The 71643-nt window shown below is 48.7% G+C and overlaps 1 protein-coding gene across 1 annotated transcript; it reads left to right on the top strand.

Moving 5' to 3' along the window:
- The first annotated feature begins 37043 nt into the window (after positions 1-37043).
- Spry4 (sprouty RTK signaling antagonist 4) lies at positions 37044-52044 on the top strand. Its single transcript, XM_028891578.2, has 2 exons — positions 37044-37229; positions 47650-52044. The coding sequence occupies exon 2, from the start codon at positions 47697-47699 to the stop codon at positions 48597-48599; it is 903 nt and encodes a 300-aa protein (XP_028747411.1). The 5' UTR covers positions 37044-37229; positions 47650-47696; the 3' UTR covers positions 48600-52044.
- Positions 52045-71643: the final 19599 nt, after the last annotated feature.

Below are 71643 nucleotides of genomic sequence, written 5' to 3'. Positions count from 1 at the left end.
AGGAGACTGGAGGTGACCTTGGCAGGGCGCTCACACATTTGGAGACTGTTTTCCTATTTGTCAAGTGGGCAGCTCCAGCCTCTTACAGGGCATGCTGTGGACTATGTGGATAAACACAAAGTATGTGGAAAGTGATCTTGAAGAACGAACTCAAAACACTGACAGGTCTCTACTCCATCCTATAGCTTACATCCCAAATCAGCATCTAATCCACTCCCATCTGAATTCTGGGTGAGAGTCCTTAGCTCTCCTGCCTTCCTGGTGTATGTTCAGACCAAGAATACTGGGGGGGGGGGGAGCAGGCAGTGGGACTCATAACCCATTTTCCAACTGTCCTCAGTCCTTCCTTTGGTTCCTCTGTCAACCCATTATTAGCACTTACTAGGTAGAACAGCTCAACACTCACCCAGACCTTGGGTAGTCCTGAGGTCCTGATTAGGTGTGTGCTTCATATAAATGTTTTTTTTTTTATTCCTTTTATTCCTTTATGAGGAATTCATAGTAAGATTCAGACTAGTAAATTAACAAAATTAAGATGCCGGGGGCGGCGGCGGCAGTGGTGGCGCATGCCTTCGATCCCAGTACTCAGGAGGCAGAGGCAAGCAGATCTCTGTGAGTTCAAGGTCAGCCTGGTCTACAGAGTGAGTTCTAAGACAACCAGGGCTACAGAGAGAACTGTGAAGACACACACACACACACACACAGAGAGAGAGAGAGAGGAGAGAGAGAGAGAGAGAGAGAGAGAGAGAGAGCGAGCGAGCACTAGGAGGCCACACTAGACTGTCTTTATAACAGGCTCATCAAAGCCACTTTTGCCAAACTACACCGATTCCACACTGGGGTTTACATGTAACTAAAAGCTGGATAGAAGCCCAGCATCTCTGCCTTCCTATTGTATCTGTCTCCTTTCCTGTGGGTCAGTCATCTGCTCATGACTGCAGGTAGGTGTATGACTCACTCAGGAATGTCTATTTAAAAACGCAATGCTTATCTAACCCACTCCGGCCCCTCCAACGCTGAAGGCAGAAAGATAAGTAACTGAGGCATCTGACTGTCGGTGTTTCCAAAGCCGTGCTCTAGAAGGTCAAAAGGCTCGCACAGGTCTGCAGTCATTGTCCATGGTCACCCTGGATTCTAGGAACAGCAAACTTCACAGACCATCACCCTGTGAGGAGATCAGCCCTAGGGAAGGCATGATCATCTTCTGAGGTGCAGATTGCTCCCCTCAAACACTAAGGACCTCAATGTTCTTGCTTTAACAACACCACCTTGCAGAGCTAGAATGCACGCCACACTCTGGCCAAGGATGTGTAATTACACATACTTTTTCTGTACTCTATAGCAAAGACATCCTCCCTTATTCAAGCTGAGAGAAATCCACATGGTGGATGCATGATGTGTAACTACAGCTCCATTCCTCCAATGCCTAGAACACTTAGAGCAGCTGTCCTGTAATAAACACTCAATAATTAGCTTAGCCCCTGAACAAATTAATTTGGCCGAACATTTCTCATCAGCCATTTCCAACGATCCCTTGTTCTAGACTGTAGATTTGGTACCTTATCTTTTCCCCTTTCTGTTGGCTTATTCCTCAAGGCCACAGTTGGGAACAATGTTGTGAACACAGATGATAGCATCTGATCTTGGGAGATGCTCCGGGGTGGTCTGCTTTTGGAAGCGTTCACTCTCACTGCCTTGTCCCATGGTAAACGCGTGGCCAGGTGTCCAGGGCGGCTGGAGGAGGTCTGGCCCCTGCTCACCCTGGCCCTGGGTTCTGCTTTGGGCCTCTGTTCTGTGCCACTCATGTGCAGCCTGCTGGGTTCTGCCTCACATTTCTCCAGTGTCGAACAGGGGAGCACAGATCTGTGGTCTTCACAAACTGCACTGAACAGCAGTCGGAGCAAATACTTGGAAATAAGGAGAGAGGAAGGGTACCTAAACAGGGTGGGCAACCGTGTCAGGAAAACGCAAGCAAGTGGCAATCTGGATATCTGCCTGTGAATAAAAGAGAGCCTGTCTTTTTCTCCTCCGGCTCCTGTTTGCCCTATAAATCTCCGTTCACTAATCCGCGTGTTTTAATTACTGCTGTATAATACAGCATGCTGTGTTGGGTCTATCATAGGGAAATTAAAATGAAGGTGGGGGGCTGAGGGATCCAGGCTACCCCCGTTCTCCATTTCTCTTGTTTACAGTAATCCAAAGGTGCTTCTCCCCCTTCTGCCATAAACACAACATGGGGTTTTCCAGAATCAAACATACTACTTCCCTTCCAATCAGAAGAAGGAACTGAGTCTTAAGCTGGTATCAACCATGCTTCTCCTGGGCTAGCAATCTCCTTGGCCAATGTGACACTTAAGCCCCGTAGAAACCAGAGGAACCAAATCGTGAATTAAACACAAGCAGATTTGTGAAAGAGGAGTCCCCAGTGTGTGGAAGCTTGCTGATTTAGAACAGTGGAGAAAGCCAGGAACATGCCTGGAACCCCAGCACTCAGGAGGTGAAGTTAAGACCGCCATTTAAAAATCACCTCCTCTACCTACCATACTAGCTGGCTGGTCACAGGCAAATCCCACGGCCTCTCTCAGCTTCACTCTTCATCAAAACCCTTGGCACAGTGACGGTGGCAGAGCAGGCACAGCACAACACAGCCCCATCCCGATCCGTTCCCCGCTGCCATCCCGACTGCCTACAGCAGGCTTCTTCCTAAAATCTGTGTGCCGCACTCTCTCCGCTCCATCTGATCAGTGAGGCTTCCTGACCACCAGAGGAGAAACTGACTCTTCCACCCACACACACACACCGCAGCTCCCTTTCACTCTTCATTTCTTTCTCTCTTTTTTCTTTTTGGTTTTTCGAGACAGGGTTTCTCTGTGTAGTTTTGAGGCCTGTCCTGGACATCGCTCTGTAGACCAGGCTGACCTCAAACTCACAGAGATGAGTTCTGACTCCCAAGTGCTGGGATTAAAGGTGTGTGCCGCTGCCGCCGCCACCTGGGCTCACTCTTCATTTCTATCATAACCTAAACTCTGTCCTGCTCTTCCACAAATGCACATATAGAGAGACACATGCACATATGTGCACCCACAGTATACAGATACATACTTGGAGGATTTTGTTAACCCCCAAGCAGGATTGTATTTTATTGATTGCTGTTATCTCTAAGACCCGCCGTGACAGTGGTACCTGGCATGTAATGGGTGTTTAATACATATTAACTCAGGTTTTTCAGAGGACCCAGGTTTGATTCCAGGCAAGTCCCTATGCCTGTAATTCCAGTTCCAGGGGCTCTGAAGTCATCTGACCCACACACACATGTGATGCACATAAATTCATTTAGGTGTGTGTGTGTGTGTGTGTGTGTGTGTGTGTGTGTGCTTGCATGCACTAAACACATATTAAAAATTAATTTTTTAAGCCAGGCATGGTGGCACACACCTTTAATCCCAGCATTGGGAGGCAGAGGCAGGTGGATCTCTGTGAGTTTGAGGCCAGCGTGGTCACAAAGCCAGTTCCAGGACATCCAGGGCTATACAAAGAAACCCTGCCTCGAAAAACAAACAATTAATTTTTAAAAATAAGAAAAAATATTAACTCCGTGAGTACACAGGATCCATTTTTCTTATAATGGCTGAAGGCCATCTAAGATCAAAGTTATTCTTAACCCAGGAAACTGATACCAGGAGGTATCAGTTGACCTGCCTTCGGTTCCCACTTCCCTAGACCTGAGTAGTGGAGGGTGGAGACTCCGACTCCTGGTAGCTTTGCTCTAGTTGGGGCCTACCTGATCAGCGCCCCCAAGATACTGGTGGCACTCACCAGTCGGTACCCTCTCAGGCTGCATCTGGGGAATGCAACAATCCGATGGCTGTCTGTGAGCATTCAGAACTTCCGTGCCTCTGACTAGAATGCTATAAAAGGACAGGTGGAAACGGGACCCCGTCTGGACATCCAACAACAAATGTGCTCCAAGCTGAGAGACGACAGCTGCAGCACACGGGAGCCAAAGCGGGCTGCAAATCTCCCCGCAACTCCACCAGCACCAAGGACCCTCTTGTCTCTCTGCCATGATGACAAGCAACTGCAGTCCAGAGTGCCGGGGTGACTTCCTCCTACACAGACCCAGGGGATCCTGGGAGTCCGAGTCTCACCCCAGCTTCACCTCCCCCAGTACCAACTGCTCATCTCTTAGGATCAAACCAGAAAAAAGGAATTTTAGCATCCTGCACAGAGCAAGGCACAGGGTAAATACCTAACATTAACTGTTGTTTACAACGTGACTGGTACCCAAAGTCACATCCCCACCCACCTCAATGACTCTAGTCACTGCCCCTAGGGCTGGGAATCTGAACTGTCTGCAGGCATGGGGGCTATCTGACCTAAGTCCAGCCCCAGGCAACTGTTGAAGCGACTTCTTTTTTTCCATTTAAGTAGAGTGGAAGGTGGGGGTGTACGGTTGCATTGACTTGGCATACACAGGGCCAGGATGCTATTCCCAGCATTCACACACACACACACACACACACACACACACACACACACACACACACACACACACACCAAGTGTAGAGGCAATTGCTCAGATTCCATACAAGGTCCCAAGCCACTCAAGACCCACCTCCCCCCCTTTATGGCCACTCAGGAGACCAGAAGGCTAGAAAACAGTAGTTCCAGTCTGAGAGCCTCAACCACTCACAACAGCTCTCAGAGAGAGGCACAAGGGCTTGCCCAGGTCCCCCTGGAGGTTGAGGAGACAAAAGACCCAAAGCAGGATTTCCCTATAATCTGTTGGGCACCAATTTTAACAAGCTCAAAGGTACCAAAGAGGGACCCACCAGTCTTCAGAATGCAATGACGAAAAATGAATCTGGGCTGGGATCGCTGGTCCAGTTCAAGATTCTGAACCTCAGAACCTTTCTCGCCAGTCCATACAAATAGCATCACCTACCTCTTGGTTTTAACACAAAGACTAAGGGCAACAATTTGGCTCAGCACAGTGCCTGGGGAATCAGCTGCTGCTTTTAATACTCTAGAAGTTTGGGGAAGACAATTCCAGAATAAACAGTAATTGCTCCACAGGAACACTATGTACAACTAAGGCAGCCCCTTCCTAGACCACAGACCAGGCAGGTCCACGCCATTATGGGCCAGGTTACAGGTTGAGAGAGAGTACTAACTTAATCAGGCAATTACAGAAATCTTAAACTGGCAGCAACAAAGAGGCATGGGACCAGCGGAGGTCAAGTGGCGGCAGGCACGGGCGACACTGAAACCCGAGTGGATCCTGAAGTAGAGAATGTCAGCTGCAAGAGCAGGTGTGTTCCCCATGATTGATGTAACCCTACTTTGGCTCGGCAACAGAGTACCACCACCTCTTGGGACCATTATTTCGAGAATGTTTCTCCAGCAGTGTAGCTCAATGATGAGACACATGAACTCGGGGGTGACCTGAACCAGTTGTGGGAAAGCAGGCGCCGGTAACTTTCAACTACTTCAAGTCATCTCCGCGTGCCTCAGTTTCCCTCGATATTAAAGCCAAGGATCGCGGCCCTTGCTTAGGCTTTGGCGGGGTGGTACTTCCCGGGTAAGACACCCTGCCACTGCAGAAGCAGCAGCAGCAGCAACAATGCAATCCACCAGCGGCGCGCGCGCCCACGTGGGCTGCAGGCCATCCTTAGCTGCAGCTGCTGGAAGAAAAAAAAAAAAAGCGCTCTACAGCAAGCAGCTGGTCCGGGGGCTGGGACGTTCCCCCAAGCGTCGGGGGTGCTCCCTCCTAGGCTCGCAGGAGCCTGAGCAGAGAGCCCCGGCCGAAAGCCGGAGCCGAAGCGGCCACGGGAGCGCAGACGCCCCGCTGTGCTGGGCCCGGCGGGGGCGGCGGAGGCGGAAGCGGGGGCGGCCGGAGCGCGGTGGGGATGTTTAAAGGAAATTTACAATCATTTCCTCTCTGTGGTTTGGTGACAAATCAACAACATCCTGTTCTTTTGTGAGACTCCGGGCGCCTGCGAGGCGGGGGCAGGACTCGGCTCTTAAAGAGACAGCACAGGCCCCTCCTTCCCCCCCAGCCTTTCCCGGTGCACCCCCCCCTCCACGCCCAACTCTGGACTTCCAGCCTCCCCTAGGCGCCGCCTCCGGGCGGGATTGCCCAAGCGGCTGCTCCTGGGGTGCCTGGCCACAGCCTGGATTGTGACCCCTCCCAAGGTCGCAGGGAAACCGTGGCCAACCCCATTGATGATTGTTGCAGCCGGGGTCATCTCCCACAGAGGGGATATGCTGGGAGTTCTGGGTTGCCCTTTCCCAACCGGAGAGCAGTGCCTCAAGAGCCTTGGACCTCTGGGTACTTTTTATCCCCTTCTGCCAATCCCCTTTCCTCAGATTTTCCAGCCCCCAAACTGTGGATTTATGGTTAAAATGTCGATGTGCGCACACAAGGTTTATAAAACGCCAAGGCAGAGAGAGAGAAACTTTCCGAGCTGTGGAAGTAATGAGAATCAGATGCTTAGGATCAGGGGGTAAAAAAAAAAAAAAAAATACAAAACGCAAAACACTCAACTGCCCTCTTGGGATTTTGTTCATTCAGTCACTTAATGATTATTTTTTACTAAGTGCTGGTCATCACTCCGGCCCACTGTACAACAGTAATGTAGCAGACAGGGTCCTTGGCCTCAGGATGCTTAGAACTTTCCAGGTTTTAAGGATGGGTATAGGTAGGTGGAGTATTTCACACCTATAGACTAAAGCGCTCATCAGAACAGGTGTTCTCTGTCAGAACACTGAGGAGGTAGTCAGCTCACCTGAGACTAAGACCCCAGCCCTATGCTGGGTGGTGGCAGCCTACGCCTTTGATCTCAGTACTCGCACTCGGGAGGCAGAGGCAGGCGGATCTCTCTGTGAATTGGAGGCCAGCCTGGTCTACAGAGTGAGTTCTAGGACAGCCAAGGCTACATAGAGAAACCCTGTCTCTAAAAAAGAAAAGACCCTACTCCTAAAGAACTGTGTTGAAGCCGGGCGGTGGTGGCACACTCCTTTAATCCCAGCACTCGGGAGGCCAGGTAGATCCCTGGGACAGGCACAGGACAGGCACCAAAACTATACAGAGAAACCCTGTCTTGAAAAACCAAAAGCAAAACCAACCAACCAACCAAATAAACAAACAAACAAACAAACAAACAAAAACAACAACACAATAAACCGTGCTGAAGGCTCCAAGTGGTATTGTTAGGAGGGCAGTAAAGAGCCAGAAGGAGAGACATTACCTCAGCCAGGCCTCACCACCTGAAGGACATCCCCAAGATCTCCCAGACCTCTTGGTGCAGTCTCTAGGTGCAAATTAGAATCCTGGAAGAAAAATGTCCAAAGCCCTGGTCCCCTTGGGCTGAGGCTGTACCCCAGACTGAACTTGCTTGGCATAGTTTGCTCTCTAGTACTGTTAACTGAACTTGATCCTGTGAGCAAGGGGTTTACTGAGCTCTTTGCCTATTTTCCCAATGTGGCCATTGAGAATAAAATCTTTTTTTTTTAACTGTTAATGTGACAGTTTTAATTGGCTTCTCAAGGACAACTTGCCTTCTTGAGGGTACAGACGTGGGACCCAAGTTAGTTTAACAGTACCTCAAAAAACAAAGACATTAACTCACCTGAGATCTAGGGAGTGAGACTTCCTGGTAAGGAGGCCTAAGGCACTAAAATTTCAGGAAGGCTCAGGGACATGCTTAATGACTAACCAAGATCCCCAGTAGTGATGTTGAACTCCTTTAATCCAGCACCCAGGAGGCAGAGGCAGGTGGATTCCCTGTTAGTTCAAGGCAAGTCTGCTCTACATAGCAAATTCCAGCCTAGCCAGGGCTACCTAGTAAGACACTGTCTCAAGAATGAATGAATGAATGGACTCAGGACCGGGGACATAGAAAATCTAAAGTTTGAGTTTTAAGGCAGCAAGGCCTTGAGTACTTATCATACAATACTCCATGAACATCAAATGTTCTGATCATCTAATTTATCGGAGGACAAGAAAACCGGCCCAATAAAATAGATATAATGATTATTCCTGCTTTGCAGATAAGGAGACAGGTACAGAGATAATGTGGAACTTGGTCAAGAGCAAGAGGGCCTCTAAGAAGAGGTGGGTTTCAGGTGACCAGGTTGTTAAGGACAGTGCAGGTGTAGAAGGACACGAGCCAGGCGGTGTTGACGCACGCCTTTGATCCCAGCACTTGGGAGGCAGAGCCAGGCGGATCTCTGTGAGTTCGAGGCTAGCCTGGTCTTGTAGAGAGTTCCAGGACAGCAAAGACTGTTACACAGGGAAACCCTGTCTTGAAAAACTGAAGAAGAAGAAAAAAAAAAAAGAACACGGTGTCACTCGTCTCGGCCATTCCTACGTGACAGAGGCCAGAGCCTGGATGCCAGGGTGTTGGTCCCAAGTGACAGAGTGCAGCCCTAAGAAAGCAGTCTTTTTTTTTTTTTTTTTTTTTCTGCTGCTGATTCTCTGGGTCCATCAGAGATGATCTCTCAAACCCCGAGGTCCTGCTGCACTCAGAGAAACCATTTGGCAGAACAAGGAGGAAACAGCTGTCTGGGTGCCCCGGGAAGAGAACACTCCCCTGCCCTTCACATTCCCCCGTGTGAGGCCACCCTTACCCCTTTTACCCAGTCACACCACCTTCCCATTTGTTCAGTCCCTGAGGCAGGACCCGGGAGGGTGTGGTGTGAGTGTGCACCAGGGGAGGGTGTTCCCTGGGGAAGGAAACGTTCCCGGAAAGCGGAGACTGGAAAAAAGGGAAGAACTGGCAGTAGAACTGGGTGGTCCTGCTAAAAGCCAAAGAGGGGCTGGGTGTGGCGGTGCGCACCTTTAATTCCACCACTTTGGACTTTGGATCCAGCCTGGTCACTAAGTGAGTTCCGGACCAGCCAGATTTAAATGGGGGAGATCCTGTCTTAAAAACAAAAATACAGAGGAGGAGTTCTGCTGACCAGAAGGAACCCAGGAAGGCTGAAACAGGAGGATCACGAGTTTGTAGCTAGCCTGAGCTATCTAGGGGAAGGCAGGAAGGAGGCCCAAGATATCCACATACAGAACAGGATCTTCTCCCAGTGTTTAGGACACATTACATTGCATGAAGGCAGGAGTACATAAACCACAGACATTGAAATCTCCTGGAAGGACAGCCTCTCATGGGGTTGGCCTCAAACTCACAGGGATCCAGGAATGGATCCCTGTGTACTTTTACTCTCTGCTTTAATCTCCGTATTATTTAAAGTGTTGGTTATTTAAGGACAATGCCGGTCCAAAACGACGGCTTCTGTTAGAAGCACCTGCTTTGCCAACCGGATGACCTGCGTTCCATCCCAGGAACCCACAACGAGCTGGATGTGGTGGCATTCATCTGTAACCCCAGCGCTCCTGCAGAGAGCTGAGAAGCAGGGACCGGAGAAGCTGGAAGGCCAGCAAGCCTAGATAGAGTAGGCAAAGCCAAGCACGGACTCCGGAAACTTGTCCTTTGACCTCTACACTCTTGCATGCCAGGCATGCGTGCAAGCCTCACAAACACAGCACACACATAAATAATTCTTTTGTTTTGTTTTCCAAGAGGGCGTCTTTGTATAGCCTTGGCGGCAGTTCTAGAACTCGCTCTGTAGACCAGGCTGGCCTCAGATTCACAGAGATCTACCTGCCTCTGTTTCCTGAGTGCTGGGATCCAAGGCGGGCACCACCACTGCCCAGCTAGGCAGCATTTGAACACCGATGTAACTGGTCTCCCTCCCTCTACCCACACAGTGCTAGTGCTACAAGTATGCACCCCCACACCTAGTTATACATGAAAGCAATGCCACTGCCCATCCCCCACCTGAAAGACATCCTGGGGCCTCTCAGAGCCCCTCAACGCCCCAGCTAGAAAATGTGAACAAAATCTAGTCATTCTCAAATCTGGGTGCAAATTACATTCATAAGGAATAGTGTCCAAAAACCACTGGGATTCAGTCCAAGGCTTTGTGCATGCTAAGCAAGCACTCTACTATGATGAAATAATTTTTTTTAAACTTTTATTTTATGTATGTGTTTTGCCTGCATGTATGTCTGTGCACTACTTGTGTGCCCAGGTTTTAGAGACCAGAAGAGGGCATCAGATCCTGTGATGGGAAGTTACTGAGAGTTACCGGCTGTCATGTGGGCAGGAAATTGAACCTGGGTCCTCTGGAAGAGTAGTCCGTGCTCTTAACTACAGAGCCATCTCTCCAAGCCCCATCTACTATGATGAAATAGACCTTACAAGGGGAAGCATCCAAACTGAGGCTGCACCCTGGGACCATCATGCAGAGTTGACACCCCATAGGACATTCTCAAGGTCTCCAGCTGAGAATCATAGCTCCATTATGTCCCTCAGAGTTGCTTCTCAGACATCCTTCCATAGGTGATCTTCTACAGACTGTCTCACCTTCGTGTCCCAAGAAGGTTCTGGATTCCAGAAGGCAGATTTGAGAGCTGCAGGCTCCAACAGAGGAGAGATGACAGCTTTGTGGGAAAGGGGAAAATAGCCCTGACGGTCAGAACCTAAGACCGGAAATATAAAAAAAAGCTAGAGTAGGGGGCCTGCTTATAGCATCACATGAAGGAGACGCTCCTCCAATAAGGAGCGACTGATTCAGCAAGCACATGACCTGGGCCAACAGCAAAAGCCGCAGTGTTGGGTTCTAAGAGGACTGTCTGGTAACTGGGTGGTTTCTCTTATTTATGTTTTCTCCTATCTTTGATTCAGAAACAGTGAAGCATCCTGCTCCGGAGCAGAGGCTAAGGAGACTGAGAACTCAGTGAGATGGCCAGTTCTCACCCTCACTAAACCTTCCTTTCCTCCTCTTGACAACGGAATTGACAGTGAGAGTTAAATGCACTAATAAAGCCAAGTGCTCAGCCATGCACCTGGCACACACAGTGTGTGGTAACTGCCAGCTTTAGAGTTGGAAGTACAAGACCCCAGGCCGTTATGGACCTCACCTACCATCTGAGGGAGGAAAGTGACTAAGCTAAGCAGCTCATCAGTGTTCACTCACACACAGATGTGGTCTCTGAGAATAAAAGTCATCCAGGGGCCTATGCTCGTCTCAAATCCAATAGTGACTGGGCTATGATTTATTCAAAAATTATCACCTTTGAGCTGGGAGTATAGTTCATTGGTAAAGCACTTGCCCAGCATGCACAAGGTCCTGAGCTTGATAACTAATACCGTCCTCCCACATCCCCACTCCCTACCCCCCCCCCACACACACACACATGCAGGGTATGGTGTGGCACACACCTTTAGTCGTCCCAGAACCCAGAGACAGAGGTAGATGGATCTCGTGAGTTCGAGGCCAGCCTGGTCTACATAGTGAGTTCCAAGACAGCCAGGGCTACAAAGTGTATCCCTACTATTTGTAGTTTATATACTGGATGCTAGCTGATACAGACTGACATATACAGATAAAATGCCTTCCTTGTGTTTTCTTTCTTAAAAACAAAACGAAACAAAAAACCTGCTACCCCCTTTCCAATATATTTTGGAGAGAGTTTCTGAGAATGGGAGGTTTAAACTGATGGACCATTAACAGCATAACAAAGCAAAAGCAATTTTCCAGGTCACTGGCTAACTCCAGAGCATCGCTATTTAAAACTCTGCTTTTGGGGGAGGGACTCCAGGATGGTGGAGGAGAGAAAGGTTTGTTGCTGGATGGTGGGGAATTGGATAGATTGCCCATTTTTATGGCCAGTAAACCCAGTGAACATCATCACACCGCACGCAGCCTGGCTTGTGCACACACATTTTTAAGGGTTTGGTGTGTGAAATGCAGATTTTGGAGAAGAAAGTGCCTGTCTGCTGAGATCATAGCCAAAAGGTTCTCTTTGGCTTCAGATTGAGGGAATGGATCCCTGCTCTGGCTTCAGTGGGAGATCTGCTGAAGTGTAAGATGCTCTTAAATATTACCTAAAGCCACTGAGAGAGAGAGAGAGAGAGAGAGAGAGAGAGAGAGAGAGAGAGAGAGAGAGAGAGAGAGAACCTTTTTCCAGCCATGGTGCAGAGCGTTACTGATTCCCATCATTCCAGGTGATCAGAAGGCAGAGAGAGTGAGTGCCTGGGCAAAGGCAAATTGAAGGAGGCCTTTCTAGTATAAATGCTCTCTGTTATCACCTTTGCTGTGAGGGAGACTGGGACAATGAAGTGTTGCTGAATTTTTGTAGGGAGAGAGGCTTTCTCACCTCTGCTCCTTCTCTGCTCCTTGTTATTATTATTGTTGTTGTTGTAGACAGGGTCTCTACGTAGCCATGGCTATCCTGGATGATGATGATGATTGACAGAGTCTCTACACAGCCTGATGTCCTGGATTATTATTATTATGATTATTATTGATTGACAGAGTCTCTCTACACAGCCTGGATGTCCTGGATTATTATTATTATTATTATTATTATTATTGACAGAGTCTCTCTACAGAGCCCTGGCTGTCCTAGAATTCACTCTCAGACCGGACTGGCCTCAGAGACCCGCCTGCCTCTACCTCCTGAGTGCTGGCATTTAATGGCATGCACCATCATGCTCAGCCCCGCTTCACTTTCCAGTGTACTGCTCCAGGGTTCCCACGTCCCACAGCCAATGGGCACAGCCTCAAAATCCCTATAAAGTCTCTACTTTTATTTGAGCTTTCTGCATTTCCTTCCTTCCTTTCTTTTTTGGTTTGTTCAGGGTTTCTCTGTGTAGCCCTGGCTGTCCTGGATCTCGCTCTGTAGACCAGGCTGGCCTTGAACTCACAGAGATCCGCCTGTCTCTGCCTCCCAAGTGCTGGGACTAAAGGCATGTGCCATCACCACCCAGCTGTTTTGGTTTTTAAACAGGTCTTACTACAAAGCTCTGATACTCATTCTTGAGGTAACTCAGAGTGGCTGCTAACTTACAGCAATCCTCCTACCTGCTTCTTGAGTGTTCCATTTAGGCACATGGCAGCAAGGTGTGTTTTGCTTGCTTGCAAGCCAAACATTTCTGGTTTGCTTATTTGATTGGTTTATGTTCTACAATGCCCAGGCTGGCCTTGAGATCATAGTAATTCTCCTGCCTCTGCTTCTCAAATACTGAGATTTCAGGTGTGAGCTACCAAGTCCAGTAAAATTCCTTTAGCTACTGTCTCGGCATCTCCCAGGGCCCTGCCAAACAAATTACACAAAGCTGCGAAAGGAACACAGATGGTCCAATGGTTTGCTACAAACTGCAAAACAGTCCAAAGCAATATCATAGCTCTACCAAACAAGTAGAAAACGCATTTCCTCCTTTCTAATTTGAATCTTCCCTGAGCTGTCAATATGCAGATAGATCTTCTCAGGAAGCTAGCAGCATGCCAGGAGATAGGGAGTGCTACTGTGGTGGCCAGTAAGTTAGGTGTGTTAAGTGTGCTTTCAATGTCCAGTGGGTTTGCAGGGATGGAACCACCACCATAAACTGGGAGTCTATATATTTTTCAGTTTTTCTAAGTAACAGTGGTTTCCAGACCCCCCCCCAAAAAAGCAGTAGAATGCTTTTCAAAGTAATAAGACATATAAAAAAATATTAAAACTATTGTTTTTCTTTGTTAATGTCAATCACAACATTGCTGAAAAGGAGCCCAAGAGCCAGGTGTGGTGCCCATGCCTTTAATCCCAATACTCCAGAGGGCAGAGGCAGGGAGATCTATGTCAGTTCTAGGACCCCTGGTCTACATAGTGAGTTCCAGGACAGCTAGGGCAACATAATAGAGAGACTCGGTCTTAACAAAAACAAACAAACAAACAAACAAACAAACAAAAAGGACTGAAGAATTAAAAATTGAGGTGGAAAAAAAGGTCTCCATTTTAGATCATCATTCTATTATTATTGTTGTTGCTATTATTACTATTATTATTATAATTATTACTACTACTACTATTATTTTGTTGATCTAGTTTGTTTGTGTTTTGTGACAGGATTTCTCTGTGTAATCCTGGCTGTCCTGAAACTCACTCTGTAGACCAGGTTGGCCTCGAACTCACAGAGTTCCACTTGCTTCTGCCTCCCAAGTGCTGGGATCAAGGGTGTGCACCAGTGCCCTGCCCATATCCTTATAAAAAGTAATTCTAACTTGCTAGGTGGGAATGTAGCTCAATAGAACTTGCCTTGTATGTCAAGGCCCTGGTCTGATTCCCTTCACCAGCAGAAGGGACTTTGAAAGGGGGAAAAAGACACTCCAGTGAAGTCCATACCAGACTCCTTACCAGCCAATGCTTCAGACAGCTCCTGCCTGCCTAGCTCCCGCTGTCGGCCTCCTGGCATTCAATCACTTTTCCTGATTTCCTGTTTCCTTGGAGTAAATCCTCCACTATGTTCCTAGAAAGAAAAATTCAGGTGATAAATTTCTCAGACCTTACATATCTGAAAACTATTTTTATTCCTTAATCTTTATTTTCATTTATTCTTTTTCTTTCTTTCTTTCTTTTTTTTTTAAAGGCAGACTCAAGCAATCTGCCCACCTTAGCCTCCAGTAGCTGGGACACTGGGCTCACACTACTGCATCTGGAATTCTTCCTATTTGGATGGATAGTTTCACAAGGTATAAAATTCTAAACCTTTTTTCCTGGCTTGACCAGCTTTGTTCCCAAGTAGTATGAGGGTCTCCAGTGTCCAGGTTGTTGAGTAACAAGTTTCAGGGCTGGGCAGATAGCTCAGTTAGTAGAAGGAATGACCAGTCTCTTTTGTGAGCTACCATGTGAGGGCTGGGAATCGAACCAGGGTTCTCTGGAAAATCAACAAGTTTAAGTACACTTAACCGCTGAGCTATCTCTTCAGCCCCTCCTTTTGTACAAAACAAAATGCCCCCATTCTTACTGTGCCTTGAATACCTGTAAAAACAACTGGGCCATTATCTTCATCAGGGAGATTTCGCTGCCAGCCACCACTGCCCCACCCTACCCCCAACCCCCCCCCCCAAACACACACCAAGGATGAGTGGCTTTGTCTCTTAGGAGCCCCCACAATACCTAGTGTATATCCCCATGTTATCACTATTTGTTTACATTGTGGGCTCTTTTGACAGATTAGGAGCATGAGGAACTGGGAATTCAGAGCCATAGTGAGTGTCACTCCATAAACAAGAATGAATGAATGAATGAATGAATGGTCATTGAGGATTTTTTTTAACTGTCTTTTATTTCTTTCTTTGTTTTGTTTGTTTGTTTTTTGTTTTGTTTTGTTTTGGAGACAGGGTTTCAGTGTAGCTTTGGTGCTTGTCCTGGATCTCGCTCTGTAGATCAGGCTGGCTGGGATTAAAGGTGTGCGCCACCACTGCCCGGCGTTGTTTTGTTTTTTAATGTATCTATGTCTTAGTTCGGGTGACTATTGCTGTGCTGAAACACCGTGACCAGAAGCAATGTGGGGAGAAAAGGGTTTATTTCACTCATACTTCCATCTAACAGTTCGTCATTGAAAGCCTGAAGACAGGAACTCAACCAGGACAGGAACCTGGAGGAAGCAGGAGCTGATGCTGAGGCCGCCACGGGAGGCCTGCAGTTTACTGGCTTGCTCCTCATGACTTGCTCAGCTTACTTTCTTATAGAACTCAGGGCCACCACCACGGGGTGGTGCCATCCACAATGGGCTAGACCATCCCCCATCAATCACTAATTAAGAAATTCTCTACAAGCTTGCCTACAGCCCAGTCTTAGGGAGACATTTTACTCAACTGAGGTTCCCTCTTCTCAGATTACTACAGCTTGTGTCAAATTGACATAAAATTAGCCAGCACAGTATGTTGTGTGCATACATGTGTCTATGATTGTTGACTTGTGCAGGCATGTGTATGTGTAAGCCTGAGATTAACATCTGGAGTCTTCCGCAATAGCAGCCTATCTTATTTATTGAGGAAGGTGCCTCAGTTGAACCCAGAGCTCTCTGATACAGCTTGTCTGGCTAGCCAGTTTGCTCTGGAGATGCTGTCTTTGCCTTTTAGGAGCTGGAATTACAGGCAGGCCATCACAGCCACATTGCATTGAGGACACCGCTTCTCACACCTGTCACCTCAAATGCTTTAACCACTGAGCTACTTCCCTAGCATGTGTATATGTGTGTGTGTATACATATATATATACGTATATACACACATATATATGAATTTTATATGTGTAAATGTTTTGCTTGCATGTATGTCTGCACACCACACATATGCCTGGTGCCCTCAGAGCCAGAAGGTGTTGAATCCCCTGGAACTGGAGTTACAGACCATTGTGTGCTGCCGTGTGGCAGCTGGAACCAAACCCATGTCCTCAATTAGAACAGCCAGTGCTGTTAACTTCTGAATCATCGCTCCACCCCACCCCACTCTGGTTATTTTTTTATTGGCATATATTCATTATATACTGATGGTTTCATAAAGACATTTTCATACAAGTATACCAGGTACTGTGAAGTTACTCTTTTAATTAAATGATACAATCAAGCGCCAGGTATGGTAGCACATGCTGGAAAATTGATGCTAAAACATTGTGAGTTTAAAGCCAGCCTGAGTTTAAAGCCACTTCTCAAAGCAAAAACTTAAAGACATAATCAGTGATAAAGTGTTTGATAAATGCCCTTGCCAGTTGGCACATGGTCCTTCCAGATTCAGTGGTAGGGAAAAGGACAGCTCTGGAGACAGAAATGCCACGGAGAGATCCAGGGCACAGAAAGATACTATTTCTTGTTCAGTATTTACCTTCCGTGAGGACTGGGACCAAGTCTACTCACTGCTGTTCCCACCAGAAAGTAAAGATAGCTTAATAAAAACCTGATGAATGGGTGTGTGTGTGGGGGGGGGGAAGCACATGCAAGGCAGAGGAAGGCCTGCCTGGTCTACAGTGAGACCCAGGCTCAGAAGAGGGAGGGAGGAAGGGAGGGAGGGAGGGAGGGAGGGAGGAGCTAATGAAGGAGTATATCTCAGTGATAGAACACTTAGTAACCTAGCCTGCATTCCAGGTACTAGGCTGGGTTCACAGAACCACCCTCCTTCCTCCAACCAAAAAAGTTGAATGAATACCTAATCCAAACAAATCGTATGTATTATACCACCAAGGAAACTGACAGCAGGGCTGAGGAAATGGCTAAATAGGAGAGCATAAGGCTCTAAGTCATCTTCTCCAGCCACTAAGTAGTCAGGTATGGCGATGCACCTGTAATCCCAGACTAGTGAGGCACACAGGCCAATCCCCGGAGCCAGCCGGTCTAGCCGAGTCAACAGACTCAGGTTCAGAGAGACCCTGTCTCAAAAGATACAGTGAAGAGTGACGAAGGAAGACCTCTCATGCCAGACTCTAGCCTCCACATATGAGCACAGATGCGGGTACATGCACTGGCATGTGTATGAGCACATATACAACAATAGACCACGCCCCCCCACACACACACACACAGACACACACAGACAACACAGACACACACACACACACACACACACACACACACACAAGCACAGAAGCACAGAAAATCTAACAGACAAAAAAGTTCCCATGATGTTTTATCACCCTGGGAAGAAGAGGAGATCAATATGAAAACCTAGCTTACCATCTCTTCCCTCGCCACCCCTAAGTCCATCAACCAACCAAAACCTTCTTTCAAACTCCCCCACACAACCCCCAGGCACGCCACCCCATTCCAGGCACAGGCAGTCTCCTATGGATACTTGCATGTCAATCCCTGAGGTTATCTAGCTGATCTCCTTCAGGGTCTCTTGAGATGTGCTGGTGCAGGGTCTCCTGCATGTTGGGTAGTGCTTGGCCACTCCACTGAACTACAGCGCCAGCCTAAGCCTCTGCTCCAGTCTGTCTCCTCTCCCTCTATGGCAGATGTCATACTAGCCCACCTTCTTCCTCCTCTGGTCCTCTACTGGACCTTCCTCACCATACTTTTGCTTTATAGAACACCCTCTCCTCTGCTCCAATGACCTTGATCTGTTTCCTCTTTGAAGTATCACTTTTGTACCTTCTGTTCAATACCCAAAATACCTTCTAAGGCTCCTAATTTTTATTCACCTTAAATTACAGCTCCTCTGCCAGCTTTTAATTCAAGAATTATTATTAATCATCTTGCAGGGCTGGGGATTGAACCCATAGCCTTTTGCTTGCTAGGCTATGTCCCAGGATTGGTTTTTTGAGATAGGCTATTGCTACATAGCCTAGGCTGACCTAAAAGCTGCTATGTAGTTCAGGTTGCTGCTGCCTCTCAAATGCTGGGATTCTAGCCACGGCCCACCACACCCAGTGAAAAATTACTGCTAGTGCTGTCTACGTTCCCTCGTGGACACACCAGCTCCTCATTCTGCTGAGGCAAGCTGCCTCCAGGTCTCAACAGAACAGAGATAACTGGATGGACAGCAAATGCACCTTCTCTAGCATGTTTTCCACACCACTTGCTTAACCAGTCCACCACTCCAGTACTAGCTGATTTACATTTATTTATTTATGTACTTATTTTTGGTTTGTTTTTTGAGATGGGGTTTTCCTGTCTGTGACTCCCTAGTGCTAGGATTATAGGAGTATACCACCATGCCAGACCCAGATCTAGTTTAACTCTTTCTTCCTCTGAGTTACGTTGATTAACAGAACCAGGACTTGCTTCTCTTCCCAGCTTTAAGATCTAAGTAGTGCTGTGGAATAATCCTTCTGTACACTGTGAATATATATTACTCTCATTGGTTAAATAAAGAACTGACTGGCCAGTAGCCAGGCAGGAAGTATAGGTGGGACAGCCAAACTGAGAACGCTGGGAGGAAGAAGGGTGGAGTCAGAGGAGTCTCCAGGAGACACACAGGGAGCAAGACATGCTTTGCTGGAAGACACATAAAGCCATGAACCACATGGCAATACATAGATTAATGGAAATGGGTTCGTTTAAGTTGTAAGAGCTAGTTAGTAATAAGCCTGAGCTATTGGCCAATCATTTTTAATCAATATAAGCCTCTGTCTGGTTACCTGGAACTGGTGGCTGTGGGAAAGAAAAGTCTGCCTGCAAAGTAGCACTTATTGCAGCTAATTAAATCATGATGGGTGCCTTATGCAAGTCAAGTTGACTTAGGTTGGCATGGTCTCCCTCCAACTAACCTTGGTATTTCTTGATGGCAAAGAGCGTACAACGTCCTGTTATTTTATTCATTCATTTATTTGTTTGTTTGTGGGATAGGGTCTTGATAGGTAGACCCTGATGGCCTTGAACTCATTATTTGGCCCTATCGATCCTTGAACTCATGATCCTCCTTTTTCGACCTTCAAGTTAAATTCTTGGACTACAGGTGTGTGTTACCACCAGGCTTAACATTTATTGAGTGATTGATGGAGGCTTGCTGCATAGACTAGGTTGGCCTTGAACTAATGGTAATTCTCCTGCCTCAGCTTTTCAAGTTAGAGGCATGAATGGCTAAAATGTCCTACTCTGGCACATTAAAATTCAAACATGATAGCATTCAGCAAGCGACGAGAAACAAATACATCTAGGAGAAATCTTGCTCTAAGTTATTGACTATGTATTTTGGGGCAAGACATTTCAAGCTCCCCACCCCCCACCCCCCCACCAAAAAAAAACGGTGGGCTGCTGCCAAGTTGGGTTGTTATGATGATCAGATGAGCTCCCGCTGGGAAGGGGATTTGTGCATCACTTTGATGCACACAGTTTAGCATTCACAAACTGTTTGAGGTACTCACTGGTTAGCTGGCAGAGACACTCCAATCCCTAATCTTAGATCTGAACTTTTGGCCTTGACTTTTTTTTTTTAAAATTTTTTCCATTATGGAGTCAATTTTATGAATAGAGACTTCCCACGATGCCCTGCCTCTGTATCCACCCTTGGCTACTCAAAAGCATACCTCTACAGGCAACAGCTGGAGACCAGCTCCGCCATTCAGGTACATCTCAGGTCCTGCTCGCTCGACTGACCTCCTTCCTCAGCACTTCTGGTTGCAGTGACCTGTGGTCACTGTGCATGTTCTGTGAGCCTGCCTGGCCTTTGTTTATTGTTGCCACGGCAGTACAGAGGCAGCACATGCTCACTGTTCTTAGGAGGTACTCAGGAGGTACTAAAGTACAATAGTGTAGAATAAAGAACAAACAAGTCTTTACTCACTACCCAAGTCACCATTCCTACGCTTGAGAAGCAGCCGGTTAGTAGTTTCTCCTGTGAATTTCCAGAAAATATCTATGATTTTAGAAACAAACAGAACACACACACACACACACACACACACACACACACACACACACACAGAGTTCAATGGGTTTTTTTGTTGTTGTTCTTTTTTAAATTTTATTTATTTTTTATCTTATGAACATTAGTGTTTCGTCTGCAAGTATGTCTGTGTGGGGTGGGTGTTGGGTTCCCTGGAACTGGAGTTATAGACAATTGTGAGCTGCCATGTAGGTGCTAGGAATTGAACCTGGGTCCTTTGAAAGTGGAGTCAGTGCTCTTAACCTTGGAGCCATCTCTGCAGCCCCTCAATGCCTTTTTTTAAACTCCCTAAACAATCAGTCTCTATTCCTCCTCCTCTCTCTCTCTCTCTCTCTCTCTCTCTCTCTCTCTCTCTCTGTGTGTGTGTGTGTGTGTGTGTGCGTGTGTGCGTGTGTGTGTGTGTCTTGTGGTCCGGGATGAACTCCCTTTGCTCCTAGATGACAAATGTGTACCACCACACCCCTGCCCTACAACACAATTACCCCTGAGCACTTTTCTATAGCCACATCTCACTGGTCCTCCACCCATTGTTTAATGGCCACAGATTTCATCAGCTCCCCCTCCAGATGGACATCTATTAATAGGCTGCTAATACTAGAACATCCTAAGGAACATCCTCATACACAGAGCAATAAGTCTCCAAGGCCTCTGATCGCTGCATAGACTAGCCAGGAGGAGGAACCTTGTAACTTGGTTCTACTCTCAGGTTCTGCCCCCTGGATCCAGAGTTCAATAACGCATCCACTTTCTCACTCACTGGTCAGCAGTGGGGGGGGGCCCCCCTCCCTCCTCACCTCAAAATAGAAGAAAAAGGTCACGGGGCCGCTTCTTCCTGAACCTGCTCTGCAGGCTGTCCCAGAGGCAGGTTTCTGCCTTTCTCTAGAAGCATGGGGGAAATCCTGGACATGTGAGAAGAGCACTTGAGAAACCAGCTGTGTTCTCTCAGGTGACCCCGAGGAAGGCCCCAAGAAGGAAGGAAACACGCTTTTGCTTCATGAGACACAATCCCAGCTGTTTTGTTTTCAATGGGGCCGGGAGGACATAAATGTGACAACGAGAAGGGAGCTGTGACGAGCTTCAGACAGTGGCTGATAGGAACATACAGTCAGTGGTGACGTGGCATTACTGTCCCAGCCCACATCCGTCCACTACAACGTGTCCTTTCTCAGGCTAAGGACAGGATGGGCCACAGGAAGTAAGACTATGATACTCAGCTCAGCCCGACTCACCATGCCCACCCCAATCCCCGCCCACCCGCCAGCTTTGACCACACCCCAGAGAAGTTACAGGGCTGGGGCGAAGCTGGAGCAGGAGCAAGCAAGGGCTGGGTCTTAGGAGCACACTGACCACCCTGGGACCTTCAGCGAGTCATCAAACTATCCTGTCAATAAAAAGCCACACCAGCAGTCCTTGAGTGCAGGATGTACACTAAGTGCCCAACACAGGACATGGAATTGCATAAGCAGTCAATAAATATTTGATATTTGCTTCAGTGCTATTTCCTTCTGACCTCACACTGTACTAAGTCGGAGGAGGTGATCAGCAAGGCACTCATCATTAATTTACTCATTCACTGTTGGCCCTAGAACCTAGGGCGTTGTTGCATGCTAGCCATGAGCTCTACCATGGAGCTATATTCCCAGGCATTTTCTTCCTTTTATTTTGAGGCAGGGTCTTGCTAAGTTGCCTCAGAAGGCCTTAGACTCTTGCACTCAGGGTATCCTCTTGTATCAGCATCCTTCATGGGGATCCTCTTGCATCAGCATCCTTCATTGCTGTAACTTCAAGGTCCTGCTACCATATTTGGCTGTTTTTGTGTTGTTTATTTTGAGACAAGGTCTCGATGTGTATCCCTGGCTGGACTGGAAAACTATGTAGACTAAGTGTGGTCTTGAACTCACACAGATCCTCCTCCCTCTGCCTCCCAAGTGCTATGACACCTAGAAGTGTAGGTTTTTGGTTTTGGCTGTGTGCGCATGCGTGTGTGTGTGCGTGTGTGTGTGTGTGTGTGTGTGTGTGTGTGTGTGTGTGTGACAGTCACACATAGCCTAGATGGCCCTTGAACTTGGTATATATTTGAAAATGGCCTTGAGGGGTTGGGGATTTAGCTCAGTGGTAGAGTGATTGTCTAGCAAGTGCAAGGCCCTGGGTTTGGTCCTCAGCTGGGGGTGGGTAGAGAGGGAGACAAAAAGACCCTGGGGGATGGGGTGAGGTGGGACACAAACAAACAAAAAAATAACAAGGTGACTGAAGATGGCCTTGAGTCTCTGCTCTTCCTACCTCCACTTACCAAGTGCTAAGCTTACAGGCGTGTGCCACCATATATACCTAGTTTATATAGTGCTGGGGATCAAACCCAGAGCTTCACACATCATAGGCAAGTACTCTACATATATCATATATCCTCATACATCATGGGCAAGTACTGTACATATATTATATATTCATATATCACAGGCAAGTACTACATATATATCTTCATACATCATAGGCAAGTACTCTACATATATCATATATCTTCATATATCATAGGCAAGTACTCCACAGCTGCTCAGTTGAGTTCTTCTGCCCCTGTCCCTCCTCCATCTCCTTCTTCCTCTCTCCCCTTTCCCCAAGAAGTAAGAATGTCTAGACACTCTTCTTGCCTCCTTTATTACTAGCTTTGAGTCACAAAAGGGAAGTTTGGAATCAGGGTCCCAGAACACAGACCTTCCCTCAGAGCTTCTAAAAGGAAGACCACGGCTTTGGAATATCAGAAGAATAAGGAAAAGATGTTAATATGTTCTCTCAATACCTTCATCGAGAGAATTCCCTGCATCAGAAAGGGAAGGCAGAGGCCTGGCCTCACTGCTCCCTCAGCTCCTCACCTCACTGGCTCATGCTCAACCGCCCAAAGCATGCCTGCCAGCTCTGCTGAAGCGGCCTCCACATCCAGTGTTCGGGACACCACTGAAAAGCCACTGTCCGCGTACATGTACATTCCTGCCCTCAACATTCAACACTTGAGTTCACTCTCTCTGTACACGTCTCCTTTGGCCTTTCTGGATTCTGGAACTCTCCTGTTAACCTCCTCTCTCCCATCTGTCCCATGGCCTTCATTTTATCTTCAAACATACATGTTGGGTGGCTGGAGAGATGGCTCAGTGGTTAATAGCATGGGTTGCTCTTCAGAGGACCTGAGTTCAATTCCCAGCACCCTCATAGCAGCTCACAATCATCTGTAGCTCCAGTTACGGGGATCTGACACCCTCTTCCGGCCTCTGTGCACCAGGCACATACATGGTGCACAGATATACTGTAGGAAAAAGACTCACACACGTAAGTTTGTTTGTTTGTTTTTTTTAAAAAAAAAAAAATCCATACGCTGAATTCATATGTAGAAGTCCTAGTCATTTGTAATCTAGAATGTGGCCATATTTATAGGGGCTTTGGAGATGTAACTGTGAACTATGTTAAAATGAGGACACCAGGGTGGGCCCTCAACCAATATCTGATTAGTGCTTACAACTAGAATGACTCAGGACACAGAGAGGGGAGGCACGGGAAGATACAAGAGAAGACAGCCATCTGAACCTCAATGAAGAGTCTCAGAGGAAAGCAATATAGTCGATACCCTTAGACTTTCATCTCCAGAAGTGTGAGTTAGTCAACTTCTGGGGTTTGATTTTTTTTTTTTTTTTTTTTGTCTTTTGAGATAGGGTTTCTTTGTGTAGCCTTGGCTGTGTTAGAACTTGCCCATAGAGCAAGCTGGCCTCAAACTCACAGAGATCCGCCGACATCTGCATGTGCTGCCACTGCCTGGCAATTTTTGAGCCTCTCAGTCTGTAAGGTTTTGTAATAGAAATCCCAGCAAAGTCACTCATTTCTAGAACACAGCCAGTGCTCCGAAGGTGGGCCCAACCTCCAAAGCTTTAGCTACAATTCTCTCTACAACTCCCATCTCAGGTTAATGTGTCCACACAGAAACCTAGGCACACCACCCACAATCCAGTTCCAGATAAACTGGCAGTCAGACAATGCTGCCCCCCCCCCCCATTGCTTTGCTAATCCTTAAATGAGAAGAGGTCTAGAACCACAGAGTCATGGAAAGCCAGGCCAGATCCCTGCTTTGCTTCAGGATTAAATTTTTTTTTTTTTTTTTTTTTGAGCTGAGGATCGAACCCAGGGCCTTGTGCTTGCTAGGCAAGTGCTCTCTCTACCGCTGAGCTAAATCCCCAACAGATCCCTGTTTTGCACATGTGGAACCTTTACTAAAAAGCAAGCCCCTTACCAGCGCCACCCGTGTGGCTAACCTCTGTGGTTGCTTTGAGACAGGGTCTCCCTATGCAGTGGAGGCTGGCCGCAAACTTGAAAGCCTTCTGCCTCTGTTTCCCAAGTTCTGCAGATTATACACTACCACACCCAATATGAGCCCATCTTTTCTTCAGTGCTCTCCTCCCTCAGAGGCAACAAAAGGTAAAAAAATCCCCAAGCAGAATTTTTTTTTTTTTTGAGAGAGAGAGATTTACTATGTATTCTAGATTGGCCTTAGGCTCAAGATCTACCTGTCTTGGCCTTCGAAATGCTGGGTTTACAGGTGTAGATAACACCATGCCAGAAACAGAAATTTTAATGATGTTTCTTAGGGGAAAAACTTCAGTAACTTATAAAAGTTAATATACACTTCTGAAGGGCTACAATTCCAACCTAAGCATCGGAGAATACCCGTGAAGTTCCCAGAAATGAGCTTCAAGTTAAAAATCATTGACCTTGGCCTGATAGCACAGGTTTATACCCTCAGCTATATAGGAAAAGGCAGAGGCAGGAGGATGGAAAGTCCAAATGCTTAGACTACAAAACAAGTTCAAAGCCAGCCCGGGCAATTTACTGAGACTGTCTCAAAGTCTGAAAAGTAAATAGGACTGGGTGGGGACTGCAGAGATAGCTCAGGGGTTAAGAGCACTTGTTTTGAAACCCACCCATCCTCGGAGACCTCAGCTGCTCCCTGAGATACAGACTCTGCCAGCTCCGAGAGCTGGACCAAGAACCTTCAACCAGTAGCCGATGGAAGCAGATGCAGAAATCCACAACCAAGCACCAGGCTGAGCTCCAGGAGTCCAGTCAAGGAGAGGGAAGAGGGATTGTATGAGCAAGGTGGGGTCAAGATCATGATGGGGAAACGTACAGAGACAACTGAACCAAGCTCAAAGGAACTCATGAACTTTAGACCAATAGCTGTGGAACCTGCATGGGACCGGACTAGACCCTCTGCATATGGGAGACAGTTGTGTAGTTGGGTCTGTTTGAGGGGCCCCTGGCAGTGTGATCAGGATCTATCCCTGGTGCATGAGCCGGCTTTCTGGATCCCAATACCTATGGTTGGATACCTTGCTCACTCTTGAAAAAGCGGGGAGGCGCTTGGCCCTGCCTCAAATGAATGTACCAGGTTTAGCTGTGCCCCCCATGGGAGAACTTACCTTGTTGGAGGATAGGATAAGGGGTGAGGGGAAAGGGGGGAGCAGGAGGAGGGATGAGAGGGGGATCTGTGGTTGGTATGTAAAATAACATTAAAACAGAGAGAGCACTTGTTGCTTTTCCAGAGGACCAGAATTCAGTTTCCAACACTCATATCAAGTAGCTCACTACCTTCCAGGACTCAAGCTCCAGGGGATCCAATGCCCCCCAGCCTCAGCGGGCACCTGCACTCACAGTATTTATAACACTACAAGCAAACTGAAGAGGACTGCTGTGATCCAGCAATACAGAGAAGCTGACTTTCCTCCCGCTGGGTCCAGCCTGTGGTCTCTCCACGGTCAAAGCCAATTCTGGTTGTTCGAGGGCAGTTTATGGACTGGTTTGCAGATAGGTGGGTAAAGGCACAAAAGAGACACTGGCTGGGTTGGTGCGGTACTTGCCTAGCAAGCAGTTGGAAGCAGAAATGCTTGCCTGTTATCCCAGAGGAGAAAGGATAGTCAAGGTCATCTTTGGCCACATCATGGGTTTGAGGCTAGGCTGGGCTACATGAGACCCTTTCTGGAAACAGAAGGAAGGAGGGAGGGAGGGAAGGAGCAGATGAGAGGATAAGAGGTGAGGGAAAAGGAGGAAAGAGAGGTAAATACAACAACCTAAACTGGGAAATTCCATTATCACCCCTGGAATCCAAGGGCCAACGAGGGGTTACCAAGTTACCAGAACCTCTTTTGGCCCCTTCCAATCTCTTCCTTACACTGGCCCAGGTAGATTTTTGTTTTCAAGATGGGGTTTCACCATGCAGCCTTAGTTGTCCTAGAACTCACTGTGTAGACCAAAATGGCTTTGAACTTACAGGGATCAAAGGTGTGTGCCAACACCAGGGCTTTACCTGGGGATGGTATGGCTCTTAGCCTTCTCCTCTACAAGACTGAAAACCTTCAGGCTCTTCAAGGATATCAGTAGTAACAATAATCATGGTGTTTAAGATGGTTCTCTGCTTTAAGCTCCCCCAAAGACTTTCTTTCCACTGATCTTAAAAGATGCAAACTATTAACCACAGCCTGCAAGGACCTACATGACCAGGCCTCTTCCTATCCTGGGCCTTCTCTCAGAAAGTCGGCTTCCAAAGTCAGGGCATCGCTTTCCAGTTCTTACACAGGCCATGCTCACCCTCCCTCTGCCCCAAGTGCTCCTCCTTCAGGTCTAGCCATTGCTGCCTGCCATTCTGGGTTGTAGCTGAGTGATCTCAACTCCTCACCCCCATCCCCCTGTTCCGTCTCTGGACCTTGCTTTACAGTCTGTGTGTCACTCGGAACAAATCTTTGCAGCCAACAAATGCATCCCCTAACTGGAGCGTGCACAGCACCCAAACCAAGCCAGGGCTGTCCCACTCTTGACCCTCCTGCCTCCACCTCCCAACTGCCAGGATGACAGGCATGTGCTGCCACACCGGGTCTTCTCATGTCTGTTCTGTGTATGGGACCTCACTCAGAATTCTCAGTCCCGGAATGGACTCCACAGGCATCCCATACCACTGCTCAAATGTCTGCATGGCTGACAGAGCCTACGAGGCAAGAATTATTACACTTGCCAATGTGGAGAAGTTTGGAAGAGCAATCAACTCCAAACCGTGTCCTAGCTGGCTCCTGGAAGTCTGCTTTCTCCTTTCTTATTTTCTATGCTGGGTATTGAACCCGGCCTCACACCTGCTAAGCTAGCCTTGTGTTCTGGAGCTCCATCCCAGCTCTCAGGGTTTCAGTTTGTTTTGTTTATGTTTTTTTTGGGACAGGGTCTCTCTGCGTAACAGCCTTAGCTATCCTGGAACTCGCTTTCTAGACCAGAATGGCCTCGAACTTAGAACAGACCCGCCTGCCTCTGCCTCCTGAGTGTTGATCAGGCATGCTCCACCACACCCGGTTTAGGACTAGTTTTTTGAGGCAGGGTCTCACTATAGATTACCCAGGCTGTCCTGGACCTCCCTGTGTTGCCTTTTAGCCAAGACGTACGCTCCTAATCCTAATACACACTGAGACTTGATCCATGACGGTCATAGCCTCCCGTATACTCCCTCCATATTCCTTGGTTATTTCCTGTTTTGTTGTTGTTTTTAACTAGGGCTGTACCCAGCAAGTTGCTCTCCCCTCCCTACCCCAGGAAAAAATACTCTAGAGTCAGATGCCCAGCTTTTTATATTGGTGTCAGGGGCTCAAACTCAGGTCTTCATGATTTCTCAACAAGTACTCCTAGTCTGAGCTCTCTCTCCAAATCCTTGGCTCTTCTTGTTATTTGAGATGCAATCTCATGCAGTCCAGGCTGGCTCAAACTTGGGATATAGACAAGGCTAGCTTTGAACTCTTGAGCCTCCCACTTCCACCTCCCAATTGCTAGGATGGCGGGGGGAGTCTTCTCATCTTCGTTCTTTGCAGGGCCCTCATTAAAGCACCAGGCAGTTCAATAACACTGGAAATGTAGCACAGTCACTTTGGAACGCTGAGTCTGCACTCAACATACAACCACAGATACATGTGCAAGGTATATCTTGGGGGTGATGGGGATCAAACTCAGGGCTTTATACAAGTGCTTTATCACTGAGCCATTTCCTAGTCCAGAAGCAGTATTTTTTTTTTTAAAGACTTATTTATGTGTATGAACGATTTGCCTGCATGTATGAATGGCTAGTACTTACAGAGGTCAGAAGAATGCATTGGATCCCCTGAACTGGAGTTATAGATGATTGTGAGTTATCACGTGGGTACTGAGAACTGAACTCAGGTCTTCTGGAAGAACAAATGTTCTTAACTGCTGAGTCATCTCTCCAGCCCTTCTTTTCTCTTTCTGTCTTTCCGTCCGTCTGTCCGTCCATCCTTCCATCCTTCCTTCCTTCCCAGTGGCTGGGATGCCTTGAGGGTTGACGGAGTTTTGTTCATTTTTGGTTTGAGACAGGGATTCATGCTGCCCAGGCTGGCCTCAAACTGGTTGTGTAGCTACATATGACACGGTATCTGGTTCTCTGTGATTCTGGATCAAACCCAGGGTTTCCTGCATGCTGGGCCAGCCGTCTTCGCACTGAGCCACATCGCCAGCCTGGGGAAAGCTGTTTCTTAATTGGAACTGGCTACACAGCTATGTTCATTTTGTGAGAATTCCCAGGGCTGTACCCTTCTGAGTGTGCCCTACGCTGAATGCACTTATGTTGAATCACACGAAATTGGCATTTTTATACATGAAAAGTGGGTGGATACTGGCAGTCACATATGGTCCAACTTACACATTATACTTCAATAAAAAGATTACTTATGAAAGGAAAAAAAAAAATTCCTGCCTAGCTGAACTGCTTTCTATGTGGTTCTATAAAAACGGATTTTGAGTAAATCAGGTTTGGTCTCCCTGGGGCTCGTGGGGCTCCTTGGCCGGTGGCCAACAGGCTAAGGGTCAGTGTAAAATCTTCCCTGGGGCCCAGGGCTTCTGACTCTGCTAAAGCCCCCACCCCCTCCACAACAAGGCCCAAGTCCACTGAAGGAAGACAGAACATCCTAAATGTATAACTCGGGCCCCAGGCCTAAGGTGTTCAGGGGCCCAGAACATACAGAGTGACTACTTGGGGGGTCATGAGACTTAACAAACTCCTTTGTTTGGCATTGAGAGGCTCCTGGTCATGTCCTTCCACCAAAACTGTGATCGCCTTTTTCCTCCAGGACTTCGACCCCTCCTGGCAGTCAGCACCAGGCACCAACTCTCGTCTTCTCGCTAGACTAGAAATCGAGGCATTCCTCTACAGCAATGACTGCAGCATCCTCAGGCCCTGGCAAGATGCCTGGTTAGCTGATGGGGCATGAATGGAAGCCAGGCAGATGGAGGGTCTAAAGCACCATTGACCAGTCCAAAAGAAGTCAGCCAGCCCTCATTTCAATTTCTCTATGGAAAGTGAAAGTCAAGCCTAGGCCTGCAGAGGTGCTGACTCCTGGGTTCAGACAGGCAGTCTAGTTCTTCCTTAAGCCTGGGCTTCTGAGGGTCCCGTTCTGCTGTGGGAAGAGCCGGTTAGGAAGAAGACTCTTACTGAACTAGCCTGTGGGGTGGGGATCATCAAGCCTTCACACACATTACAATGGGGTTGTTGTGGCCAGGTGGCGGTGGTACACGCCTTTAATCCCAGTACCAGGGAGGCAGAGGCAGGTGATTTCTGAGTTCGAGGTCTACAAAGCGAGTTCCAGGACAGCCAGAGCTACACAGAGAAACCCTGCCTCAAAACACAAACAAACAAAAAAGGACAATGAGATTGCTGTGACTAGCTCACTTAAGACCACTCAGAAGCATGCATACCTCAGGCTAGTTCACTCAGCCATCATATCACCTCAGAGTCTGACGTTACTCTAAAGCTTCTGTGATTTGTAAGCAAGGGCTAAGGCACTATTCTTGACTGGGTTTTGATTCTTAATTTTATTTATTATTATTGTGCATGTGTCCATAAGTGTGTGTGTGTGTGTGTGTGTGTGTGTGTGTGTGTGTGTGTGTGTGTGGTGGGGGAAGTACATGAGCTACAGCACACATGTAGGGAAAAACATGAGACGCTGTTTCTCTTCTTCCACCATGAGGCTTCCTGAGTAAAATCCTAGCACCCAGGAGGCTGAAGTAGGAGGATTGGAGGCCAGATAGTTTAGACTGGTCTTGTACTTACTCTGCAGCCCAGGCAAGTCTTGGATCGGGGCATCCTCCTGCCTCAGCCTCCCCAGTAGTTATGATTCCAGGCCTGTATCACCAGGACCAGCTAAAAAGAGGGCTTCTTTACACACAGCATGCCACTGCCCAGTTTGGCAGAGTGAAAATTAAAGTTCTTAGCAGATGCTAGGGGGGAAAAAAATGGAAACTGTACTTTAAAAACGTTCTTAGGTTCAGCAGTTAAGAGTAGAGAGAGTCGATACCGGACTGGGTTTCCAGCACCCACCTCAAGTGGCTCACCACCATCGACAACTCCAATTCAGGGTACTCAATGCCATCGGGCCCCCTCCGGGACCAGGCATGCACACGGTACACACACACTCATGCCTGCACACACACAAACACAGGAACAACGACAAATAAATCGGCAGTTGTTTAAAGTTCTGAGAGAAAGGGAAACTAATGAACTACACCGTCATAACCAAGATCACCACCTTCAAATTTTGCTCCCTCCACAGAACAACTAGAAGACCATAGAGAACCTATGTAGCTGGCTGCAAGCCAAGTCACCTAAAAAGCAGCATGCCATTTAGCACTCGCACGGCATTGGACAAGATATAGTCCTGTCCACAGTGGGAGCCTAAGAGACTAATAAGTAGCCCGCATGTTGACACACACCAGTATACCCATCCTGGGGAGACTGAGGCAGGAAAATTCCCAGTTTGAGATCAGCCAAGACTATATAACAAGACCTTTCTTAAATAACCTCCCCCACCCCACTCCACCCTCCCAAAAAGAAAATTCAAGGCCAGGACTGGGGAGAATTTGCCTACTGTGTGCAGCATTGGGTTCCATTAGGGATGGGGTGTTTAAAGTCAACCTCACTGGTCTTGGACTCCAACTCGATCTATCACTGTTGAACCCGGCTATTCACTAACTCTCCACCTACCTGCCTCAGCATCCCAAGATTTGGGATTACAGATAGTGTGGCACCATGCCTAATAGTATCCCAGCCTGGCCTGCATTCTGGAGTTCCGGACAACAGGGACACTGTCCCAGAGCCCCAGGCTGTGGCGCCTCATCTGCACTCTGCACGCACGGCTGATACTAACTGCAAGCCCGCCACTCTCCGATGGACCAATGAATGGCTTGTTTAACGTCTCTCCCTATTTAACGATGCTAGCAGCAGGTGCAGGCACACGAGCGTGTGCACAGGGGGCTCTGCCTCTGTTGCTTAGGACCTGAGAGAAGCTGGAGAGATGTCTGCTTAATACGAAACGGTCGGAAATGACTATGTATGGCTCCCTCCTGCTCCTCTCTGAGTAGCAGCTCCATGAGGACAGAACCATGTCTGTCTTCTACTGTAACCTTAGCGTCTGGTAGTGTGCTTGACCTAAAGGCGATACGCAATCATTTTTAATGGAATTAACACATACATGAGATGATACCTCGGACTTCTTAGCTCTTTCTCCTTCTTTTTGAGACAGGCTCTCATTGTATATAGCCCAGGCTGCCTTCTATTTCACTACATAGCCATGTCGCTCAGGCTAGCCTCAAACTCACAGTCATTCTCCTGCCTCAGCCTACCCAGGGCTAAGAGTGCCGGGACTAAAGGGATGTGTCACAATGGCAGGCCGTTTCCCACCAGCCCCTCCCCACCTTTCTTGTCAGCACTAGGGGCTGAACCTAGGCCGAATGCTCTACCACTAAACTGTATTTCAGCTCTGTTTCAGTTTTTATCTGGAGACAGCATTCTCTAAGTTGCCCAAGCTGGCTTTGAACTCACCCCATAGCTTGAGCAGGATTTGAATTAGCAATCTTTTCCACTTTTAGCCTCCTCCCTAGTGGGCATCACAAGCCCATACCACTAACCTTGGCCAGGATATCGTTTTTTCCAAAGAAACATTACCTGGCCTGGGGATTTTGATGAGTCTTGATTATGTGCAAGTGCAGTATTTGATCCTCGGCATCCCCCCCCACACACACACACAGGTTTTAAAGAATATTGATGAAAACCAGGCAGTGGCAGCACATGCTTTTCATTCCAGCACTTGAGAGGCAGAGGCAGGTAGAGCTCTGAGTTTGAGTCTAACCTGATCTACAAAAGTGAGTTCCCGATCAACTGGACTACACAGAGAGGCCCTGTCTCAAAAAAAAAAAAAAAAAAGCAAGCCAGGTGTGGTGGTGGTGGTGGTGGTGGTGGTGGTGGTGGTGGTGGTGGTGGTGGTGGTGGTGCACACCTTTAATCCAGCATTAGGGAAGGCAGAGGCAGGTGGATCTCTGTGATTTGGAGGCCAGCCTGTTCCAGAACAGCCAGGGCCATTACACACAGAAACCCTGTCTTGAGAAATAAACAAACAAATAAATAAATATAGCTAAGCATGGAGGTACATGGAGATGAGTTGAGGCAGGAGGATCCAAAGTTGGAGATTAACCTGGGCTACATAATAAAAAGACTAACCTGGGCTACATAATAAAAGACTCCCAAAGCAAAAACAAAAGCCAAAGTAACAAAAAACAAAGTCCAAGGGTGAAAACACTGACCACAGGAGCAGCAAACAGCAAGTGCTCCATAAATGTCTGACATTGACTGGAACTGCCGCCTCTCTTCCCTCTTCAAATGTATCTCCTGGATCCTTGATAAAAGGGCAAAGCCCAGAACTGAAGCCACTCCAGGGCCCTGTCCACCATCTGGAGGCAATGAACTGTATTTGTACCAGCGCTAAGTGGAAAGACTGTGCTCATCAGCATTGGCAGGCGAATGGATGCTAGCAAGAAACAAAACAAAATAAAAAACATAACAAAAATTCACACACACACACACACACACACACACACACACACACAACGACAACAAAAAACCAAACCAACCAAACAAACAAACAAAAATGTTATTCCAGGGGAAACCACTAGGCATTTTGGAATGAGCAGTCAATTGATTGGGGACAAAACTTGGGCATGTGCACAGCCTGCCAGCTGCCCAACCTAAGAGTAAATGTGAGTGAGGTCTTTCACCTTCTAGGAAACAAATGTTTTGATTCCCCCACCATCTTTCGTTCTGTCTTCTTGTTCCCTGTACATAAGCCCCAGGGCTGCTGTTAAGTGAAATCAGGGTGTTTACACCTGCTTAACACCCCTCATCCTTGCTCATCACATTGTGGCCAGAGACTTTCTGTTCAGTTGTCCACATGCCAGGTTTCTGCCTATGTGTGGTGGAGCCTCCACCCATGACGCCTCTGCTTAACACATGCTCTAACCTTCCTTGGACTCATTCTTCAGCCCTCAGTTGCAATTCAAAACCACAGGCTCCTTTCTGAGACACTTCCTGATACCCAAATTGAAATCTGCCACCCATGGGGCTAGGAAGATGGCTCATTCAGTAAAATACTTGCTTTGTATGCTGGCTTGTTTTATGTCAACTTGACACAGGCTAGAATCATTTGAAAGGCAGGAACTTCAGTTGAGAAAAGGCCTCATAAGATCAGGCCTGCAGGGTCTTAATTAATTTTTCCTTAACCAATTAAAAAAATTGATTGATAGGGGAGGGCCTAGCCCACTATGGATGGTGCCACCCCTGGGCTGGTGGTCCTGGGTTCTATAAGAAAGCAGGCTGAACAAGCCATGAAGAGCAAGCCAGTAAGCAGCACCCTTCCATGGCCTCTGCATCAGCTCCTGACTCTAGGTTCCTGCCCTGGCTTCCCTCAATGGACTGTGACTCAGGACAGGAAAGTCAAATTAACCCTTCCTCCCCGAGTTGCTTTTGTCATGGTGTTTCATCACAGCAATAGGAACCCTAACTGAGACACTCTGTAAGCATGAAGAGCGAAGTCTGGATCCCCAAAATCCATATAAAGAAGCCGCTCACATTTGTAATCCTATTGCTGTGGAGGCAGAAACAGGAGGATGCCCGGAGCTGGCGATCCACCCAAGTCTAGCTAAGCAGTGAGCTCCAAGGTGATTTGAGAGAGAGAGAGAGAGAGAGAGATCCTGTTTCAAAAACCAAATTGAGAGGCTGGAGAGCTGGCTCTGTCAGTGGTTAAGAGCACCTGTTACTCTTGCAAGGGACACAGGTTCAATTCGTATCATCCACACAGCAACTTACAACCATCTGTAACTCCACACCCAGGAATCCAGCACCCCATATTCTGACCTCCAAAGGCACCAGGCATGCACATGGTTTACATACATACATACATGCAGGCGAAACATTCACACACATAAAAGAGAAAATAAATCTACTTCTTTTAAGGAGTTGGAAGAAGACACTCAACCAGACTTCTGTTTTACACACACACACACACACACACACACACACACACACACACGCATGTGCACACTCCTCCTTATATATATATACATACATAATACATACATACATACAAGCATACTCCCCCTCTATATGCCTCATTTCCATGAACTCAGAGATGGCTGACTTCTCTCTCTGAGCACTTGTCAGAGATCAAATTGCACTCACTTTGTCTCCTAAAAGACCGAGTGAGCTTCACCAGGGCAAGGAGGGACATCTGCCTCCCATGAGCCCCAATCACTGCAGACAGCAGCACACAACAAGCAAACGAATTCCTCTAAACTGCTGCTAATGCCTCTCAGGCATTCTGATCCGACAGACACTGGGGGGGGGCGGGGAAGCACTGGAACTCCTCCCGATCCCCACCTAGGGCTGGGCATTCTCCCTCCTTAAAACAGGATCACAAAGTGGAACCCTGTCTTTTGGCTAATTCTGTTAATGAAGGAAACAGGACAGCGTCCCTTCCCCTACATCAGTTTAAAAAGAGTCATTTATTCTCGTCCTTGTAACTAGGCAAGGACCATGGGTGAACACCAGCTGGAAAATGTGTCATTGTTTAACTGCTTAAATGACTCTAAGAAACCCTACGGTGGAGAGGGAGTTAGACTCAAGGCAGAGAGAACTGGGTTGCAAACCTTGAAATTCAGCACAATTTGCCAGTGTTTCTGTTCACCAGATGCAGGACTATTGGCCTCAATTTGCAGATCTGACAAATGGGAATAGTGATAAGTACACAGGGAAGTCCTGAAGATCTCCCTCCTTGGCTTTGGGTGGAGGTTTTGTCCCAGGAAGGAAGCTTCGTGGGAGAGTCTGTTCCGGCCCCAGGAACTGAGTAAGTGATCATTGAGACGTGTGAGTCCGAGTGGTAAGAAGGCATTTTACGATAGGACACAGTGACCTTGAGTTCTAGTCTGAACAGCTTGTGATGGAGCCCCAGTCCCAGGCCAGACCTCACCCGTAGGCTGAGTCTTTCAATTGGTTCCTCCGACTACAGCCAAGCGCAGCACTAGGATGGCGTAGGAGGAAAAAACTGCCTCACAACCCATGATGGCCAAACACCAGCAAGATATACCTTGCCGGGGATCCAAACTCAGAGCACCCTCCCGCTCCCCCTTACTGCATCAATTTCATCCCTACTCCAGGCTCCAAGGAGATTACAGGCTTCCCGGTTACTGGGCGGAGCTGGGCCTAATGCTGGAGCGCCCGACTTCAGGAGTCAGGCCTAATGGGGGGCTTCTCTTTTCACCGGCTTCGGACGCCCCCGCCCCCCTCGCCCCCTCCAGCAAAGAAAGACTCTCTGGCTATTTCCATTCCCTCTGAGCTCAAGAGTCCTGTTATTTAATACCGTGGCCACCCCGGCAGCATCCTGCCGAGGCCTGCTCCACCCATCTACCTGGCCAATTCACCGCTGCTCCCTTTTCTTTCAAGGGGAGCAATCGGGAAAACTGCCTTCTGCAACAAAAGGCACAGGGCCGCAAGATTACAAAGAACAGCGACTTCTGAGGACTGGGAGACAAGGGCCCGAGTAGAGAAGGGGGCACCTAGCCAGGGCAGCAGAGGGCGGGCGGAAGCCCGGGGCATTGCGGACATTACTCTGGGGCGGGAGAGAGGCGGGGTTGAGAGGTGAGGGCCAGGCCTCTGGCTGAGTGGACAGAATCACCCCGGGGGGTACTGGAGCCGGAAGAGGCCTGGCCCAGATACTGTCCACACCCAAGAAATGGGAGGAGGAGTGGTCTGCACTTACGGAGCCAGATTCACTCAACAACCCCCACCCTACCCTTCTTTGAAATAGACAAAAGACATTTTCTTAATTTTTGGCAAATGAGGCTGGAAGGTCCCTGCCCCCGACGTCCCCAGGCGCCACTGATCTTGAAAAGGAGAAGGTTCCCAGTAGGAGTCCTCTCGCTCCCCCTCCCCATCGCCTGAGGCGACAAGAGATACGCTGATCGAGGTGTGTCCTCCCCCACCCTGCTCTAGGCCCAGAATCCCGAGGCCGCAGCGCCCCCCACCCTCTAGTCACACTGACGGTTCCTGCCCAAGCCCGCAGTGGCGTGAAGGTGGCCTTTACCTCCTCTCGCAGGCTGGGAGGAGGGTACAACCCACGCAGCTGAGCCAGCGGCAGCAGTCGCCGCCGCCCTCCATTCATTAAAAAGAAAAAAAAAAAAAAAGGAACAACAACCTCCACCCCTCTTTGTAAAAGAACGACGGCCCCTGGAGGAGCAACAGCCGGCCCCAACAATCACGGGTTAAGCTCTTTTCCGGCCCCCCATTCATAAAAAAAAGAAAAAGGGAAAAAAAAAAGCGCAGCGCATGCGCGCACGGGGTCGCTTGTGCCCACCCATTCATAGAATCGCGGGCGGCGCGCGTGCGCAGTGGAGCTCTCTGCCCTCCCATTCATAAAAAAGCCATTTTCCCAGGCAAGGGTTGCAACATCGCCGCTGAGGCAGCGAGCAGAGCTGACAGCGGCGGAGCTGTCGCTGCAGGACTCAGGGAGCCTTGCCGGCTCCTCTGACTGGCGTCTGCGAGTACAACAGCGACTGACCCACTCCGGTTCGGGCATTTACATAGACGTGGAGCGATGCTTGTGACTCTGCAGCTCCTCAAAGTAAGTCCATAGCCGATTGGAGATCTGAAAGTACCCCCTCGGTGCCGTGACGCGGCTCCCCACGAGCTGGGGCCAATGGTACGCTATTTCGAGCCGCTTCGGTGTTCCTTCCCTTGGTCTGCGCCTCCTCGAGTCCCTGCGGTACGCCGCAGCTACCAGGCGCGCCCGGTCGGCACGGCGCTGGGGGTGTTCGCTGCCTGGCACTGCCGTTGCCGACCCTGGGCATTGCCAAGTTGGGCTTCCGCGCCCTCTGCGACTCGGGAAACCTTGGTAGTGTCCGGAGTTTGCCTCTGGCCTGGCCTCTTTCCTTCTCCTGCCACTACTCTCCTTGAGCGCGGAACCCGCAAGCCCCGGGCTCGCTCTGGAGCGACCGCTTGGGACTTGGGGGCGCCCTACGTTTGGGCGGCTCGCCCACCCCCGGGCTCCGTGCCCACGGTGCCAGTTGTGCCGTGGGTCTTCCCAGCCCTTCCTCAGGGGCCTATGCTCGACGTAGCTTTTTCTTTCCCGGTTCTGAGCCGTGGAGGACTAGGTTTCCTCGGCTGCTTCCCCACTGGATGGTCAGCGTGGGGCCGGCCAAGGACTGAGCTTTTCTGCTCCCTCTCCTTGGCGAGGCGGTTCCAGACCGTCTGACCTTTGCTCGGCTGCCTCATTTTATGCTGTGCAACTACCTTGCTTCTTCTTTCCCTAGCCTCTTCTGGGCCCGAGGCTCCTTGGCCATCCGGTACCCCCCTATCCTCAGACATCGATCTTTGCCAGGTCCGGGAGCCCCTGGGCCTCTAGTAAGGCTGTGGTGGGGGCTGAAGGTGCGTTTACATAACGCCGGGCGTGTGGGAGCTGGAGGAAGAGGTTGCATGCGTAGGAGAGATAAGGTGCCCACTTTGCCTCCTTGTTGGTATCAGACTTGACAACACGGAGAATAGAGGATAGAGACGGTATGTTCTGAAGAATTGGAGTCGCCAGAGCCACGGGGGCATTGAGGGGGGTAAGGGAGAAGACGGGCTTGGCCAACCCGGGCAGCTGGAGCTTGGCTTCATCACTGGGGCCAGGGCTGTGCCCAGTTCCCCCTCCAAGCAGACGATCAAAAAAGCATTTACAGTAGCTGCTCTTGGGCAAGAAGACGGTTTCTCAATTCTTTTGATTGGGGGCTGGGGGTTGTGGGCAGAGGAAGAGGCGAGAGACAGAAAGATGGTTGCATGGCTTTGAAGGGCTAAGGGATGGCGTTCTAGGCGACATGGGCTGGAAGGGATTGCATGCAGAGGGGAAAGCTGCTGGCTGGGCATCCATATTGTCAGGCCTGGCTCAGGGCAGAAGGCCGCCTACTGCGCAGGGAATAGGCTCCCAGGAACCCTGCGACGCTGCAAGGAAAAGATAGATTCCTTGGGGTCTTCAGATGCAATGGCAGTCTCCTCTTGAATGTCACCAACCAGTGGTTTGATTCTCCCCATTGTGAGGAGAGGCAAGGGGACCTGGGGAGGGCAGGAGCTCGGGCACATCCCCTCGGTGGGTGACCAGTGCAGCAGCCTTCTAACAGGCCTCTACGCAGCACCAAGCTGGAAGGTGAGACCTAGAGCAGTTGGGAAATAGAGGTTTATCAATCTCTTAATAAGTTCCGTCTGGCCTAAGGCCCTACCCAATATTGCACCGCTGGATTTCACAATGTTTGGAGTTCTCGATCTTCACACAAATGGGGCACAAACATTCTGAGATTTTCTGCTTCTGACCCCACGTTAGTGCGGTTGTGGAGATTGTGGATGTGTCCGTGAGAGGAAGGACGGCAGCTGCCCAGGCTCTTTCTCTGAGGGAAGTTGTAGGGTCGACACCCCTGAGGTGGCATTTCCTCTGTTTCCAGGTCTTTGGGAGGGTCCCTTGGCTCCAGGAAAATCCTCTCCAGGCTGGAGCAGGTGAACTGTGCTGGTGAGCACTTAGATTGCTGAACCCTGAGTGGACGACTAGGTGGAGGGAGGCTTTAAGGACATCCCTTGCTTGTATCCCATCTGAAATTTTAGACCTGAGTTCAAGAGTCTCTTTCCTTCTGGGATATCCATGCCTTCTTGCTGGATCCCACAACCTTTTCCACATTGCCCTCTGAAATGGTAGCCTCACCACAGCTTTGGTTCAGCCTGGTGGGAGGAGACAGCACAGACTAGATCCATTCAGGGCAGATGGGAGGCTGGGCATCCACCGTCCTTCTGCCTGTATCACGTTCCAGAATTGGCAATTTGGAAATCACCCTTTGCCCAGTTCATACTTCTTTTTCACTGTCTTGTGAACTTAGCACTATATGTGCCCAGAGGTTTGGCTGGCTTTCTAAAACAACAGAAAACAAATGAAGGCAAATAAGCCATCCAAAATGAAGGGAGAGACAAAACCCATGAACACGCTCCTAAGTGGCTTTTGAAATGTGTCACTCTTTGGATCAGGCATAAGGACTTTAAATTCCAGTCCCTTGCTGTGGTATCCTGCCCTGTTGTGGACTTCTATAATATTTTAAATTTAGTTTTAAGGCAGGTTCTCCTTATGTAGCCCCGGCTTTCCTGGAACTCGCTCTGTAGATGAGGCTGGCCTCAAACTCAAAGAGATCCACCTGCCTCTGCCTCCCAAGTGGGGATTAAAGACTTGTTAGCCTGTTTTTTTGTAAATCCATGCCTGGTAGATAAAGCCTGCATGTTGATTACAAGATGGCCTAGGAAGAAGGGCCCTCTTGGGAGTTTTAATTTGGTTCTGATTCTAGGGTATCTGTACTCTGGTAGAACCAAGAGGGAGTTGCATGTGCCCAGCTGAGGGAGGATTCCTGCCACCTACTCAGTCTACTAGGATGTTTGGAGCTTGGGGAGTAGACTGAACAGGGTTCGTTGTTTGCTAACTGGCTTGCTTGTTTTGAAACAGGGTCTTGATTTGTAGGCACAGGCTAATCCTGAACTCCCCCCCACACACACACACACACCTCCCCGGAGCTGAGGACCGAACCGAGGGCCTTGCACTTGCTAGGCAAGCAATCTACCACTGAGCTAAATCCCCAACCCCAATCCTGAACTCTTAAAATTTTACTTTATTATATGCATAAATCGTGTGCACATGCATACTTCCATGTGAATGCAATTGCCCACAGAAGTCAGGCATTGGATGCCCCGGAGCTGGAATTACAGACTAAAGTTATCAGACTAAAGTTTTAACAGCTGCCTAAAGTTGGCGCTGGAAACTAACCTTAGGTCCTCTGGAAGACCAGTATGTGCTCTTAATAGCTAAGCCATCTCTCTGGCCCCATAACCTTACTCTTTTTTTCTTTTTTAGAGACAGGGTTTCTCTGTGAACAATCCTGGGCTGTCCCAGACCTCGATTTTGTAGACTAGGCCGGCCTCGAACTCGCAGAGAGATCCACCTGCCTCTGCCTCCCGAGTGCTGGGACTAAAAGTGTGTGCCACCGCCAACTCTCAGAGGTTCTTAATCTCCCTGCCCCCTGTAATCTTGAGTGCTGGCTTTACAGATGTGCCACCTTGCTGAGTTATGGCAGGGTTTTTGTTTATTTTGTTTTTGGAGACAAGGTCTTGACTGGCCTGAAACGCTCCGGGGAGACAAGCTGCATCCAGCTTAGGAGCAGAGTCCTCCTGCCTCTGCCTCTGGAGTGTGGGCATTACAAGCAGACAGGCTGCACCGTGCCCAGTTTATAACGGGGTTTTTAAATAAGGGGTGGCGTGAGAGTGGAGAAGAACACAGTGACTCGTGGCGATAGGTTTTTGTAAGGAGACAGCGACTAACGCTGGGAAAACTGTTACGGGTCCTTTCGACTAGGCAAGGGCTGGTAAGCCTGGGCCTTAGGAGTGAGCAAAGTCCCAGAGCCCGTGGGACCAGGGGCTGCCAGTAGGGCTTGTTTGTGGCTAGGACCGAGGCAAGTTCACTGTTAATCTGTACTCTTAGGGGAGAGTCTAGTCTTAAGGACCTTTTGAATAAGAGGCACAGGAAGTAGAGGGTGCTGTGTGATTTAAAAGGTGGGGGTATTGATTCTCAGGGAGCTGGGGCTACCCTGCAGATCTGGACAGCTGACTAGGTTGGGGAATGTGTCCTCGACATGTGGCCAAGCTTAAGAGGCCCTGCTGTTCAGCTGTGATGGGGGTGGTTCTTTCCAAAGAAGGGCCTCCAGTCAGTGAAGGAAGCGAGGAAGCAAGGCGTTGTAGAGAGAGGCCCAGATGTTCTAGGTCTAGTGGAGGAAGGGAAGGGGCCCTGGGGCAGGTGGCCCCGTTGCACCAGAGCAGTTTTCCTTACCTGTCTGTTTCTGGCTGGGAAAGGGGAAGTCATTTCCTGTTCAATCCCAAGGGTAAGCTAAAAATCTATTGTCAGTTCTGTCTCTTGGTGGAGGTTGGGGAGACAATAAGACCATCTTGGTGATGTCTAAAAGGCCTTTCAAGGGGCTGGGGGGGTGTCTGCAGGCGTCTGCTCACTTTCTACACTTTGGCCCGACCAATTCCTGAGTGGTGCTGCTGGTTAGCAGGCCCCATCTAGGGCCCTTCCTTTGTGGCATGGCTTCCGATCTCTCTTAATGGGGTACTGGGGTACTGGGCAGACACAAGTATATGGGTGTACAGATAGCAAAGCAGAAGCTTGGAGCTGGTTAAAATTGCTCAAAAGACAAGGAAAGGGAAAGGGGCTGAAAACTGGTGATGGGACAAAGGATGACGGACCACTGTTTTCTCTTGTGATTCTCTAACATGGCCAGCTGTGAACTCGCTAATGCTGGTAAGGTAGGAAGTGGGTAAAGGTGTGTCCTCAAACAAATTCAGCTGCTCAGAGGCATTCTGTTTCCTTCCACTGGGCCTCCACAAATTGGCTTCCCCCATAAGGCCTGGCTTTCCCTACCCCCTTCTCTTAAGGGTCTTTTTAAAAGCAATAAGTCACCATCTGGCTATAGCTTAATTAACTAAACTGGGTTAGTGTCACAAAGGACCAGGCAGTGGTGTTGCAGAGGGGCGGCCGGCTCTCGGGCAGCCTAAGGACCTTTATTGTTGTGACTTTAAAGGGTTAAACAACCTTCTGTGGAAGAGCCCGCTAAGACTGAATGGGCAGCACAGAAACTGCCCATTCATTCGGAGCTTCTTGCCAGCTTCTCATTCGCTGACTTGTAGATTTTAAAGTACAACGGGCAGATTTTCCCAATATTTCCCAGCTGTCCTTCCCAGGGTAAATCCAGGGAAGGGTGGCCAGATTGTGTGGACATTTAACGTTGCCTCTTGATTCTTTTCATGCAGCCTGTGTCCAGGTCCCTCCCTGCAGGCAGTGAGGGTCAAGACAGGCAGCTTCGAGCTGCCAGACCAAGCAGCCGCAGATTGAGGGACTGTGCGGTGGGAAAGGGGGTGGGGTGGGTAGCTTGCTGATTCATCAGCCTCACCAACTCCTTGAGCCTGGCTCTTCCCTCCTCTCCCCTCCACACCTGCACTGGAAACTCTATCATCAGAGATGCCCCAGGAACCCCCCAGAGTTGAACTTGATAGGTGAAAAGGGAGGGGATTCCGTTTCACACCAGGATTTCCTTTTCCTTTAAGGATGGTTACAGTGAAATCCTGTAAGGGAGATCCACTGGGGTAAAGGTGAAAACATTTAGTGACAGAAAAGATTGCCAAAAAAACCCTATCTGGAGTCATTTATCTGCTGGTTGGGTTACTGAACCTCTCAGCACCCCCACTTACCACAAGGTTGGTGGCTAAGGGGGGGGCACTGAAGGACCCATGGCTAGGAAAGTGATTGGCACTTGTACATTTTCTATGGGTCCCTAGGGGTAGGGAAGGCTTCCACAAGTCATTGTTAGCTAGGGCTCCGTGTCTGTTTCAGCCACAGGGTCACATGACTAGAGACTAGTCCTGCCCTGATCAACTTGCTCTACCCCTGTGATCCTGTGTGTGTGTGTGTGTGTGTGTGTGTGAGAGAGAGAGAGAGAGAGAGAGAGAGAGAGAGAGAGAGAGAGAATGAGAATGAGAATGAGAATGAGAATGAGAATGCATGTGTCTATGTATGCCACACATACCTGGTGTTCTTAGAATGGTTGCCATCAGATTTCCCCAGAATCAGAAATACACATGATTTGTGAGCTACCGTGTGGGTGCTGGAGACTAAACCCAGACTTTCTGCAAGAACAGCAAGCACTCTTAATTAGGAAGCTGTTTCTGTAGTCCATTTGCCTTGTCATTGGAGGTGGGCATGGGGTCTTTCCTTGAACGTAGTGATGCCCTAGTGGCAGGACTGGCCAATGAGCTGAGGGGATCCTCCTGTCCCCACTTTACCTTACAGATGTGACAAAACTGTGCTTTGGGGACCAGAACTTCGGGCCTCCTGCTTGTGTGGCAAGCAAGCACTGTGCTGACCGGTCATCTCCGTGGCCCTATGCTTGCATTTCTAACTCCAGAACGGGAGCTATTCCCTATGGTGATGGTGAGGATCACCTCTGATTAACTGAGAAAATAAAGCACTCGGCGCAGCAGAGAGCCTGGCACCCAGAAGTGTTCTATAAATATTAGTCATTTCTAGTAATTAGCTGTTGTTGTTGTTATTATTATTATTATTTATTATTTATTGGAGGGAAGGTGAAAGTGTTCCTTCTTATGCTAATCCTCTGGCTATGAGATCCTTTCTAGGCTTAAGTGCAGGGTTGGCGTCATTTCCATCCAGAATCTTCCAAATTGACCATCAAGTTCTTCCCCAACAGCTTACGGAGGCAAAGCCTCCTGTCCCATTTATATAATATAAATCTCTTCCTTCCTTGGAGGAGAAGCGGAGGTGCCTATTAAAGTGCACTTAACACCTGCGGGGATGCACAAACTGAGGGGTGGAAATGTCCTGGGGTGGAGACTGATCTTGGAAGTAGAACTCAGACTGGGGGTGGGGGGCGGTGTTGCTGGGTGGGGAGTAGCCCGGGAGCTGTGCTTGAGGGGTTATCAAACAGGCAGTTTAGGAAGTTGTTTTTCTTTTTCAGCCACATCAATTCAGTAGAGGCTGGGGCAGGCCTAAGCAAGTGTGAGCCGCGGCTCTCTGAGCCAGCCCTTCGGTTTTGCTGAGATGGTGGCTGGAAAGAGTTCAGGGTTCTGGTAGGGAGATGCCTTTTGAAATGTGTCTTCTGGAACCAAATGTCAGATGTGCGTGTCCTGAGAGAGCTGAGTCACTGGGGGCCAAGATCCCACACTCTCTAGGCTGGCCTCATTTGCCAGCCCAGATGTTGACAGCTGCCTCTGGAGGGTGATGGGGGGGGGGGCAGTAGCCTCCCTGCCTGCCGCGGCTGCTCCAAACTGGCTTGCTGATGGGGCTTTTGCATGCCTTGGAGAGTCTGCTTGCTGATCCCAGGGCCTGTTAAACATCCTTGAAAGTTGCCTAAGGCTTTTTGCTTCATCAGCAAGAAATGCAGCTGTTTTTAAAGAGAATTAGTTAACCTGCTTGGCAAAGCAGAGTGGTGAATCGGTTTGCCTCTGTCTGTGCCTAGCAGTACCTTTTCTTTCTCCTGCAGCGTGGTCAGTCCTGGACTTGGTCCTGAGATAAAACTCTAGCTACAAGGGCCAATATGAAGCTACTTGAAGATTCCACATCTTTTTGTTGGCAGGTATTCCCAACCTGGGCTTTCTGGAATCATTGTCCAAGGAAGAAGGTTCTGACTTGAGACAATCCTTGGCTAGCACCTGACGAGTCTGATCTGTGACAGACACTTTATGCCAAATTAACAAGTTTTTCCTTTAACCAAAGACCCCACAACTAGAACCTGGGGCTTCTAACTTAACATTTTTTTGTAGAGGCAAGGCCTTGGGAACCTCTTGGAACAAGTGTATTAGCTGAAAGGTAGCATTCCTTAGAGGGATGCTCTCCATGATGCTTCTACCCAGCCCTGATCACAGCAGTTCACTTTAAGCTGCCTTGACAAGGGCCTAGTTAGTCTTTGGTAGAAAGTCTGCCAGGTGGCTGAGGAGGCTTTCGCCTCAAAGGTGATGCTCTGAACTGTGTATAGTGGCTCATTCCTTTAATTGTAGCAATTGGGAAGCTGAGGAATGAGGACTTCTGTAGCCCAGCCTGGACAATTACATAATAAGTTTCGGACCAACCTAAGATGTTATATGAATGTCTTGTCTTAAAAAATAATTAAAAGGTTAAAAAAAAAAAAAGTTCTGATTTCACTGAAAAGAACTTTGTGGCCCCTGCCGTTATGTAGACTCTTACCCAAGACAGACAGGGAAATAGTATACAAAGAAATACCTGTCGGGACAATAGTTAGTTCCCCGTGTGAATGGGAACTGTCTGGTGACTGAACCGTTGACCCTTGCAGAAAAGATGTGATGTTTTTTGCATTTAGCGGCATAGATGATGTACAGATGAATGCTGTGGATAACCTTCTTTCTATCCCTTTCACGAACTTTCTATTTAGAGCTAGCTGTGTTTACTTCATGCCGACTAGAAGCATCCAAGAAAACGCTTCAACTATTTGTAACCAAACCCTAGTCTCCAAGCAGAGGCAAGCACAGTTGTGCCTTCCCATCAGCCTCTTCTCTCCGCCACCACGAACACTTTACTCTAGTTTTCCTTCCAGGGAGCCAAGTGTCACTCTCCTGTGATACTGAGATGGACTAACAGTCCCAGCAAGGGGGGTAAACGGAACTAGAAACCTGTTTCACATTCCCTTGGCAACGCCTTTGATGCGAGATAAACTTAGTTGAGAGACATGAGCTGTCGTTAGCATCTTGAAAAGGCATTTACAGAAACCCCGCCCTTAACACTGAGGCCCTCAGTGTGTGTTGTCTTGATGGAGACTCCTCTTCCCTTTCTCCATCCTTCCCGCCCCCAGTCCCTTGAAGTTCTTTGTGGAATCTTCCCAGAGTGTAGTCTTTCCTTTGGATTCCAAATTGTGTCTCCTCTGAGCAGAGGTCCTGGCCTTCCGCTGCTATTTCTTTAAATTGATCTCCATCCGAATTCCAAATGTAAAGGTCAGCAGGCAAGGAAATGGCACTTCTAATAGAAAACAATGTGCACTTTCTAAATTTGAACCAAGCCGTTTCCGCTCTTTGATTTAAGTGACTTCCTGGGTTTCCGTGTCAGGCGCTGCAGTTGAATCTCTGGCCGGATGCCAACTTAAAATTGCACTCTCTCAGTGAAATTAGAAACTGATCCAGGGTTGCCTTAGCTATTCTAGTAAATAGCATTTAGTCTGAATGTTCAGCTCAGCACTTGGAAATGGGTGATGTGAGTGCCCCTTGAGAGGATTTCCCATGTAGGTTGTCGGGAGCTCACCTACCCAAGGGGCTTATTGGCTGCTGGAGGTTACCACTCTTGGAAGCAGGAGTCATAGGTTAATAATGTCCCGGATGAGTGAGCATCAGATGCAGCCCTTCTCTTCTTAGTTCCCAAAATGAAGGCTTTTGCTTATCCAGCTGATGAGCTCGAGGGAGCACACAGGAGCTGTTGTATTGACCACATACACGGTCCTCACTGCCCAGTACAGTTCCTACGGGACTTAGGAAGTGTTTATGTAGGAAGTCAAAAATGGTTATATTTTGAGATAGTGATGAGTTGTTTAGTGCTTTCTATGTGTGCAGGTATCAGGTGTGTGTTCTTCCCTTTAGTCCTTGCAAGAAACCTCATTACAGCCACAAAACTAAGGCATAAGCCATAGATGCAGCTTGGGCCCTAGCACTCACCACTTCAGAGGCAGGTGGATCTCTGTGAGTTCAAAGGGCAACCTGTTAAATATCATGAGTTGAAAGCCAGCCCAGGACTACACAGTGAGACCCTCCACCTGTGCCCCCCCCCACATACTCGGGGGAGTGAGATGGCTCATTTGGTTGATACAGTGCTTGTTCACAAGCCTGAGGACCTCCGTTCCTTCATTGTCACACACAAAGGTGGAAGAAGAGAGAAGGGATTGTTCCCTGAGAGAAGTAACTCTGACCTACACATGCATCCAAAATAATTTAGAAGGAAGTCGTAGTGTGTGTTCACAGCAGCACTTGTGAGGCCTAAAGTGTTCCGATTTTTTTGTTTTGTTTTTGAGACGGGCTCTTGCTCTGTAGGCAGGCTGGTCTCAAATTCACAGCTGCCTCTCTGCTTCCGCCTCCCCAATTCTGGAATTCTAGGCCTATGCCACCGTGCCTGACCGACCTGTTCTTTACCTCACCCAGTGGCGCTGATGACCATAGCAAGAACCTGTAACGCATACTCGGAGAGCGATCCACCTACCACCAAGTTGCCCCCCAGCCCAATAGATGTTACTTCTACTGCTGTGATTCTCTGTAGTAGTGACCATTTAAGCCTTGGCAATTGCTAGGACGTTCGCTGAAGAAATTTGGTTCCATTTCATTTAGGCTCCCAAGGCCTGATATAAGGTTGAGGGGAGAGGAGGGTATTAACAGGCCATATTGATGCACAGGAATCCATTTTCTCTTTTTCCTTCCCTCCTTCCCAGGACCCCTAGAAGCCTGTCTATCGGTGCAGTCCAGGACCGCCAGCCTCATGGAGCCCCCGATCCCGCAGGGCGCCGCCCCTTTGACTCCCAGCTCCGTCATGGTGCAGCCCCTCCTTGACGGCCGAGTGGCCCACAGCCGGCTCCAGCACCCACTCACCATCTTACCCATTGACCAGATGAAGACCAGCCACGTGGAGAACGACTACATAGACAATCCTAGCCTGGCCCCTTCCATGGGTCCCAAGCGGACCCGGGCTGGGCCCCCAGAGCTGGCCCCCACACCTGCCCGCTGCGACCAGGATGTCACTCACCACTGGATCTCCTTCAGCGGGCGGCCCAGCTCTGTGAGCAGCAGCAGCAGCACCTCCTCAGACCAGAGGCTGCTCGACCACATGGCTCCACCGCCCGTGGCTGAGCAGGCTTCGCCCAGGGCTGTGCGCCTCCAGCCCAAGGCAGTCCACTGTAAGCCACTGGACCTCAAGGGCCCAGCAGCTCCGCCAGAGCTGGATAAGCACTTCTTGCTGTGCGAGGCCTGTGGGAAGTGTAAGTGCAAGGAATGTTCGTCCCCTCGGACGTTGCCCTCCTGCTGGGTCTGCAACCAGGAGTGCCTGTGCTCTGCCCAGACCCTGGTCAACTATGGCACGTGCATGTGCCTCGTACAAGGCATCTTCTACCATTGCACCAACGAGGATGATGAGGGCTCCTGCGCTGACCATCCCTGCTCCTGCTCCCGCTCCAACTGCTGTGCCCGCTGGTCCTTCATGGGTGCCCTCTCTCTGGTGCTGCCCTGTTTGCTGTGCTACCTGCCAGCCACAGGCTGTGTCAAGCTGGCCCAACATGGCTATGACCGCCTGAGACGTCCTGGTTGCCGCTGCAAGCACACGAACAGTGTCATCTGCAAGGCAGCCAGCGGTGACCCCAAGGCCAGCAGGTCGGACAAGCCTTTCTGACACTGCCCTTGGAAACATGGTTCCTCCTGCCAGTCTCCTAAGGCTGACCTTGCTCATTTGTCCTCTCCTAAACCCTAGATTGAGAAGAAGCCAGGCAGAGACCACTGCCACCCAGCCGAGAGTCCCCAAAGGATGAAGATGCACTTTGGGGTTTTCATGTTCTTGAAACTTTTGTCAAGCAGCAGTGATAGCATCGGGGTGTGCTGGTTTGGGATGTGGTTTTCCTATTTCAGAAGACGGAACACAGACGTGGACACAATCCGGAAGTTTGGCTGCTCAGTGGCCTTCCCAGCTCCTCCTCAATCTCTCCCTCCCACTTTGCTTTTGTCTGTGGCTCCTGCTGGAGCCTCCTGCCTGGGAGGAACAGTTAATGGAAGGTGGGATACCTCGAGGAAGACCCTCAGAGCCTTGACTTCTGCCTTTTCTTCCTCTGTCCATGCCTGTTGGCCTTGGCCTCTTGGGAAGGTGCGCTGTAGCAATTCCTGCTGTATGGACTTTGATAGCTGAGAGCAAAAATCACCCGGAGCCACAGGATGGATAAGGAGCCTCGGGGCCGTGTGTTCCTCCTAGCTTCAATCACTAACTTGGGGGTGTCCACTCATCACACTATCCTCTGCTTCTTAACGGAGTCACGGACTGGCCTGCCTGCTGTGTATCCCGAGCACTCTCTACTCAGATTCTCTGCAGAAACTTGCTGGGTTAAGAGGGCCAGGGCGACACAAGCGAGACCAAATATCATTTTGCCAATGAGTCTGAGGCTGTGGTCTCTGGATCCAGTCACGATGTTTTTACATGTTTAATTAAACTAGATGCTAATGGTGTTTAAACAACAATAATAATACAACAACTTGCTTCCTTTTGGGCCACCCCCAGGAAGGGCTGATTTCAAAATCTGGGGGGCAAGCAACCTCAAGGAGCATAATTCCCCCTGCCCGTCGAGAATGGCGAAGAAGAGGCCACACCTCCCATTGGCAGAATGACAGTTGAGCCGAGCTGGGGTTGGGTTCTCTTTGGATTCTGCTGCTTGCTGTCGTAGCCTTTTGTGTATAGTGATGTGTCTGTCTTTATGTAAATAGAGAGAGGATGAACAGAGTCTATTTTAGTGTTAGGAGGCCCCGGTGTGGAAGTCAGAGGAGCTCAGAGAGGGTGGGGAACAGTTCTCCAGGGGCTGCTGGACTTGAGCCCCACTTTTGTGCGCCGCACAACCCCCCGCCCCTCCCGACAGCCCCCAAAGACGTAGCAACTCTTTCTCTCACGGTGCTAAAGGACTCAGAAAGTGCAGCACGTCCAGTGGGTAGGTACTTGTTGCATGCAAAAAGCTATCGTGTCTCTGGTCCTTGCCCCTCCGCTGTTGTGTGGGGTTTTTGCTTTGTGTGGTATTTGTCCCCCATCCCTGCCTCTTAATGATGCGAGAAATGGCCTGGGTCAGAAGAGGTGCCCCAGGGGCCATTGGAAAAGCATTAGGCAAAGATCATGTGTAGCGTTTCTGGCTCTTCGTGCGGGACCAGAGCCTGCCCCCCAGGAAGGAGGCCAGCAGGCAGGTAGCTATGAGTAGCTTGTACCTAATGCTCTTTCTCAAGGATTCACCCCCCCCCAACCCCACCTTGGAAACTAGTTGTAACACCTTATGATTTAGAATAAGTTAATTGTAACCATAGGTATTTATTGATTGGAGGAAGGGAGGGTTTTGTTTTCAGCTTTATTTATGTAACATTTACTGGCTTGTAAAAGGCAAGTATAAAATATGGCATCTTCATTCCCTGGCTAACCCATCTAGCTGCCCTTGCCACAGTCAGCTTGCCATGTTCTTGCACAGATCAGAAGGAAAGAAAATGGAAGACCGAAACACATTCAGCCAACCACTTACACTAATTGAATGTATTAGAAGCTTGCAGAAGGGGCTGCAGATGCTTGCCTCAGATGAGGCATGTGGAGGGAAGCCCCCCAAAACGATAGCACACACGAGCACCCTTTCTAAAAAGCCTGGGAGCTTTGCCCGGGGTCCCTCCCTCAATTTGTCTCCACAGGACATTTGACCCAGTGGCAAGTTGCACTTTGGTGATCTTGGTCTATACACCTCTGTGGACAGTTGAGTTAAATAAGCCGTGTATTGCGTACATGCACACGTGACACTTACACACTGACCCTCCACCACACAGACCCTGTTTCCTGGCAACCCCTCCCGGACCCTGACTTTGTGTACATAGCTGTAAACACGGATTTTTATGGGTTTTGGTTTGCTCCCCTCCCCCGCCTTGTTTTGGCTTGCGAATGATGTCTACAGAGCTCTCCCTCCCCCCAGGAGTTTACCTTGGGGCCCACTTGCTTGGTGGTAAAGGGGAGGGGCGAAGGAAGCATCCTTGATTTCCTCAGCTCTATTGCTTCTCTCTGGCTTCCCGGCAAACACCTAAACTTGGCAAAGAATGCATAATAAAAAGTGGTAGTGTGCCCACGGGGCCCCACCCTCTTCCCGGGCTAGTCAGCCGGCACTGAGTCCAGGCCCTCGCTGTGGCTGCTTCAGACCGGTGGCTTGCTGTCTTTAGCAGCTTGCTTGGCTGGGTTATAGCTCTTCAAAAGGTCCAGCTGGTTCTCACTCACTTCTAGACCTGGGGTCAGTGACAGTTGTACCTGGAGCTGAGGATGTCATCCAAGACAGTTCCTAAAAATCTACCCTGGCTGCTTGGGTTTCCACAGCAGTCCTGTGAGCACATTGGGCTAGCACAGCCTTCCAAGGTAAAGTCAAGGCTCCTGAGGCCAGCTAGAACAAAGGGAACAAAGAACGGTCCTCACTGTTACCTTGGGCACTTGCCCGCTGATGGAGTTCTTTGAGCTTGGTCAGTCTGCTTTGGTGGGGCCCCCAGCTGGATCACAACCCCGAAGGGACAACAGATACAAAGCTGGACTTGGGCCGGAACCCAGGTCGTCACTTTGAAGCAAGCGTGGTCTCCAGTGCTATTCCAAGAAATGTCTGAGGTGCGTGGGCAGCACAGATTTGCACTGTACAACTTACTAGAACGTCCGAGGCTTCACCAGCCTCCTGGTTTGTGCATATGACGAGAAGTTCCACGCCCTTCCTGCTCTGTAACAGTGGATGTCAAGCCTGTGTTTCCATTTTTGCTGTGGGTGCCTGCCGCTGCTTTCTTGGCTTTCTCTTGCTGTCCCATGGTTGATCACGTTAGCAGCAAGCAGTAGGGCTGTGCCCAGCACCCATTCCACTGCATCCGTTTCTTTCCTCCCCCACTGTAGCCCCTTCTCACCCCACCACAAAAGTTACCACAGAAGGTTTCCTTTGTAAAAAAATATTTATTTTGAAGCTCTATTTTAATAGTATTTATTTTAGAAAGTCTACTATTGTAAGAGTTCTTCTGTTTGTGAAGAAAAAAACAAGTTAAAAACTGAATGTACTGATCTAGAAGATATCTATAAATATATATTGTTCAATATACATATGACTGCCATTCTCTCATGTTGTATTCCGTTGCCTGGCGTCCGCGCTCAGCAGAAGTTCCCCGCATGTCAGAACTCTAAGCCATATGAACATGAGCACGTGCACACAATGGGCTGGGTGTCCGGACTGGGGAGACCCTCATCTACCTCTAGGATAATCTGAAGGCCACTGAAGAATGTTGTACTTCTAGTGAAACGTTGTGGGTGACCTGTCCCCACGGGATGTATGGGGTTTGGGTTTTCTGGTCACTTCTTGAGAGAACCTTGCTATATCAAGATAATGTTAGTTAAAAGTGTGCTGTCATGCCCGGCCATTGGATATCTTAGTAATACAGTGGGCAAAAAAAGCCAGAACTAGGAAGAGCTCGAGGTGAGGTGAGGAGAAGACCAAAGATTGGTCCTGATGCCCCTCCCTAAATCTACAGGCTTCAAGAAGCCGGGCAGTAGAGCTCTTAGCTTCCTTGTTTTTGATCTACTGAGACCTCAAACAAGTTCCTTTGACCTCTAAGGCCTCCCGTCTACAGAACGGCTTCTCTTTGTCCTTTGGAACCTGGTCAAAACTTGGGTCCACCTGTCTGCCTCCTGAGTGCTGGGATCAAAGACGTGTATCACCATGCCTGGCCTTGGGACTTTTTCTTGGTCACAGTGATGGCATCTTAGGCTTCTTAGTAAAAATCCAATCCTGTTCCTCTTTGAGGCTTTGGAACATATGTCAAGGACCCCCCTGGTCATTGCCCAAAGGACACAAGACATTCTTCAGTGTGGCCCTCTGTACAATAAGAATTGAATAAAGATAGTCTCAAGCCCTCCTGTTTTCTGACCTGTCCCACCTCTACAGAAGTAACACTTTGGTCCCAAGTAGTGACTGATCAGGCTCACTTACTGGTCGAGTTTGTTTTGAGTCTTAGGTTTTAGAGATTAGTAACGTTGCATTCTTAAAGGCCTCTGTGGGAAATGAAAAGCCAAGAGTATCCAGGAGAGAATTCCATCCACGTCTACTATACCTGTCTGTCTCCATCCTTGTCCCTCCTTTGTTCCCAGTTACAAATGGCTCAGGGATGACCCCAGAGGTCAGTCAGCATTTGCTCCGTTACATTTTGCCTGATGCGGTTTGCTTTGAAATGTAGAAATGAATGTTCGGGGGGAATTACTGCTCATACAGAATGTAAAAATGTAAATTGAGGGTTCTGTAGCTGTACTTGAGGAAGTACTGCAAGGAGGAGCTGGAAAGTGTCCCAGTGACCAAAAATATCAAAGTTGAATCAACCCTCTTCCTGTCCATAACCACATAGTACTCTTCGAAGAAGGAATGGGCTGGGCTTCGGCTGAAGCTCAGAGCTAGAGTGCTTGCCTGGATTGTGTTGGGTCCTGAGATCAGTCTCCAGTATTGCCCCCTCCCAGAGGGCTTGGCTTGGTGGGGGCATCTCTGACCCATAAGTAGAATATATCCCTGTTCCCTGTAGCCTCATCCCCTGGTCCAGAGCCCCCCAGTACACTCCGCTCTCCAGCCATCTACCCAGTCTAGGTAACTAATCGCTTGAAATGAATCTAGCTTTCCAAAGCATGAACCCCCAGAAAGACCCAGGCAGCCTGCCCCACACTGGAGGTGCTGCCAGATAAAAGCCGGGAGGACATTTTTAAGAGACTTGAAGTTTATTCATCGGAACTTTAATAAAACAATATGTCCGAGGCCTGAGGCAGGTATAATTTTCATAATTTATGGGTCTCTGAGACAGGAAGAGAGCTCGGGGTTTTATTGTGTTTCGCACGATAAATGGCATTCCAATTGTCTGCCCGGTGTTCTTTAAGGCCGCTTGTCTGGCGGCAGTGCGGCCTTCTGGAGCCCACCTGGGCCCGGAGGCCAGAGGCAAGGGCTAATTATGGATGCATCTGGATGCATTAAGCAGGAGATGACTGAAAAACTCCCTGGGCTCTACTTCCTATGCCCACACGTGTGCTAACAGTAACTGCTGCAAGCTTCAGAGCCTGGCTCCTCTCCCCTCCCAGCCTAGCCCTCCCTATCCTCTCTGCTGGCCCTGGAGACTCTCAGGCACACAGCAAAGGGCTCTAGGTGAGAGCTACTAGCAGAAAAGCCGGTAGACCAGATGCTGCTACGGAGCATCAGGAAACAGCGGGCCAAGTGGTCCTATGAAATACTGCAGAGGGCATCACTGGGGAGCATAGAGGGAATGTTGTTGTTTACAATCTTGAAACTAAATGAAGTTACAATCGGCCTCACTTGACAGAAAATCAAGGTTCAGTAAATCATGGGTGGATTTACTTACAGACCCTCAGCCCACCACTGAGAAGTGGTAGAAGGGAAATTTTTTAACCCAGAAGGTCTTCCAAAACCAGGGCACCAAATGCTAAAGTCTTGTCACACTTTTAGACCAATGAGCACTGCCTTTGGGGTGCTTTTCCTTGTCCTCAGAGGCTCCTCATCACTGGTCCTTCTGTGACTGTGTGGGGTAGGCTGTTTTAACCAAGATTCCTTCCCAACTGTCACTGAGACAGGATTTGAACTCAAGTCTCAACCAGTGAGCCCAGCAGCCCCTGTTAAAGTACTAACTGAGCTGGAGAGTCGGCTCAGCAGTAAGAGTGCTTGTTGCTTTTGCAGAGGACCTTAGTTTGGTTCCCAGCCCCACAACTGTCACTTCCAGGAGAACCGACGCCCTCGTCTGGTCTCTGCTGGAACCGTGTATGAACGTGGTACACAGAGATTAGAGGCAGGCAAAACACCTGTACACCAAAAATAAAAATAAAAAACAACGCTAAGCGCCCTTCAATAAGCCAGTTCTGAGAAAGAACCTCTGACCACACAGCACTGCTCTTTCCTCTTTGGACATTGGCAGCCCTCCCCCAGCCCCCACTCTAGGCTGTGCAGTGGCCATTTTCCAAACACCCCTCCTCAGGGAGACTAGAGCCCTCTGCTTCCATCTAATGGTACAAAGAACTGCTCTCCCACTAGGCAAGGCCCACGGAACAGGGCCTTGGGACTCTGAGAAATGGCTGCCTTACACGGTAAGGACTAGGGACTTCCTGGTCTACCTGGTGGGGACTAGGTAGTTCAACCATGACTGGCTGTGTACACTGGAGAGGCTGAGGGCCAGCCTACAAAGCCGGATGCGTTAGTCGTCCCCTCCCGAGGTGGAAGACTTGGAAGTTCCAGCGTCTGGGAAGCTGGATTCTGATGGTAGAAGAGTGCCCACAGCTGGCAGCGGTAACAGCGTTAGATGTGTTCATGGAGAAGCGAAAGCAGGCAGCCGATGTCATCTTTTCCGTGGGCCTTTTTAAAAATCTGGGCCACCTGTTTGGAAGGTGGGTCTTCGTTTTTTTCAGTAATTGTTTCTGGAGCAAGTTTCAGGACAGCTAGAGCAATACAGAGAAACACCCTCACAGACATGCCCAGGGGTGTGTCCTCCCAGTGATTACAGATCTCACCAAGTTGACAGTCAAGCGTACCTACCTATCCAAGCTGGAGACATGGCTCGGCTGTTAAGAGCACAGGCTGCTCTTTAGAGGAGTCAAGATCAATTCCCAGCACCCACATGATGGGCAGCTCACAGCTGTCTGTAACTGCAGTCCAGGGGAATCCAAGCCCTCTTCAGGCCTCCCTAAGTACCATATGCACATGCTACACAGACATACAGGCAGACAATGTACCCCACTGCACATAATGTACATAAAATAGATTTTAAAAAAGAGTATCCCTCATATGCGCATGGACAGAGTATCTGATATTTGGGTATTCAGTTCACTTCCTCATTATGCTGTGGCAGCCAGGTCATACTTAACTTCAGCTGGAGTCAATCTCCCCTAAAGATGGCTTCATTAGCCAGGGTGGTGGTGGTGGCACACATCTTTGATCCTAGCACTTGGGAGGCAGAGGCAGGCAGATCTCTGTGAATTGAGGCCAGCCTCAGAGCAACGTTTCAGGACAGATAGAGCAACACAGAGAAACCCTGTCTGGGGGGGGTTGGAGGAGATGGCTTCAGATCCCAACTTCTCTGTCACCTTCTGTCATCTGTCCCCAAAACTTTCATTCGGGGTTTAAATGCCTGTATGAATGACAACATCAAGTACCAGATTTCATATCTTTTCTCAAGGAAAATTTTCCTATTCACATAGTTGTTTCCCATTGCCTGGGCATTCCAGACTAAGTAAACTAATTAAAATAAAAATAGCCATCCTTCATACCAGTCACAGACAAGTAAAGCATCTTCCAGTAGACACCTGCCACCTGACTGGTGTCCACTGGATCTTGCATCACAGAAGCTGAGCTGTGGGAAAAGGGCTCTTGGTGAACCTGGTGGCCTTACTGAGTAAGTTTTCGAGTTTGCACAAGCACTTTGTGATAGGAGCATGGGACACTCTTCACCAAACCTGTATTCGAGGTCGTGGATTCCACTTTTGTTCCCTTCCCTCATACTGAATGCATGCCTATTTCATCTGAGCTGTAAACACCACACCATCTGCAGCTTCCGTTCCTCTAGTTACACTGTAACTGTTAGAGCAACCAAAACACACTTGCCCTGGGCAGGTTTACCAGATGGACTGAATGTAGCTGGTGAAAGCCTTCAACCAGGCTTGGTGCATAGTTTTTTGTTTGTTTGAAGGATTTGTTGTTGTTGTTGTTGTTGTTATTGTTTGGTTGGTTTTTGTTTTTGTTTTATTTTGGTTTTTCAAGACAAGGTTTCTTTGTGTAGTCCTGGCTGTCCTAGGACTCACTTGGTAGACCAGGCTGGCCTACCAACTCAGAGATCTGCCTGCCTCTGCCTCCTGAGTTCTGGGATTAAAGGCATGCTCCACCACTGCCATCTTTTTTTTTTTTTTTTTTTTCGACAGTTTCTTGTTACTTTGCGCTTTCTAATCATTTAGTTGAATCACAAGATCCGCTCTCTGCCTCCGAGTGCTGGATTAAGCTGCGCCACCACCCCGCTCTGCCGCCCCCGCCCCCGGCTTTTTTTTTTTTTTTTTTTTTTTTACTTCTGTCTTTGTTTGTTTTTTGTTTTGTTGAGACAGGGTTTCTCTGTGTAACAGCTCTGGCTGTCCTAGAACTGGCTTTGTAGACCAGGCTGGCCTCGAACTCACTGAGCTCCACCTGCTTCTGCCTCTCGAGTATGGATTGAAGGCATGTGCTACCACTGCCTGGCCCTGTTTTTGTTTTTTAATTTTATTAAGAATCAAATGATCACAGGGCAGTGGTAGTGCACACCTTTAATCTCAGCACTCGAAGGCAGAGGCAAGCAGAGCTCTTGAGTTCGAGGCCAGCCTGGTCTACAAAGTGAGTTCCAGGATAGCCAGGGCTACACAGAGAAACCCTGTCTTGAAAAACAAAACAAACAAACAAAAAGAAGTGGATGATCCTGGTTTGGTTTGGTTTGGTTTGGGTTTTGAGAACGGGCCTCGGGTAGCTCAGGCTGGACTCAAGTCCTGATCATCCTGACTCTCCCTCCCAAGTGCTAAAATGATGGGTATGTACCACTATACCCAGCTCCAGATTATCTCTTTTTAAAAAGAATGCAATTGTTGCACCACTATACCCAACTCCAGATTATCTCTTTTTAAAAAGAATGCAATTGTTGCAAAAAGGAAAACAACGGACCAAATGAAGCTGTGAGAGCATGAGAAGGCTCAGCAGGTAAAGGTGCTGGCTGTGTACAAGCCTGACAACCTGAATTCAGTTCCCAGAACCCACGTGAAGATGGAGGAGAGGAGATCCACAAAATTGTCCTCTGACCTCTACATATGAGCCATGGCTTACACCTCTCCCAAGGCACACATTAATAATAAATAAAAAGTTCAGCCAGGCATGGTGGCACACAGCTTTAATCTCAGCACTTGGGAGGCAAAGGCAGGTGGATCTCAGTGAGTTCAAGGCAGGCCTGATCTGTGAGTTCCGGACAGCCAAGGCTATGTAAAGAGACTCCGTTTCAAAGGAAATGAGGGAGGGAGGGAGGGAGGGAGGAAGGAAGGAAGGTTTGTCAAGGGGGTCAAGCATGCTGGCACAGGCCTCTAATCTCAGCACTCAGGAGGCAGAGGGAGGCAGATCTCAGTGAGTTTGAGGTCAGTCTGGTCTACATAGTAAATCCCAGGATAGCCAGGGCTACATAGAAAGACGCTTTCTCAAAGTAGATGGATGGATGGATGGATGGATGGATGGATGGATGGATAAATAGATTAATTTAAAACAAACCACTGAATAGATGGCTCAGTGGTTAAGAGCACTGGCTGCTCTTCCGGAGGACCTGGGTTCAATTCCCAGCAGCTGCATAGTGACTCACAACCATCTGTAGTTCCAGTTTCAATGAAACTAATACCCTCTTCTGGCTCCCACAGGTACCAAGCATTCATGTGGTACACAGACATACATGCAAGCAAAACATCTACATGCATAAAATAAAAAATAAAATAACTTTTTTTTTTTTCTGAGACAGGGTTTCTCTGTGTAGCTTTAGAGCCTGTCCTGGAACTCACTCTATAGACCAGGCTGGCCTCGAACTCACAGAGATCCGCCTGCCTCTGCCTCCTGAGTGCTGGGATTAAAAGTGTGTGCTACCACCACCCAGCAAATTAAAAATATTTTTTAAAAAGATTAAGTGGCAGGCTGTGGGGGGAGGGATGGTGCTTGGTTGACTAATATGTGAGGCCCTGGAATCGAACCCCAGAACTGCAAAGAAAAAGAAAGTGTCCACTGTGTGCCAGGCATTGCCCTTCTATCTGTAAAACCACACACAGGAACTGGTAATAGCCCAGCAGGGAATGTTTGCCATGTACATAGGAGAACCTAAGTTTGATTCCCAGAGCACGACAGAAAGCCAAATGTGGTGCATGCTTGTAACCCCAGCTCTGGGGAAGCAGAGATGCGTGGATTCCTGGGGCTCCCTGGTCAGCCAGCCTGGCCTAAATGCCAAGCCCTAGGTCGCCATGAGACCTTGTCTCAGAAACAAGATGGCCAGCTTCCTGAGGAACCACAGCTGATATTGACTTCTGCCTTCCACACACACGTTATCTGCACATACACAATGTATACACAAATAAAAAAATGAATACATGGATATGTATTTAAGAGAAGATGAAGCTGTACCTGGGCTCACATACCAAGCTAGCCTGCAAACTGCTTTTTTCATTTAGCACGTTAGCACTTGATCTCCTATGCCTCTCTAGCTCCACCTTCTCCTTTGAATGTGTGTGTAACATCATGTAGTTCATGTGTGTGGATGCACATGTGTGCCCTTAGATAGACATGTACATATGTGCACATACATGTGGAGGCTGGAGGGCAACATTGGGTATCATTTCTCAGACATCACCCACCTTTGCAATGTCTTTTCTCTATATTTATTTGTTTAGTTATTTATTTAGTGACAGGGTCTCTCACTAGTCTGGAACTCTCCAAGCAGACTGGGCTCGTTGGCCAATGAGATCCAGGGAACCTGCCTGTCTTGTCCTCCCTAGGACTGTGATGACAAGCAGGCACCACTGTATCCATGGGTTCTGGGTCTGAAACTCAGGTCCTCAGCACTTCACTATCTCCCCAACCTTCCATCTTCTAATAGCCAGCATCCTCTCCTAGCTCATCCCAGACCTTCACCATCCCCTCTGCCTACCTCCCTGTGTTGTGCTCTGCTCTGCAGGCCACAAACCTCACCTGGACCACACCCTATTCCCTATGCTTGCCCTGCTGCAGGAGCCTTTGACAAAAACCAGGAGCATTTGGACGTGTGTGTGTGTGTGTGTGTGTGTGTGTGTGTGTGTGTGTTTGTGTTGGAGACCCGCTGAAAGGCTGCCTTTGAGGGGTACAGGAAGCCCTGGCAGATGGTGTGTGAATTAGAACAAGATCCTTGATGGATGGTATGGGATTCACCTGAAAGACAGCTAAGAAAGCCAACAGGAGGAAACAGAAAGGGCCGTTGTTCTTACGGACGGCAGATTTGACTGGGCGGTCACCACCAGGTCTGTATAACTTAGGGCACTCACTCAGTGGTGACCATCACCTTTTCATCCAGTCCTTTCTTATCTCCCTCTTTAAATCTTACAGTTTTCCCTCCTCTTGAGTGTAGAATAGTCTTTTTGTACACTGTGAAGATGTGTCACTCGGATTGGTTTAATAAAAAGCTGAATGGCCAATAGCTAGGCAGGATTTGGGAGGCAGAGAGGATACTGGGAAGAAGAAGTGTGGAGACTCGGAGAATCACCCGCCAGAGACTGAGGAAGCAGGAAAGCAGGATGGACAGTACACAGAATAGGTAAATGAGCCTCGGGATAGCACATAAATTAAGAGAAATGGATTAATTTAAGTTATAAAAGCTAACTAAAAAAAACAAGCCTGGCCGGGCGGTGGTGGTGCACGCCTTTAATCCCAGCACTTGGGAGGCAGAGGCAGGTGGATCTCTGTGAGTTCGAGGCCAGCCTGGACTACCAAGTGAGTTCCAGGAAAAGGCGCAAAGCTACACACACAGAGAAACCCTGTCTCGAAAAACAAAAAAAAAAAAAGCCTAAACTATCAGTTGAGCTTTCATAATTGACAATAAGTCTACGTGTCATTTTTGTGAGCTGGCAGTCCAAAGAAAACTCGGTTTACACACTCCTACAGAATAATGAAGTAGGGGGGGGGACCAGCCAATTCATTGTGGAGACCCTTCACAAATGCAGCCTTAGCCAAGTGACAGGTTGAGTATCACTGGTCATAAGTCATGTGATCCTGCAAACTCAGAACCTGGTGCAAGAAGGACACGTCACCTCTGCTGTTCTTCCCCCAAGCTCATAACCCTGGTCCAATAATTAGAAAACAGCAAATAAGCCTAAGCTGGGGCGTGGTCTCACAAAACACCTTCCTACTGCTGCTCCAGTGTTATACGGTTCTGAAAACCAAGGAAAGACAGAAGCCAGAGAGTGGGGGAGATATGACAGTGGCGTGTAAAATGGTGTCCTGACCAAACCAGGCCCTGGAGCTGAGGAGAGCCATTGATGCAGAATAAAGTGAGGAGTGGCAAACGAAGCCCGTGCTGTAGTTAAGTTTCCTGTTTCGATGAATGTGCTGTGGTTATTAGGTACGGTCACCAGGGAAGTGGGTAAATGAAATAGGGAGTTTCCCTACTGTTTTTTGCAAATTTTTGTTTGTGTGTTTTTGTTTTTTTGAGACAGGGTTTCTTTGCGCCTTTCCTGAGACTCACTTGGTAGCCCAGGCTGGCCTCGAACTCACAGAGATCCTCCTAGCTCTGCCTCCCGAGTGCTGGGATTAAAGGCGTGCGCCACCACCGCCCGGTCTGTTTTTGCAAATTTTTAAAAATCTAAAACTGTTTCAAAATAGGGCTGGGGAGATGGCTCGTCTGTTAAGAGCACTGGCTGCGCTCCCAAAGAACCTGGGTTGAAGTCTCAGCACCTACATGTCGGGCTCACAACAGGGTGTTAACCAGGGGACCTGGCACCCTCTTCTGGCCTCTGCAGATACCATACACACTTGGTGCATAGACATACATGCAGGCAAAACACCCATCACATAAGATAAAAATAAAAAATAAATCCCAAACCTTAGAAACTTTTCAAAATAAAAAGGAGTTTTAGAATAAAACAAAACTTTTGAGCTCCGTTGAACTTGATGTGAAAGTCAGGCTCTTTACCAATGTCCCTAAGACACTGTGCGGTGCTGCCCACCTTTTGCAGCCTGGCTGTGCCCTTCCAACCTGTTGGGGCTGCTCCCGGAGTCTGGATACCAGCTCTTGCTCCTGGGAGTCACGCTCCCCTCTTCTTCCCGCCTCCCATACATCTCTGGCCTGGCTCAGTCTCTGCCGCCCCATCCTTCTCTTCTAGTCTCCTATTTTCATGTCCTCCTTCCGTGTGTGACCCAGAGTTGAATGAGTTTCTTGCCTGGCCATGGGTGGTTATCAGTGGCTATACCACTGAGGAAAATGAAAACACCCCCAACAACCGTTCATTGCCAACAGTCCCTCAGGGAGGCGCGGGGCTCCCACAGTTTCCCTCTCCTAACTACCTTGGCAAACAACTTAGCTGGCATCCATCCCCAGTTTTCGTTTGCTACGGGCCACCAGACTGGGGTAAAACTAATTCACGATTGGCAGGTCCAGAGCAGGGATTGGGAGAGTTTAACCAAATCCCATTGGCTCTGTGTCCCTTGCTAGTGATTGGCTTATCAATAGACACGTGACATAGTACTGGCCAATAGAGTGGGAGAGGAATGCGAATTTAGGGCAAATCGTCTACCACTGAGCGTTATAACCCCAGTAAAAAGTTTCATTATCTTGAGACACAGGAGAAGAAATGAACGCTAAGTGCCGTGTTCTTGTAACAATAAGACTGTTGGGCTACAGAGTGAGTTCCAGGAAAGGCGCAAAGCTACACAGAGAAACCCTGTCTCAGAAAACAAAAAAATAAGACTGTAACCTTCTTAGAACCATGAACAAGCCGTGTGAAAATAGAAGCTGGCCTGGATGACAAAAAGAAAATAGGCAAGGGACGGAGGGAGGGAGGGAGGGAGGGAGGGAGAAGGAAGATCTTGGGCTTTAAACAAAACCACAACAACAACAAAAAAAACTTAGCCAGTCTCCATGTCATTAAACCTAGACACTTCTAGGTTTGCAAAGGAATAGATCTGTTGTGTAAGTTAAGCCATTTGGAGTTGGGAAATGTTTGTCCCTTGGAACCAAAGTCATTCTAGCTGATAAAACTGGCACATTCTCTACTTTATTTATTTATTTATTTATTTGTTTGTTTGTTTGTTTGTTTGTTTTTCGAGACAGGGTTTCTCTGTGTAGCTTTGCGCCTTCCCTGGGACTCACTTGGTAGTCCAGGCTGGCCTCGAACTCACAAAGATCCGCCTGGCTCTGCCTCCCGAGTGCTGGGATTAAAGGCGTGCGCCACCACCACCTGGCATTCTCTACTTGAAAATTTTTAGGGCCAGGCATGGTGGTATACACCTTCATCCCAGCACTCGGAAGGCAGAGCCAGGCGAATCTCTGTGAGTTTGAGGCCCGTCTGGACTATATGGCAAGTATGAGTGTGTGAGCATGCCGGGGTGCACATGTGGTCTTAGGACAAGTGTGGGAAGTCACTTCTCTCCTTTACCACGTGAGGCCTCAAGGATCAGGAGGCTTGTCAAAACAAAACAAAACAAAAAACAAAAAAGCCTCTCTCTACAGAGCCATCTCACCCACAATCTCTATTTCTTTACAAAGCCTGTGTTAAAAAAAAAAAAAAAAAAAAAAAAAAAAAAAGCCTACGGTTGGGAAGAGCCTTAAAAACTATCCATAATTGCCAGACGGTGGTGGCACGCACACTTTTAATCCCAGCACTTGGGAGGCAGAGGCAGGTGGATCTGTGAGTTCGAGACCAGCCTGGTCTACACAATGAGTTCCCGGACAGCCAAGGCTACACAGAGAGACCCTGTCTCAAAAAAAAAGAACAAAAAACAAAAAAAAAACAAAAAAACAACAACTATAGACCCAGAATTTTGAAGGTACAGATAGAAGGACCAGGAATTCAAAGCCACCTTCTACCACATATTGAATTCAGGGTTAGGCAGGGTTGCATAACACCCTGTCTCAAAAAAAAAAAAATCAAGTACTGTATTCCATCAAGCACTATCTATTACATGTGTACAACTTGCTACATGCTAGAATACATGCTAGAATACTTGCTATCGTGCTAGAATACAGTTATGAGAAGTCCTGCAGCTATCATCTCCACTGAATAAGGAATCACCTGTCATTCTCAACTCTTTCTGAGTGTCTTCCTGCAAGTGGGACTTAAGTAGGTCAGTGATTGTGCCCAGAGCCATGTCCGCCCCTTAGACAACGTCACAACATCCTCAGAACTTGGCTACCAGGCTGCCTCCATGGGTAGTGGCTGTTTCCACCTTCAAGTCTAAGGAATGAAGGAGGGAGGCTTGGGCTTGTCAAAAACTATTCTCTTTCTTTAAAATAACCCCGTTTTCTTCAGAGATGGACTGGGAAGGACAAATAGCTACATTCCCAAGTCTTCCAAAGTGGATCACAGGGAATGTTGTCTCTAAAATCAAAATTTTATTTTCTTTGTAATTCCAGGAAGAAGGGGGGGTGGGTGGGAGAGAGGCTCAGATCTTGAATAGATCTCAAATTAGAAACAGTCCCCGCCCCCCTCCCAAGCTACACAGCCCAACGAATCTTTCTCTTGTGGACTTTCAGACTGGAGCCCTGCCAAAAAATGTGAACAAGAATTCAACCCATTGTTACTTTAAATATCCTGTGTCACAGGGCCATCTAGGAACGGCTAAGTATGGGAATTTTCCCTCTGAGGTCTGGGATATAGATATAAATAACTCATTCGTTAGATTTGGTCTCCATCCTGCCTCCCATAGCTTCAGTGGCTTGGAAAAGACAGTCTTGTAAATAATGGTCCCCTGAAACTTGGTGGTGAGGCCAGTGGCATCTGTACCAGGAGTGTCCCTTGCTCTCTAAGACACCTTCTTGCCAGGCCAGCTGACAGTCCCAGGGTCATCCCAGACTTCTCCTGCAAGTTTAGTCTGGCTCAGGCAATGCCCTATTGGCCTTCATAGTATAGGACAAGTTGAGGTTTTTCTTTCCTTTCTTCCTCCTTTCCTTTAAAAATCTTTCTTGTTTATTTATTTTAAAACAAGGTCTCATGTAGCAATGGCCAGCCTTGAACCCCTGATCCTTGTACCTCTACCCAGTGAGTGCTGGGAGCCCAGGTATTTGTTAGCTTCCGGAGCTGGTATCTGTCAGCTGGTTAAGAAAGGAAGAGCCCTATGCCTCCTGTCATGCTTAACACGTCTTTCCTTGAACTGGTGGCCTACTGAGACAGTTTGCGTGCACACACACACACACACACACACACACACACACACACACACACACACCATCTCCAAGGTTCTCTGGCCTGAGGGCACAGGCTGGATAGAAACCCAGGAAGTATGGGTGATTTGGGAAGCTCCTTAAGGAAAGGGAGGGACCATATGGCTTATTCTGGTGGTACAGGATAGTCAAAGATCTACCATCTGGATCTTGTGCTGGAGATGGACTGAATGCTTAACCCAGAGCCCCCAATGCCTGCTGATAAAAGGTGACAGAGGTTCCATGATCTACAAAAGGACAGTCATCACACAGGAAGAGCAAGCACAGATCAAAAGACTTGGGTAGGGACCGAGTATTCCCTGGGCTCTGTAGCTCACAGCTCATCACCCAGCTAACTAAGGACCTAGCAGAGGATGTCCGATCTCCCGAAACTGGAGTTACAGGGGACTGAGAACAGTCTGACATGGATGCTGGAACAGAGCTTTGGGGATGCACTCCCAAAGCAGTGTGTGCTCTTAACTGCTGAGACATCTCCCCAGCCCCCACATATTTCCTACTGAACTCTCATCTGCTTCCTTCCCTCTAAACCTGTGGGTTGTGACCCCTTTGGGGGGGGGAGGCGTCGAATGACCGTTTCATAAGGTTCGCCTGAAAACACTGGAAAACACAGATATTTATGTTATGATTCATAACAGTAGCAACATTTCAGTTATGAAGTAGCGATGAGAATAATTTTGTGGTTGGGAGTGGGGTCACCACAACATGAGGAACTGTATTAAAGGGTCACAGTGTTAAAACGGTTGAGAACAACTTTTCTACAACATAAGGGGGTCTCTCCCACTGCAGAGCCCCAAAAGCCTGGCCTGTAGTAATGTAGTACCCGCATGAAGGTACACAAACCCACAAGTTTACACACATAATTAAAAGGTTTTTTTTTAAATATAATCTTTTTAAAAAAGAAAGTAAGAAATAGATGCTCAGGATAATTTTAGAGTGAAAAGTGATGTGAAGGCATTGGATTCACAACAGGACTGAGAATGGCTTTGAGTGGTGATCAGGGATGGCTTCTCTCAGAAAGTGGTGTTCGGACTGAAATCCTGAAAGAAACACGACAATGCCTGGGGCCACTTTGCATAGCATGTGGGAATCCCCCTGGGTAAGAGGAAGGAGGGAGGGAGGAAGGGACAGAGGAAGGGAGGGAGGGGAAGCAGGGAGAGAGAAAGGAAGAGAAAGAAGGAGGAAAAGTTTGAGATGTGAACCTTCTAATAAAGAAATAGTCTTCTCCAACAAGTCTCCTATGACCAGTCCTACTACACGTGAACATGGACGGATGCACACACGCGCGCGCGCACACACACACACACGCACGCACGCACGCACGCACGCACGCACACCACAAAAGGTGTTCAACGACAAATCTGTAGGAATGGGCCACCTAACACACGTAGCTGGGGTGAATTGGAGCTGCAAGCAAGCCCAGGATTTCTCAGAACGAAGAAAAAAAAAAAAAAAAAAAAAAAAACCTTCGCTCCAGGGCAGAGGCCAGGGCAGGAAGGGACCCGGACTCCTGGGAAGCCCTCAAAGGGAGGGCACCAGACAAATGGTCCAGATAGAGATCTCTCTGTGAGTGTTGTTTTCTTTCCTAATGGCAGTGCCTCAGCTCCCGCTTCAGTGGGGCTTCCTTTGACAGCAGGGAGACTTCACACTCCCAGCCCCCCTGCCCTCAGGGACCACCAGGACGGTAATCTACAGACAAAGAAATGCCTGAGGTGGGGAGGGGTCAAGGGGAGCTGGACAGAAAGGTCAAGGCAGGAAGCTTCCCCTTGACCCAGGAGGACCAGGGGAATTGAAACTGCTGTCTTTAGGTCAAAGCTGCCAAAACAAAGTTTAAAGTGTGAAAACAGAGTGAGGAGGTCACACTGCCCAGGGCCTCTCTCTGGAACCCAGGCCTGGGTTAGCAGGGAAAAGACTTCGCTAGAGTGATTTTTTTTTTTTTTTAAACTGTCAAAGTTCTCAGTAACAGGAGCATAAGAAGAGCCAGGAGGATTCCCAATTCAGAGCTAGCCAGGGCTGCAAAGTGAGAGCCTGCCCCAAGAAAGCAGGATGGACAGGTACATAGCATTCTCCAGCCGGTTCCTTCCATGCTTGAGACATGGTTTTGTTTGTTTGATTTTTAAACAATCCGGTCTTGGGGCTGGAGAGACGACTCAGGTTAAGGGAACTGGCTGCTCTCCCTGAGGGCCTGGGTTTGATTCCCAGCACCTGCATGATGGTTCACAACCATCTGTAACCCGGGAATCTGACGCCCTCCTCTGGCCTCTGCAGGTACTGCATGCATGTGGTACACGGACATACATGCAAGCAAACACACACTTTTTAAGTTAAAATAATTGTTTTGCTTGAGACAGGGTCTCACTCTATAGCCCTGGATGTCCTGGAATTCACAAAGATCCACCTGCCTCTGCCTCTCTGGTATTGGAATTAAAGGTGTGAATCATCATGCGGGGGTCAAGATTTTGTTGTTGTTGTAAAAGCTGGTCCTGGTGGCAAATGCCTTTACTCCCAGCATTTGGGAAGCAGAGGCAGGTGGATCTTCGTGAGTTCCAGGCCAGACAGAGTCACACAGTGAGACCCCCCCAGCTCAAAAAACAAAAGAAAAACTTGTGCTTATTTATTCTTGCCTCTCCTGTTTCCCAACTTACACCTGATCTAACAACAAACTTATACTGAAGAATTATATGGTATGCATTCAAATATGCCCAGGATTTTGTCTCTTCTCGCCACCTGTGTTAAAATAGATCAGAATTCTGTGTGTTAGCAATCCACAATCCATCCTCTCTCGCCTACATCATTCATTCCTGATGGTCTCCCTGCCTGCGGCCTCCTTCACTGCTACAGACAGCATCTGGTCCAGCGAAAGGGAACAAGGACCATCCACAGCTGGGGAGCCGAGGTGAGGTTGCCTTGTCCCTCTGTCCTGGGGTCTCTGCACCCAAGCTCCTTCCTCAGGAGACACAGTGAAGCTGAATGGAGCAGACCTGGCTTCCCAGGGACCCTGCGCATGGTCTCAGCACTGGAATCTATCTGTCCATGTCACTCATGCTGGGTTGTAACTGATTATTATGTAATGTTTCATCTCCTTTGCCGCAGTTTCCATGTAAGTGTCCCTTCCAAAATTCATGCTGGACCTTAATCTCCATTGCCATAGTAGTAAGAGATGGGGCCTTCAAGAGAGATGGCGGGGTCCTGAGGGCGCCTTCCTCAAGAGTGGGATTAAAGCTTTTCTATAAGAGAGGCTTCATACAGTGTTTAGCTCTTTTTGCCCTTTGGTCCCTTCTACCTGTAAGATCACAAATTTTCAAAGTGCCATCTCAGAAGCTGAGCCTGTCTGAGTTTGGGGTTTGGACCTCCCCTGTCGTCCTGGTCATCCGTCCCCCCCCCCCCCCCCAGCCATAAGAAATACACTTCTGTTGCTTACAAATCTAGGTGTTTTGTCCTAGGAGCACACTCCCTGTTAGCTGTTCCTAGAAGGCGGGATGGTATCTGACACCCAGCACAGTGGCCATCGGCTGAGCCAGCTGTAGTGACAGAGAAAGCTTACACGTCACCTGTGTTCCTTATGTGTATCCGGCCAGGTACCAAACTCTTGAAACGCAAGCCTCTCGACAGACCAAGGAAGTATTGGGGGTTTGTCAGTTTATAGATAAATAAGGCTTTTGAAGTATGGACAAGCCGCCCCCCCAAATAGTCAGTGCTGAATTCAGCTAGAGATGAGCTAGCCTCACCGGAAGGAAGGAGTGGAACAATCAGTTTGACCTTACTATTGGCTTAGCCCACTCCGGGCTCAAGGGGATTAGTGTACATTTGTGTGGAAAAGGGCAGGAGGGGCTAATAAACTTGCAAATCGCCCACCCAATCCTCACCTCCCCCTGGCTCCAGCCGAAATAATACAATGGCAGTTAATTGTTTCCTGCTGGGACACTATCTCTTTGGCAATCAGGCACCCGGCCTGGGGTGGGGGGAGCAAACCTCATTTTCCTCCTGAGATTGTCATTGTTCACCTCTGGGTGAAGTTGGGGGTGGGAGATAAGAGCCCATGGGTTTCCTTGAGTCTCCACTTCCGACTCCAGCGAATTCCTGCAGTGCGTGTTCCACAGCAAAAAGCCACCTGTTGAATAAATCATGAAGCCCCCGAGGAGCTCTGCCTGGGCTGTCACCCTGCTGTTATTTTAAAATTAGAAGGGAAAGAGAAAAAAAATTCCATCTCAGAACGCCACACTGGGGGAGGTTTCCACTTGCTCTGAGTTTCAACCTCCTTCAGAGACTGGACCTGGTGCTGGCAGCACCCGGTGAAAAGTGGTTTGGAAACAAACCCCGAGCCTGCCTGGCCCTTTTACTGGGGTTCTCCTGGCCAAAATAAGTTTAACAGATCCTTAGAAAGACCTGCGGGACTACCCAGCCAAGGCAGTAAGTGTGGGTGATCCAAAGAACATAGATTTGCGTGGCAGCCATGGGTTCAAATCCCACTTGCACTTAGAGCCATCACTGGGCTTTGTTTCAATTCCCTCATCAAAAGAAGCCTTCATTGTCGTCTTTCATGATCGGGGCTGGCGTGGAGAGGTCCTGGTAGGCACCCTGTAATATGGTCCATCCCTGGAGGGGGAGCTGCCCTAATAAGGCACCCTCTTCTCTGATATGAACCTTTTCTTGAGTTGCTGTTCTCCAGGCTGCCGGACTGTGGTCCCCACAAGATGTACTCAAGATGTACTCAGTGGGCTTGGCCTCAGGCCCAGAATCTGGGAGACTGCCCTTGGGAAGCCTGGCCTAGGAGACAAGGCAAAAGTGTGGCTGAGGGTAAGGTGGCCAGGTTCACTACACTGGCAAGTCCTTGATGACGGTTTTGCAGTGTCCCCTGCTTAGAGACGGCCTGAAGTAAGCATACATGATCTGTGGAAAAGAGAAAAGTACCTGTGATGCCTGCCCCAGAAGGTGAAGCTTGTCGTGGTATCAGCCTCTCAGAACAGCGACAGAGTAGGGGGAACGCCGCCTCATGGGCAGGAATGCTAAGACTCAGTGTAGGAGCCAGGCTTCCAACACTGGCTTTCCTGTGGCCCGCTGTGGAGTGGGAAGGAAACACCAGGTTTTCCTTTCCTCTGAGGGCTTCAGAGTGAACTGTGCAAGGTAACGGAACGGTGCAAGGCACCCGAAGACAGAGCCAGAGCTGAGGAATTTAGGGATCAGACCTTAGGGGAGTGGTTCTCAACCTTCCTAATGCTGCGACCTTTAATACAGTTCCTCATGTTGTGGTAAACCTCTCTCCACCATAAAATTATTCCATTGCTACTTCATAACTGTAAGTTTTGCTGCTCTTATGTATTATAATGTAAATATCTGATATGCAACCCCAAGGGGTCATGATCCACAGATTGAGAACCACTGCCTTAGAGGCTCTTGAATGCCAAAATGACAGTATTTACTTATTTATTTAAAAACTCCCTCACATTTATTCTGTGTATGTATGTGTGTGTGCATGTACCATGGTGTACATTTATTAAACGGTGCAATGTTATTTATTAAGCAGCGCCCTGGGAGAAAAGACAGTGCAGGAAGGAATATGTGGAACCTGCTTTTATAGGGTACCCCCCACGCCCCGCACATGCGCTTATGGGTTTACGTAGCTATGCCGTGAATGTGCATAGATTCCGTGATCACACAGCACATGGATTATGTAGGATGTAAGGCCCTGGGATGACTAAGCATCTTGCCTGACTACTGGACAGCGCATGTGCGGTCATGTAGCTGGGGGAGTGGCTAGGATTTCTAACACATGGAGGGTAAGGTCAGAGGGCAACCTATAGGAGCCAGTTCTCTCCTTCCATGGTGCGGGCTGCAGGGATGAAACCCAGGCTATCAGGCTTGGCGGCAAGTGCCTCTACCAGCTAGCCATATCACCATTTAATTTTGAGCCAGGCAAATGGCAGACTAGAAGCTGTGATAAGAAAGAGAATGGGCCGGGCAGTGGTGGTGGCGGTGGTGGCAGAGCATGCCTTTAATCCCAGGACTTGGGAGACAGAAGCAGGAGGAGCTCTGTGAGTTCGAGGCCAGCCTGGTCTACAGAGCGAGTTCCAGGAGAGCCAGGGCTACATACACAGAGAAACCCTGTCTCGAAACACACACATACACACACACACACAGGTGCTGACTAAGCCGCAGTCTTTAAGAATATCAGTTACAGTTGCCGAGGCCTGTGCTCACCCCAGTCTGCTGTTATCAGACTCCGTGAACACAGAGGGTAAGCCTGCTGCTCTGTCACATGGCCAGCAGGAGGGATTTGGATTGGAAGCATTGCTCCTGGGCCAGAGGCAGTGAACTAAAGAAGAGGATGTGGGGTGGGAGGAAGCTGATGGATGATGTACCGTAAGGGGCCTGGGAGTGGCGAAAGCCAATAGGGAATGAGGCGTGTGCCTCCCATCTCTGCTCCGGGCCATGGCCGTGTGTCTCGGAGCTGGCTTTCCTACTTTGCTAGACTACCTTTGGCTCCTTGCTGACAGACCACTGAAAGCTGAGCCAGCCTCTCTCTCCTTGGTGCGTCTTTCCAAGCCACCGTCAGTATCTAGTTCTGTCTTTTCTGTTCTTGTCCCTGAACCTCAGTCTTCACATCAGTTACAAGGATACCCTGAGACCTACCTACTGGAAAATTCTAAGAGCCAAATTAGAGCCAGCAAGGAGATAGGAAGAGGAGATAGACCAATTCCTGTGGCTCAGACAGTCAGCCTCGCCCACTCCAC

Source organism: Peromyscus leucopus, chromosome 19 (assembly GCF_004664715.2).
Source record: "Peromyscus leucopus breed LL Stock chromosome 19, UCI_PerLeu_2.1, whole genome shotgun sequence".
Classification (NCBI taxonomy): Eukaryota; Metazoa; Chordata; class Mammalia; order Rodentia; family Cricetidae; genus Peromyscus; species Peromyscus leucopus.
Note: the sequence above shows the minus strand (reverse complement) of the source record. Positions and strands in the feature narration are given on the sequence as shown.

Excerpts from the sequence above, each read along its gene's own strand:
- Spry4 (XM_028891578.2), top strand. The coding sequence starts at position 47,697 with ATGGAGCCCCCGATCCCGCAGGGCGCCGCCCCTTTGACTCCCAGCTCC.